Source organism: Cupressus sempervirens, chromosome 1, assembly GCF_028749045.1.
Source record: "Cupressus sempervirens isolate cs-2001-9-10 chromosome 1, ASM2874904v1, whole genome shotgun sequence".
In the NCBI taxonomy this organism is placed as follows: domain Eukaryota; kingdom Viridiplantae; phylum Streptophyta; class Pinopsida; order Cupressales; family Cupressaceae; genus Cupressus; species Cupressus sempervirens.
In genome coordinates, this window is record NC_143118.1 from 383,767,120 (window position 1) to 383,839,208 (window position 72,089).

A 72,089-nucleotide genomic window follows, 5' to 3' on the forward strand; every position below is an offset into this window, starting at 1 on the left:
CCTAAAAAGAAAGATCCACCTCTTGTGATTTTTCTATCATCAACATTATCAACCCAATAAGCATCCACATAGACTTTAAATATAAATTCATCATCTTTCTTATACCATAGTCTACAATCTCTAGTTCCTTTTAGATATCTGAATATCCTCTTCACAACAGTCACGTGTGTTTCCTTTGGATTAGATAAAAACCTTGCAACAATTCCAACAACATGTGCAATATTTGGTCTACCATGGACAAAATACTATAATTTACCAATCATTGATTTGTATTGTGTTTCATTTACCTCTGCAATAGTATCTTTCTTTGATAATTTTACTCTAGTCACCATACGTGTACCAACTAGTCTAGACTTGTCCATTCCGAATATCTTCAAGATTTCCTTTACATACTTAAATTGAGTCACATATATACCATTCTTTGTTTGATTAAATTTTAAGCCAATGAAAATTTTGATGTCACCAAACATAGACATCTCAATTTTCTTACTTATTTGATCAACAAATGTCTTACATAACATGTTATTTCCTCCAAATATAATGTCATCCACAATATTTCAGCAATCAACACCATATCATTAGATTCACATTTCAAAAACAAATTATTGTTCTCACTTGTTCTAGCAAATCCAATCTTAATCAAATAAGAATGTAACCTTTCATACGATGCTCTCAATGCTTGTTTTAGTCATACAATGCCTTGTTCAATTTGCAAAGCATGTTCCTCTGATTAGGTTCAATAACTCCTTCTAGTTGTTGTATGTAGACCTAGCTCCTTCTTTAAGTATTCCATTCCATTTTATATACTTTAAACTTCTTATAGGCAGAATAGGCCAACAATGTTCTTACACCTTCCAATCTTTCTACAAGTGCAAAAGTCTCACCATAATATATTCCTTCTTCTTTTTTATCTAATCAATTTCTTCATTCATAGAATTTATATGATCTTCATTTTCAAGTGTAGCCTTAACTATTCTTGGTTTAAAATCAACTATCAAACATGTATTGTCTCTTAAGTTACTACTTATCAGTACTCCAATGCTAGTTTCTCCAATGATCTGTTTAGGTGAATGATTCTTTCTCACATATTTGGCTAATACAAGTTTTGATCTATAATTCTTAGCATTTTCTTTACTCAGTAGGGATTTAGCTTCTTGCTCAGATTGTACTATCTAGTTCTCATGTAAAGCAATTTGTAACTCAATATCTCTTTGTTGTAACTCTAGTATTCTGCCTGGTGTCTCATCATAGACATACACAAACTTGTCATAATCTTCAGGTTCCTTCTTTCTTTCCACGTCGCTCTTATCTACAAACTCATCAATTCTTACGTTTGCATTTCCAACCATCTTGTTAGTAGCCTTGTTCAGACATTTATAAGTGTTGTTCTTAAATGAATAGTGAAGGAATATACCTTCATCTCCTTTTGAGTCAAATTTACCACTCCTTGCATCCTTATTAATTTAACATTTACTTCTAAAGATTTTGAAATAACTCGCATTATGTGTATGACCATACCAGAGCTCATATTGTGTTTTATGTATTCCTTTCTTCAACTAAACTCAGCTGAGAATATAAATAGTAATGCTAAAAAATTCTCTCCAAAATATTTGTGCAACATATTTTTCAATCATCAATGTCCTTGCACAATCCACAATTGATCTATTTCTTCTATCAATAATTTTATTTTGTTGTGGTGTTCTCAGTGTAGACAACTTTCTCTTAATACTATGCTTAGTACAAAAGTTAGTGAATTCAATAGACAGAAACTCACCACCTCTATTAGATCTTTAACATTTTAATGATTTTCCAATTTCTTTCTCAATTCTAGCCTTATACCATTTGAACATATCAAAAACATGTGATTCCACCTTTGTGAACATAATAGATATCATTCTAGAATAGTAATCAATAAACAATATGAAATATCTATCACCATAATAACTTTCTATAATAATAGGTCTACACAAGTCAGTATGCATTAGTTCCAACATATCATTAGAAGTGTGTGCCTTTCTTGAAAAGATTGAATTTTTCAACTTAACAAGCTGACATTCTTTACAGATAGCATTCTCATTTGTTTGTAAATTTGGTAAGCCTCGAACTCTTTTCTTTCTACTTATCTTCACCATGTTCTCAAAATTTACATGACATAACCTTTTATGCCACATCCATACATCCTCAACTCTCACAAAAAAACACGTCTCCACATTAGGATCATGATAAAATAAATTACCTTTAGTTTTCATCTCAGTTCCAATTAGATTTCCTTTATCATCAAAGATCTTGACTCTTTTTTTTAGAAAGTCTAGTTTGTGACTCGAATCGTTCAACTAAGCAATACTCAAAAGATCATAATTTAGTCCTTCTACTCAATAAGCATCATCACATCTAATTTTATCATTCAACATCAATGATCCTCTACCTTTCATTAGACATGGAACATCATTACGTAGCTTAATAGTTTGACCATCATCAATTTCCTTGAATTTGTCAAATTTACTTATGTTACCAGTCGTGTGATGTGAGCATCTACTATCTATAATCCATGAATCATTCTTGCTAACATGTGAAATAAGGGAAGATTAACTCTCATACATTTATCCATTGGGATCTTCCTTGATAGAAACGTATACCATCTGAACTACTTCCCTTTCTTCATCAGTATTGGACTCAATGTGCTCTTCTTCAACAATGTAGCATGATTTCTTTCCTTTGTCCATGTAGTCCTTGTTCCTCCTATACTTGTAATCTTTCTTGTCATTTCTATCACTCTTGCTTCTATTAGGACACTTAGCAGCAAAATGACCAACTCGACTGTACTTAAAACAAATAAGGGGTAATTTACCTCTACCTCTTGATAACCTTCTTGCAAGAAATGCTTCAATTTTATCTAAATCGTCTTCACATTCAGACTCACCCTCATCTTTACTCTTTTCCTCTTTCTATGAATTTCCAATAGTTAGTCATGGCATAAAATAATTTCCAAGTGTAGCCATATTGTTATCATAATTTCTCAATTCAAATGCAGTCAATTGACCAACTAAACTATCAAGTGTCAAGACATTACCAGACAAAGCTCTTACTTCTTGAATTACAGAGACTTTTATAGCATAGAAAGGTAGAACATTTCTAAGAACTTTACTTACAACTTCACTATCACTAATAATACCTCCAACAACTCTAATTGCACTCATAACCTCCTTGATTCAGTTCACGTACTGTGCAACATTCTCACCTTTTTTCATTCCCATGTCATCATACTTGCCTCTAAGACTTTTTGCTTTAGCTCTCAACACATTTGGATCTTCAACATGTACAAGTGTCAATTTGTTCCATATTTGTTTAGCATTAGTGCAGTTCTTGATATCATCAAACTCGACATCATTAAGCGTAGATGCGATCTCAATCATCAAGCTATTGTGATTCTTGTTCTCAGTCATTTATTCCACAATCATAGGAACAACAAGTGCATTGTATTCATTGTCCAACTAGTGTGTGACATTATCTCTAATTCCATATAGCTATAGCCTCATTTTGTCTTTCCATGAGGAAACATTCTCCTTATTCAACTTTGGTAGCTCTTTCTTATACATCTTTAGATCTTTGGCTCAAATTCCTTTAAACTTATTTCTCCAAGCACAGTGATTTGATACCAATTATTAGATAATTGAGAGGAGGGGGGTGAATCAATTATGTCTAGCTATCCTACACTCCATTTAGACATTTTAGTCCCAATTACACTTCATAAATATCAAAAGCACTCACTCAGTGATCTCATTCAACTTTAGAATCAGCATTTATAATCAACTTACTTCAAACAATTAACTCATTATCTTTGTTACTACCGAATAAAAATAATACAGCATTATTGTTTCTTAGTTTTTATTGAGTTATAGTAAAAAGTAAATACCATGAAAATTAACTTGCAACATAGCAATAATCACACATTTGACACCATGATTTTTAATGTTGAAACCTTGTAATGGGAAAAAACACCTAGGACTGACAACTAAAAAATTTCACTTTTCTGAAGTGACCTCTGCTAGGAGCCAACCTTGTTAAAGATTTACATACACATTGTTAATGTGACTTGGTTAGAGGATTTACACAAAAAGATCACTCCTTGATCTTATCTAAAGAGTGGCCTTCTCTAAAGGAATTATAAACATCACTAATCAATGTTACCATATAGGATTTTGTAGACTTGTTAGGTCCACTTGATAAAGGATTTTTCTACTAAAGTGGTAAGAAAGTAATAGTTTAAATGATCTGTTAGGTTTAGCACTACCTTGCTTGTTCAGATCTCAATTCTTCTCGGTGTTTTTTTGATCTATTTCCTCTGATCTCTTACTGATTGATTCAAACCTTCTCGTTTTCACTTTGCACTTAACTTTGCTTTGATTTGGTTCTCCTTGCTTCTTTCATCTTCAAAAACTTCATATTTTGATCTCCTTTTTTCAACAACCAAAAACTTTCTAAACTACTCCTTAAATAGTAATCTTTGCTTCCATATTCTTCCATGTTTTTTTGCTTTAAAATAATCATTGATCTCAAATTTGAATTCATACCAAATACAACATGTCTAGACACTTGGTAAATAGAATTTCCATAGAAATGTGTGCTCATACTTATCCTTCTTCAATCTCCATCATCAAATCTTAATTGTATTTTTCCAATTGTAGTCTTGTAACAAACTTTAACTTGCTCCTTTGAACTTCTCGAACATTCTTTATTTTCACCAAAATTTGGCCTTAAATTCCATCTTTATAAACTTGTTCTTCCAGTTGTTACTCAGAGAACATAACATTTCACTCGGACAATACATCACTTGGTTAACATTGTTCTATATCTTTCTTTGCCAACTACTTGGTGACAACTCTAGTCACTCAATGAACAATGTCTTCCTTCTTTCACCTTGCCACTCGATGTAGCTTCAATATCTCATGTCATTATAAGATTATATTATTGTAAAAAAATTAAACTAACATTGCATTATCACTATCCAACTCATTCAAGTGCCCAATTGAATACATATTTATCAACTCTGTCGTCAATATACTTTCTTTAAATCCTCTTCATCAATAAAATCCTTCTCATCAATCAAATGATATATAACACTCTATTGAATCTAAATAATGTCTAATTAAATAAGACTTGGAATCAATGACAATATAACAATTGATATGACTCTTTTACATACATTCATAGCATTCTTAGTTACATCATTAGTTGGGGCTAACATTACCTACCTTGGGGTCAGTATGATGTGCAATATTCAATGTTTGTATGTTGCTTTTTATCAACGCTATAGTTGGAAATACATGTAGCAATGATGGGTTAAGATGAGATAGTGTCTACATAGGAAAATGCACAACACTTGAAGAATAATGCATTAAATATATGAGAAATGACACATTAACAGAAGGACAAGAACATGTAAAAATATGAGTTGGTGTACACATCTACAACATGGTCATCACCTGAACTACCTAGAATACCTTGATCATCATTACCAACTTCATGAGGATGCAAAAATTCTTGTAAAAACAACATATACATATCTTAGTTCATAATGTAAAAAAGTATAAAATATAACCCATTGATAAAATTATGTTATAATTAAAGATTTCATGATTGCTTACTTGCAAGGTTTGCGCTCTATGAATCAATTGTCTTGCTCTCTCTTTTATCTCATCAATTTGAGGGATTATGTATGCCACAACAATAATTTCTTTATTAACTTTTTTGGCATTTTTTAATCATTTTGACAAGGTATGTAGAATATGTCATGTCATCATCACATAATAATGAGTCTGCCTTTGTATTGATGTCCTTAGGTACTATAGGTGTATTTTCCCCAACGTCTATCTATGATAAGAATATTAGAAACATTACCAAAATTAACCAAAACCCTAAAGAAAAGAACATTACAATATTAAAAAAATCTTCTGTCTATTTTTTACAATTTCAATGAGGTTTACCTGTTAGGTAGAAGGGCCTAGAGCTACATCCTTGTCTATGTTATGTGTGAGATCAATGTCATGCTATGATAAAAGTTAAATATTAAAAAAAAAATTAGTGAAATGAAACTAATAGACTTACCACAAATATTTAATAATAAAATGGTATATTGGAGTCATTAATTGGATGCTGGTTTAAATGGTATATAGTATGTACTACCCCCATGATAGTAACTTTGTGTGTATCTATGCAATTCAAATTGTAATCAATTAGCATCTCTTCCCCTATACTTATTGATTTTATCACACACGTGAATACATGATTTCTCTCACACACCTCAAATATTAAATTGAGTTTCTTATTAGTTGACCTAGGTCATGTCCTTTTTATAAAACATGCAATATTTTCTATTGTTTTTGGCCTTCTATCAATGTACATAGCCACTCTTTTACTTTGATCATTGTCTTTCTATTTTGTCTATAATTGTTTAAGAGTGTGTACCTTTACATATTATACATCCAATTTCCTTGATTTTAATAAGGTCCAACATACTCCATCAATTTAGCAACATTTTTGTAAGAGACCTTTATGCCATCCATAAAGAATATGCCTAAATCATGCAATGACAATTTCACCATGTCATAAATACTCTCGTTAACTCAAACATCAATGTTAATTGGAGGAAGTTACTTGGGTGCCCATTATTTTTGTAGATGTGTGTACCTTAACAACACCTTGATGTCTCCTACACTATCATCATCATAAGAACATGACCCCTTGAGCAAGACAAGGTTCCATGCATTCATTCAATTTTATTATAATGTTTTGGCTTCTATTTGATCTCCCTCTTTTAGATCTACTACACATCTCACTTTCATCTTCTCTTCTTGAATTTCACTCGCTTGAGGAAGACACATTTGACTATACCTATTCTGTGGTGTTTGCACTCTATCAAATGAGATAGATGATCAGTATCAATCAATAGAAATACATATAATAAACAACTTACCAAGGACAATAATCATGCCCCCCTTCAATGTGATCATGTTGCCTACAATGTTTCTTAGTTGATGTGATTTAAAGTCTTCTTATCATTAAGTCCTTGCAATTATTGCAAGGACAATAACATTTCTCATCACCTTTTCTTTTCAGTGTAGAACATAATCTAGCAATGGTCTCTTCATTTTTTCTTGACTAATATTATCTGATATGATTTTTCTTCACAACCAATAAAATTGGACTATAAGAAATTTGAGTTATAACTCTCAAAAACCTAGCGAAACATTATTGCAAGTACAAAAAACATTATCTGGAATTGTGACAAATACTGTATCAGAAGTATGACAAAATCAAGTATCATAGAAATTCTAACAAACATTGGACATTCATTTTTTTAAACAACAATTTGACACCTTTAACCTCATAAGATTCGACAAAACCCAAAAAAGTCTCATAGTCCTTGTTATAAACATGAAGGCAACTCAAGGTAACTACTCATAAGGGTGCATGACCACTGGTCTAATAATAACACACAATCAAATGATGTGTAGGTAGAAATCAAATAGATATCAAAGATCAGGGATTGAAACCCCAAACAAAAAATGAAAATGAAGCACAAATAGAGGGTAGATCCAACACCTATTCAAAATTGAAATTAAAGGTTAAAAAATCATATTATAAATATAAGATATAAAACTCTAATTTGGAAGAAACATGCCCAAATAAAAAACTCGTGTAGCCAAATTCAATTTATTTAAGAGAAAAGAATGCACTTCAAAATATGTTCAAAGTAGGCTTGTTAAACCATAATAATATAAAATGATTTAACCTAAAGAGTTCACATTGATCATGCAAATAAAATAAGTGAATTTTTTTGAATAAATAAATTATGATAATTAGCTCAAGTTCATTGTCAACTTGATTATGACATTTCATCAACTAATACACTAATGTGATAGAAAGTTAAAACTTAGCAAATGGTTTCGTTAAGACTAAACAAAACATTTTCTACTAATTTGGTTCATTTTAACAACAGTAGAATTGACTTCTGTGTATTAAAATATTAACCTCATTCATGGATCTTAATTTCCTTGATTTTGGCACTAATAAATTTACTAGGCTAAGATTGTTCTCTTTTGGTCAAATCTATGTTATTAAGTTAGTAGTATGGAATGTTGATCAAAGACAATAGGTAAGCATGCAATATATCTTAACATGTGTTATTTTTTATGTAAAGTTCTTATGATGACATTATGTGTGATATAGCTCTTATTCCAAGTCTTAAATGTTTTTCAAATGAATTAGGGTTTCTCTTTAAATACAATACCTTAATACGCAAGTTAATGAATTTACTACGCAAGTCAACACGTGATAGCTAGTTAGAGAGAGATAAATTGGAGTTAGAAATTCAAAATTAATTTTTTAGCTTAGGAACCATTTGCACACACGTAGAATCATACTAAATTTGACTTAGGATAATGAATAAATAATGAAGAAAAATATAAGACATGTAAATTTCATTATTGTATATAAACAAAGATTTTTTATATCATAATGAGTAACAATAGAGTTATATATTAAAATATTTTAATGATCATAAAAATATTAAAATGATATGATATTTCTATAAAGAATTAAAAATGAAAATAGAGGAGTTGTAGGAGATTACAGACTTTAGATATTAATCCTTTATATATTACTTGTGATGAAAAGCTCTGCATTATCTAATATAAAATAATAATAGTGAATGGATATAAAATCGCACCCCAATAATCTAGTCAGAACTAAAACCTTCTCAGACTAAAATCAGAAATAAAATAATAATAATATAAAAATTAAAATAATAATAATAATATAAAATAAACAATACGTATAAATTATAAATTATAGTCTTCGTTCAATTGATTATTCTCTTGCTCAAGCATACTGATCGTATTATATGGTAAATACATCTCATTTATCTTCAATCTCAACTAAAAATTTGTTAAAACCTTTTTCAACGTCATGTTCCAACAAATTAAGAGTGGCACATTTTTTTTAAAGATTGAAAACACGATCGATTAAACAGGAGGATATGGACTATGCAACTCATGCGTGCATTCCTCATAATAAGCTCTTAGAAAGATTATCTCTGAGTATTTGTGCATTTCTATCTGCAAATTGACAGAATTGTTGGCTGTAGCCTTCATCGTGATGATTAGATAAAGGGACATCTGCGTGCAACTCATCACCTTGATCGATCATAATGTTATGCAAAATGCAACAGACAAGGATTATGCGAGGCAATTTATGTTTGTCTGGTCGCCACATCACCCGATCAATGATTTTCCATGTCGCTTTGAACCGTGCTATTGCTCGTTCTGCAACCAATCTTGTATTTTTATGTTTTTCATTGAAAGCCATTTTCACAGGAGAAAGATCTTTGCCTTGGTACGGAGTTACAAGCCATGGTAACAATGGATAACCTTCATCTCCCACTATATATTCTCTTATTTGAGAGCCATCTTGCAACTTCTTCATGGGACCATTCAATTTCTGTCCATTCTTACATAGCTTAAAAAATCCCGAGCTTTTCAGGATTCCATAATCATTGAGGCTGCCGGGCCATCCAGTTAGAATATCTCGAAACCTCATTTCGGGGTCCACAATTGCCTGCATGATCATGCTGTAGTTTTCCTCAGAGTCATACCAAACACTCGAAGCTTCTCCAGATGGCAAACTCATGACAATGTGGGTAGTATCAATAGCTCCACAACAGTTGGGTAACCCTTCAATCTTTTCAAATTTAGCCTTAATTTCCTCCACTTCATTTGCATGAGGCCATTTCAAGTGATGTATGCCTCGCTCTTCAATAACCTCTACAAATTTCCATGTCACTTGAGAAACTGTTGACTGCCCCACATCCAGTGACTCCCCTACACTGAGCTGTGACTCACCTGAAGCCAACCTTCTCAAAGCAATGGCTACTTGTCTTTCAATTGTTACCACTCTCCCCGCGATATCAAGTATACCTGATGATGATGACCTTGCTTCCAACTCGAACCTCACCAGAGAGCAGATATAATCAAATGTTTTCCTGGAGATCCTGAAAAATGACTTGAATTTCTCTTCTTCGTTGTCTGCATACGCTTGTCCTGCATAAATGGAAATCAATTGGCTGAGTTCTCTGATATTACTAGCAAAAGAAAAACAAATAGAGGATAAATACAGAGCCATTCAGAGGGACTATTTGATACTTTTAGTCTAGGAATCGTAGTGTGTGATGTTTAAGCTGTTCGAAGTATACATGATAAGCAGTTCCAATATAAGTCTTCGTATAGTTTAAAAATTTACACGAAAATTGGTCTGTCAGAGCAGTCACATATGTTACAAACTGTTCGTAAGCATGGCAACACATACAGTTTTAATTGAAGCATAGGCATTAAAATATCTCTAAGGAAAATATCTCAGAAAGATTGATGTAACAATCATGGAGTTTTTTACTGATTGCATTTTCAAAGTACTTATTTTGTTGTCAGTGGGACTTGGTTTGCTGGTAAGGTTGAATGGTTCTAAATAAGCCCATCAAAAATCAAGTCTTGCTGAGTGCAAGGCACAAACATTATGGATTACCTCAGTCCTTGTTTTTTAGCCAAAGAGGTTTCAGCCTAAGGCTCATGCTCCCATAAGGGGTAGCTAAAAAGGACTTTGCAAATTAAAAATATTTCTATATAAAAAAACCACTTATTTTGCCAAAGGGCTCTTGGTCCAGCAAAGTTGAATGATTCTTACCGAGTCTGCCAGCAATTCTTGTTGGGTGCAATGTTCTAACATCATAAGGAATGACGCTAAGATCATGTCCCATAGCTGAAGAAGTTTCGACCTGAAAGCTTGGATAACTACAGGTCATTGTAAATAATATAAAACTATCCATAAATAGTAGTGTAACACTGGTGCTTGGGTACATCGGAATGCTGGAACAGGGGAACAAACGGCCTCAGTTTCGGGACGGCAAGGAGATGGCAGGGGGAAGGTGGAGGGGGCAGGGGGTGGGGGGTGTTGTATACTAAACATATAAAACTTGAAATGCCATTTATGAAATGATGTTAATATAAAATATCAAATTGAAATACTTGAACACAACGAAATTGCAACATGAACCAAACCATTGAACTTAAACATGGTAACATAGTACATACCCTATAGTAACATTCAAAAATCAAAATTCAAATAGAAATTCAAGTATATGTCCCAGCGACAACATGGTTGCAGAATGGTGGAGGTAAGACTACTCATATATTCCGAGTACATGGTGAGGGGACATCGTGGAGATGGGTACTCCAAGGTTTTGGGAGGGGTGCAAGTCCCTGGGTTTCACTGATAAAAGTAAAAATAAAATTCAATTTTTAATGTAAGTGACTTATACATAGTTTTCAGATCATTCCGTTCCAAAACGTCCTATAAATTGAAAGAGGTCTTTATGTTTAGGTTAAAAAATCATTTCTTTTGCTCCAAAGTTTCTTTCTTCGATTACAATAATTGATAATTGTGTTTGCAATAAAGAAATTGGCAGTAGGTTTAAGTCAGACGGGGTTACTCCAGAGCATAAGTCGAAGCATTGTACATTTAGAACACGCCTAAAATATTATGCCCTAACAGGATCACTAGTATTGCTGGTATATGATGATGATTTCTCCTACTTTGATATTTTCCTGTCCCAAAAAAATATTATTACAATTCCACTTCCTTCTTCTTTTACGCTCTCTCTTTCCTCTATAATCCATTTGGAAACAGAATATGCAACTGAGAAATGGATGGCTTTGATGCAGGACTCCTATGCATTGTTGTCATGGGATTATAGGAACACAATCCAGATAGAAAGTTAGATGATACTATCTGGAAACAAAGTTATACCAGTCAGAAGTGATTGTAAGATTCGTACAGGAAAAGATGCTGGGGCCATAACTACCACAAATCCCTAATCAAACCAAGTCCAGTCAAATTTTAAGCTTTGTTTTCTAAATCAAGAAAATTAAGAACATGGTTGAAAGATAGTTTTTACAAAATAATTTGAAAAGAAAGCCAGGTTCAAAGATGGATTTCTAGTAGTATTGGGGTGAATGGAAATACTGAAGTCAAGTAGAATCTAATCAAATAGAAGGCAAAATGTAAAATCAAAATTAAATAGGACAAATAAGGTCAGAAAACAAACCACAAATTAGACGGCATCGACTTAGTAGACCTTTCACATCTAGAAATGATTTATTTTAAAGTGCCTTTGCAGGTTGAAAACAGAAGTGCCAACTATGTAAACTTCTGATGTACTTATCTGTCTCAATAAAGTTATATATGGTGCAGAATTTTACAAATTTTTATTTATTTTCAATGAAGAACCTTTTTATCATCTATGAGTTTGTTTTGCTATCTGATATGGGAGCACAAACTTATGCCGATACCTCTTCAACTAAAGCCAAGGACAGAGTGCATTCTGTCATGCCTCAGGTGACCATGATCCCACCACATCCCGTATATCATACCTAAAGGGAAGTTAAACCTAAATAGATAGTGTAATAAAAAAAGCATACCACCACCGTCAACAAATTTTCAAATCAAATACCTTTGATTATTCAATTCAGTAAATTTTGTAAAAAGACCTTGAGCAAAATTTCATATTGGATGTATTTTATTTACAGAATTTTTTTGGGGAAATTAAAATTTAGATAAAAGACTCTTCATCAGGACAATGTGTTAAGATCGTTCGAAAATGATGGCTTCTTGTTACTGAATAAATAGGAATTCTTTTGAGGTGAATAAAAACTGAAATGAACTAGAGAAATGCTTAGTCCAAAGTGGGACTGTTATTATTAGAATAACTGTTAAACAAATACCAATATTTCCAGTGAAGAACATGTAGCTATCACACATATAAGCTTACATACATAGGACTTAGGAGTAAGGGACATGAGCAAGAAGCCCATATTGCTGAAATTGATTTAATTATTTTCTATTGTGATGAATCAATAAAAAAGCACATCAAATGTAAAGGGAAACACCATAGATCTTTTGAAATTTTTAAAATAAATAATATTGATAGCAGCTAAAAGTACCCACACGATGCTACATATCTATTTTGTTTAATTTTGTGAATTCTATATCCCTACTTGCAGGTGAACCTCAAAAAGTCATTAAAGGGAAAGTATGTCAAGAAGCAAAAAAAAAAGCATCAGCAACTGAAAAGGGAGAAAATTCAAAGAAGAAAAAAAATTCAACATTAACTATAAGTAATATAAAATAAATTTTTTTATCATCTCAAAAAAAGGTTGAGCTTGAACCAGAACTTACTATTTTGTTTCTGACATTTTTGTGAAAATCAGCACTTTTTGTGATCTTTAATTTCAATGTTGAAAACTCTCTGTACCAGGATATGCAATCATTTATGGTCTGACATTCAATTACCTGAAGACAGCATTTCAAACCTAAGTTGTCAAATTGTGTACGGGATGGGTACGGGTATTTGGGTATGAAATGCTGGTATAGCAGAAATTTTTGTAGGGAGTTGGGTACGTTTTTGGTACATTCATACAAATATATGTAGATGTATGCATATGTATGGGTGTGTATACGTATGTATGTATCTAGATATGTATGTATATGTATGGGTGTGTATACATATGTATATATCTATATATGTATGTATATGTATGTGTGTGTATACATATGTATGTATGCATCTATGCAGCTCAAAATTAGAATTAAGTTTAAAATGTCATACACTATACATATGCTAAACATAACCATTACAAATTTCAAATTTTGAAACATATCATTCTGATTTAAATTCAGGTTTCTCTATCAAGAAGATCAAGCCAGAATTCCATGGTAGATAAGTTCAGAATTTGCTAATCAGCAGTCTAGGTCTCAAAAATATCTAAAAGATCAAACTAGAATCACTAAACATTTCGGCATTGAAAAACACAAATTCTAGATGTGTACCCATGAGAGATTCATTTCAGAATCAGATTCCAGTATATTTCTTACCCAGAAATGCCCAGAAAAGCCACACAATTCAACAACTTAGTTTCAAACCCTGACGACATAACTTCTGCAAATATGACATGCTTACTTCTCCGTAAGCATAGCATACATTATTTTCTTTCTTATGCAAATCAACAGTAACATATAGTAGAGCTCAAAAGACAACTTCCAAATTTTATGGGATTGTGGGAGACAAATTCAACTCCTATAATAGTGTGCATCAGGTGTGTAATTCAATGCTTATAGGTTGTTTCAAAAGTTATTCAAGGTGGATAACATAACCAATATATCCAACTTGATTGTAGAATAAGGAATTATTACACAGCTACGGATAGGGGGTATGTTACATTCATGATCCATTCTTGAATTGAGGGTTGACGTTTGAATTGTTCATTAATAATCTTTCATTGGTTATAGATTATTACTTATAAAAGGTACTTATGAGTTAATATGCTCTAAATTAGGACTACAACAAACCAGAAAGTATTTATGTATTATAGAAGAAGAAAGATATTATTTTCTTTTGAGTGGAGGAATAAAGTTCCTTGCTAAAAAATAAAGAGTCATGTTAGTAAAATGTCTTGTGCCTGAGGAACACTAATTTTTATTTTTTTTTGCATTGAACAGCCAATATAAGATTAAAAGCTGATCAAAGAAGAAAAAGATTAGATTTGTTTCACTTTTGTTGGGGATTATTGAACGGTATGTAGTTAAGGTCATCTCTATGCTGACCAATTTCCATGAGTACCTATAACTGTAATGATCTTTATTTATGTATTTTCTCAATAATGAGAAGGTACGCACCCACAAAGCACACAAGTACCTCTAACCATTTGTTCCTTCTACCCGCTACTTAAGACTTTTACTCCTGAAAAAGATATGAGTACATGTACGTCGACTGATGAAAACTATACTTTTCATTAAGCATTAGATATTTCTTTCTCAGCAAGCTCCACAATTCTAAAGCTCACTGTTGATGCGATAGGATAGTAGCGAATATAGATGAATTCATTGACTATCGATGAATATTTATTGCATTTCCATCAGATGGCCAGAGACTAAAGCGATATTTGGCTCTGATGTGTGATCCCCTACATTTGATTGGCTAACAAATCCTCTTGATCATATGCATGAAAATAGGTTGGAGATTAAAGTAAAGATGCATTTTCGAGGGATTCATATTCCTTTTTATTTGAAATCACTTTATTGAAAAGGATAATCAAATTCAAAATAACTAAGTTCTATAGCCAAGCGTCCATTCAAAATAAAAGCCAAAAAAGATTGAAATAAATAGAATGCCTCTAGTATATTTATTCCATGCCCCCGAACTATGCAACCTCAAGTGCTTGTATAATTCAACATTTTTAAAATATTGCAACCTAAATTCTTGGAATAAGTAATACTAATGGCATTCAACAATATCTACTCTAAATAAACCCAGAAGGAATTTGAAAGATTGCTTCTGGAATCACTGTGCATGTTTTGCATTGGCATTTTGGATTACACTCAGTAATCCATCATCAGGAAGAGGAAATGGAAGAGTTGGATTGCAAACAAAGACTTAAAAACAGACATAGTTGATTCAGAAGCAATCTTTTGGAACAATACGGACTGAGGAAAATTTATGCCAATCCAGGAGTTTTTTTTTCAGCAAAAAGATTCATTGAAGAAGCAATTGTTCACACCTATTTAACAAGAAGTAAAGGGTGATCCTCTGCCAACGTAAGTGTGTATTGAAGTGAGTATTTGACACCCAGATAGTGAAGTAAAGACAGTGTTCTACAACTAAACCCCATTCTTAGCTATATAGCCATAAATGTAACGATATTGTGGAATAGTAGCTGTTTTACATTTCCTGAACTTCTTGTTAAGATTATCCACATCTCTTTAATAATACTAATATCATCACTGGTTCTGAGTTTGTGCTGTTCTTTCCGAGCAGGTTATATCATATATATGAAAAATGCTCAGAGGAGGATTAGTTTGGTAGAGCAGTTCTATAGGCATTTCAAAATACATACCCAAACACAATTGGCATTGGTGCAAATTTTTAATATTAATGTTAAGATCAAGAATAACTTATAAAAGGTAAGGGCATCTTGGCTTTTTCTGGTGCAAGCATCATTGGCTCTTATTTAAAGGAACAAACCAATTGGCAAAAGAAGTACAACTGTCTGCAAACCAAAATGATGAAATATGGATTCAAAAAGCAGATCTACAAAATAATTAGCAATATCATGATGTCACTTTTAAGAGCCTAACCTTTATCACTACAAAGATATTAATAAGAACTCTTGTTAAATGTAGCACATGTTATGACTGGACATTATATCCATCAGTAGCTGTGGTATTACACAATAAAAACCAATCCTGATTTGAGATACCAAATCATATCATATGTAACTCATAAGAATTCATCAAGACAACAAATTTAGCTTTGTTTTGGATTTTGGATGTTGCTTGACGAAACTGCAAATCCACTTTTCCTAGGGGCCATAGAGATTTTCTTTTTCTTTTTTCATTTTTGGTATGATATTCTCAGCATTTTATTTTTCATATTCTCAATGCATCACCCATATTGGATTTCTGTAACTGTAAATTTTATACACTGTCCAGTTGACTTGTTCCCAAACATTTGAAATTGGCAAAATGTATTTGAGAACACATCCCATACCTGATACTTTAGCCACAGGTTGATTGCAACTTCAATTCTCAATGGATTTTCATATCCAGTCCATTACACTGAATCTAAATGAGTAGTAATAATGTATTATGCACACAAACTCAAATACCTAATCAGAATTATGCACACATCCACAACAGCATGAACCTGCTTAGATCACCTGATATTTTCTAGAGGAAATAAATCAATATACCGTGTAAAGCGCTTTAAGAAAAATCGGGATAGAAAAGAGGGTAAGAAATCCTAAAATACAAAACAAAACCAACAAATAGTCAATCGATTAAACTGGCCTCATGGGGGAATTGGTAAACTGTTTCTCTTTATCTTTTGACCCAAATGTACCAGAAAGCATAGACCCGTGCTCCCGACAATACATAGAACTTTCCATAACAGGGGAAGTGATCAACTATAGATTACTGATATTTAAGGGCCAGAAATAATTTATAAAAATTCTATCGATCCTATCCTCTCCTAATTCCTTCTCAAGGAACGTTTATGAATGAAAACAATTACTCTGATCGAAAAATTTATCGCGAATACAAGAAATACGAAATTTAACCAAAACAAAAATTATTTAGAAAAACCATACTTGCATTGAAAACCACAGAAAACAAACAATACACATTTCTTCATAAACCAATCCTATTTAGCGATACTTAGTGAGAGTTAATTATAAACAATCATACCTGAAGTAGACATCTTGTGGGAGAGGTCATGCCACCAGTCTGATTCATTCCCATTTGCTGAGGCCTCTGCAGGAACACCAACATCTCTTCTCCTCTTCTTGCTAAATTTTCTTGGAGGTGCCATAGTAAACAAAATATATAGATCTGAGAATAGCCAAAGCTTGAGTAAAAATATATATCTTCCTATTGGAAGTTGGAATGAGCAATGCCAACTGGGGTTGCAAGAGTGGGCAAAGAATAAAGAATCAATGGATGTGAAATAAGCCGAACAGGATAATTCCGGGTGGACGATTAGATAATCCTTGTTCTTTTAGTCCGAACTGAGAAAACTACCCCCTGTGTAAAGAACTAAGACAAGAAAAAGTACCTTTCAATTAGACCTGGACACACTAAAACGACTACACGTTGTTTGAATCAATATGTAGTGGAGACAGTACGGTTCCCATGATCAATGCTAAAAAATTAAAAACAGTTTGTAACAAGGGATAACCAAATGTAGTGAATTGATAAGCTGGCCACATAAGTTAAATAGATAAATTTCATTCATCCATGGTATTGTCTTGGCCCAAGGTATAACCTAGAAGTTCAAAATCATCACAGGTGCTTGGTTCTACTAGTTTACATGGTGTGAGTTTAGGCATTGGTTATAGTATGACTTTATTGTGAATATAGATATTTTATTTCATAAGTTTTTATTCTTTTAGATATATTGGCTCAATTTCGAATATGTTTGATATATTGGTTTGCATGATGTAAGTTAAGGTGTTGGTTAATGCTTATTGTGTAGTATGACTTTGTAGGACTAGAAAAACGGGTTAAATGCATAACATACTATGAGCAAATCACAAACTCAATCAACATATATTAGCACCCACTAGTCTACCATGAAAGCCAAACTAATCAAAAGAAAGCAAACATAATTAAAAACTCTCTTTTCCGTTTGTAGCTCCCATGTCCTTCTTTCTTCTCCAAATGATTGTAGCTCCAAAGTTGCCTATAGTGCACACAAGATTGAAGCAAAAGTCTATGATGTGGATAATGCCATGAGAATACCTGAAGTTGTGATTTGAATGTGAGAGATGGAGTGAGAAATCTAAAAGAAATTAGGACCTAAAGGCTTCCAAGACTTCAAGAAGACAAGGACCGAAAATGAGAGAAAGAGTTCCATTTTATAATCAACACTCAGAGTGAGGGCATTGGATTTGTCACCCATAGATATGCGATGTGGCAAGAGATTCCTATGACGCATATGACAGAATATGCCAATTGTGAGATTCTATGACACATGCAAGTCAAACTTGGCTAAATGTGGAAGAGAATCTATGACGCGTCATAAGACACCTCAACCCACTTAAAGCCAAGAATCTATGACAAAGAAGCCAAATAGAGACATGCGTGAGAGAATAAGAATATTTGATTATGACAAATCTCAGCCAAGTGTCAAAGGAGAATCCACGAGGTGTCATATCCAAGTGTCATGATGATGGAATATTTGAATAAAAAATCCTCTTATTCCACAAAATAATAATTAGTAGAAAATGGAATTAATGATGGAAAATGGAACTTAGGAAATTGTACATTTTCATGGTTTGTAGATAATGAATCAATTAATTAATAAAATTAATTAATTGAGGATGATAATTAGGAAAAATAATTAGAAAGAATAGGATTAAATTATGGGTTATTTAATCCTATAGAGAAAATTAGTAGATGATTGGCCAAATTGATTAAATGAATGCAACCATATCCTTTGATGAAAATGTGATGATGATATAGATCGAATAAGATGATGACCAATAGATCAAAGCCATGATCAGATTGATTGATTGAAGTTGATAACATGCCAAGGACACATGACATGAATTGGTTGATATGTAACATTTAATCGACGTTGTAAATGCTACAAGATTGAAATTGATTGATAAGGTTTGATCATAATAACATCAACGAACATTGTTAATGTTATTAAAATGGTTGATGATGTCGTGATTTGACATTGAAAGCCTCAACAATGTCAAAGATTGGATGACATGAATGATAGTTTGACCTAGCATTGAGAGTTGTGACAGTACTAAGGTCAGATTGATAAGATTGATAAGTTGATAGGTTTTCAAGGCACTGAAAGCCACAACAATACCTAGGAGTCGAAAAAATGATGATTGATTTGAGATGTTTGATATGTTTTGGGTTGATTAAGACCGATTTCGAGTGATCCCGAGTTGATTTGGGGTGATTCCGAGTTGATTTGATATGATTTCGAGTTGATATGAAATTGATGTGAAAGGGGATACAAATGACGAAATATGGTCAATCAGGCCAAAAGATCAAAGTTAGTAGAATGAAAAAATGGGAAAAAATAGTATGAAGAATTGATGAGGTCGTAGATGCAAACCATTTTTGAGCGTCTACATTTTGCCCCTCTTTGATACAATGTGATTTAGAGCATTGTATCAAAGAATAACTGATGAGAAAGTCACAACATGCCCAGTAGGGATGATATATATGGGTGCCCCCTCGATAAATTGACTAAGATAAGCATATGATAATTCAATTTATCGATAACAAGAAGACAAAACCATAGCAATTGACAGATCGCAAATCAGAGCTAAGATGTGAAAGTTATGAGGTCTAGAGTGCAAAACAGGGTCAATCGAGAACCTGAGAGTGATTGCATGGGTTACCACTCAAGAAAAACACAAAATGATGAAAATTATATTTCATGTTGTTCGTAACAAAGATATGAATCCAACACAACTGACGGATTGCAATTTTGAGTTAAAATGCAAAAGTTATGGGCTCCAGAGTGCAACATAGGGGCTCCGGGAGCAGTTCTAGGTATCCTAGGTCCCCAACTGCGCCCAAAACTCAACCAATTGCATCATTGATGCACTTGGTAAGCCCAAGTGCACCATGATAGTACCAAGTGCGTCAATGACACACTTGGGAAGCCCAAGTGGTCTAAGAAAGTGAAAAATGTGCCCGAGAAGGCCCTGGGGGCCAAAATCAACATGATGGGGGGCAACTAGGAGCCCAAGAGTAATTGCAAGGATTAACACTCCATACAGTGACCAAATAATGAAAATGATAGCTCATTTTGTTCACAAGAAAGATATGAGCCCAACACAACTGACGGTTCGTAAATTGGAGTTGAAATGCAAAAGTTATGGCCTCCGGAGTGCAACCTAGGGGTTCCGAGAGCAGTTTTGGATAACCTAGGTCCCCAAGTGCGCCCAAACTCTACCAAGTGCATCAATGACACAGTTGGCATGACCAAGTGCATCAATGACACAATTGGGAGCCCCAACTGCACCCAGAGAGTGCAGATTGCGCCCTAAAAGGCTCTAGGGCCCAGAATCAGCCCGATTGGACTCGGAATGACCCGAAACTGTGTGTGCATGCCCAAAATGATGGAAAGATGTCATAACATGAGGGAAATCATCAAAAATGGTCGTATTTGGTCAAATATGATGAGAAAAATGTCAGACTAAGGTTGAACCAGGTGGAAAGCCACAGAAAGTTGATTGACAGTGCAGGATGATGCAGGAATGCATGAATGCGAGATGAAGATGATTTGGTGAATCAGAAGACATGATCATGGTGATGGAGAATGAGATGAAAAATAAAGATGAGATGAGGAGATGTTAGTATGATGGAAAGACTTTTACTTTTAAAAAGTGCACTATATGTCAAATGGAGCTTTATTTTGATATGGCAAATGGAATGCAACGCATCATGGCATAAAGGGCCAGAGCGCAAATGCAAGCCTTTTGCGTAAACAAGCATGATGCAGACAGAGAATGATCTTGTCCTTCCTAAGTCATATGTACATGCCCCAGACTCTCAAAGGTACATTGTAACAGATAGAAATAGAAAAATATGACCATGAACCATCCTGGCTAGTCTCATAGATTAGTTTTATATCATCGAGTAGCACAGGGACATGATCAAAGAAAAACAAAGCAAAAATAAATCACTCACTAAACAGCATGAGCCAACAGCTATCCTTGTCCATTATTACTTGCTTTTTAGTGTGTTAGGTGTTTAGATGGTGTTCGACAGGTTGATAATGTGATAGCACTATTGGTGGATTCAGTTGATAGGTTCGTAGTGACATGTTGGGTTGATTGTTGGTTTACGTTGGTCAGATAGTGTGATTGTCTTGAAAGTGTAATGCTTTGAGTTTCAATCTGCAAAGTGCAAGTGTTTACACAAAAGGGGTGGTTATCCACAATGAGTATGTACAAGGTTTATTGCATATTTTTGACTGCTTTTGTGATTTTTAGGGTTTTTGAGGATATTTGATGTTTTTGTGTGACTAGTTTCTTTAGGACATTTTATGATTTTTAGGGTTTTTTCAAGATATTTTATGATTTTTAGGGATTTTTTCAGGACATGTTATGGTTTTTAGTAATTTTTTCAGGATCGTATTTGAATGTTTAGGATTTTTTTAGGACACTGTGATTTTTAGTGATTTTCTCAAGACATTTTATGATTTTTAGGGATTTTTTCAGGATCGTATAAGCATATACAAGTGTTAGCTCTAATTCGTTATGCAATAGGTCCAACGGATAGAAAGCACTTAAGGAGATACCCCCAATTCAAATTCAAACTCATGCACCATGTAGGTAATATGCCCCCAGACAAGATGCAAGCTATGTACAAAGGTCAATGACAGAGTGTGTGTGCAGATTGGTGATGCTTAGGCAAGGTAACAAAGGACATTAACCAGTTCGTGAGCCATGATAAGGGACCAAGGATGTCTTGCAATATGAAGGATATGATCAAGGAATGATAGAGGGGGAAAAGACCAGATGGAATCCTGATAGATGCAGGAGCAATAACTAATTACACATGGCGCCTGTTTGCCAAGTTTTCACGATGGTACTTGCCCAAAGCGCCTATTTGCTAGGTTTTCACTTTTGGACGAAATTTTTCTCTTGGCTCAAATTTTCATGCCAAGATGCCTGTTTGCCAGGTTTTCATCAAGGCGTCCATTTTTTATGACTTTTTTCACTTTTTTCTTTGCTTTTTTTCATGACTTTTTACTATTTTTTCAGGACTTTTAGATGGAATCAAGAATGTCACTGACAAATGCTGAGAAGATATTTGTTGTTGGTGCTGCTAGCTGATGAGCTCTGAATCCATGACTGACCATAACTACATAGGATTTGTTCCGAGTCTGTAGTTAAAATCAAACCACTAGAAAGGCCTCGAGAGATACCATCATGTACCATATGTAAGACAATGTCTCTCTCTTGCGAATCAAGGCATCTAAGGATAATTGGGTCAATAGAAATGTCATGTGGGATGTCACTGTTGATGACATATGCAAAGGCTTGTTGGATAAAGGACTGATTGTGGTTATAGGACAAATTAGGTAGCTGGATTGGGGGATAAACAAAGGGATATAAGGGAGGGTTGGGAGGGTTGAGACCAATGACCTTCTGCATGAACTCTGATTGAGAGAGCTCCAAAAGACTTTGTGGCATGTTGAACACTGGAACACTAATATTCATGGCATCATATTTTTCATTTTGTATCAGTGGGAGCTGCTTAGCTTTTGATTTTTTATAGTCTAATGGCGCCTTTTGATTTTCACCAAGAGACCTATGCTTGCTATCTTTTTCTCTTTTTGCTTTGTAATTAGAAAGTGGAGTTGGCTCCCCAAAATATGCCAATGTGTTCTCTTTAGAAGGAATTGCTTCTTTATGATATTCAGTCATAATGCCTTCAAAGTCCATTATGAGACTGTCATCATCATTGAATTGATCAAAAATTGGTGGTCCACGTTGGTCCCAATCCAAAGGTTTGGGATAGCTTGAGGAGATGTCATTATCAGTACTGAATGGGCTTTGGTTGAAGGTAGATATATGGGTAACTGATTCAATTGGGTCATTGGGGTTATGCTCAGAGGCTAGGGGATTGTTGGTTATTGGTGGGATATCCTCAGATGCCTTTTCATCGTTCAAAACATCCATAGTCTTACACGTAGGTACCATAGTACTAGGAGGACCTATTCGTAATGGTTTAAATCCAAGCCCAAAACTAGGAGGTTGTCCTTCTGTAGTGATAGGTTCAATGATTCCTTGTTTCTGAGATCCAAGACCACTATAGCCATCATAGCCTTGTTTCTACATGATGGTAAACCCAAGTCCATACTTGCTAGGAGATATCAAAGTGGGTTCTCCTTCTGCTTTTACTTTCTCAATACATACGGATGTATTCTCATTGATAGAAGTATAATTCTTTGTACTGATGGGAGAAAGTGGTGACTCCCTAATGTGAGAGACTTGAGACATAAAGTATTCTCCACACCCATTATCTTCAATCTTCATCTTTTCCTTGGCTTTATTGAGCAGTATATCAGCATCCACATACTTAGAGGAATTTGTGGGTTGTGCTTCATTGTTTGTTGGGATTTGGTATGCAGTAGCATCTCTTAGATTAGCACAAAACTGGAAAGGATCTGGATCACTAGGGATGGTAACCTCTATGTTGTGATAGGAAAACTTCAGACATTGATGATATGTAGAAGGGACTGCTTTCATAGCATGAAGCCAAGGGCGTCCCAGTATCATGTTGCAGTTCATTTCTATGTCTAGGACATGGAACAATGTATCTTCAATAGCTGGACCAACTCTAACAGGTAGTGTGATGATGCCCCTGGAGAAGCGTTCACCATCATCATAAGCTTTTATTGTGATTCTTCGAGATGGATCCACATCATCTTCAGAATAACCCAAATTGTTGACAACCTTAAGAGTACAGATGTTTAGTCCTGCTCCTCCATCTATTAAGACATGTCTAACTTTGGCATTATGGATGAAGACTTCGAGATAAAGGGAATCATTATGGTTAGGTTTGTCCTTAGGAATATCTCAGGGTGAAAAAGTAATATGCTGTGATGCAGATAGGTTCCCAACCATGGCTTGGAACTGGGCAACATCAATGTTATCTAGGACAACTGACTCTTTAAGGGCTTGATCCAAGATCTTCTGATGTTGGGGGATGCATGCAGTAGGTCCAAAATGGATATTTGTGAGGGGGGGTTTTCGAGTTGTTCAACAAGGCTATAATTAGATGAAGTAGGAGCAGTAGGTCTACTTGGAGGTGCAGGTCTAGTAGAAGCAGTAGGTCTAGATGGGGCTCTAGGTAGGGTGATCTTGCTATGGCATGTAGTGACAGCACAACGAGGGTCTTCAGCCTTCAATGTGAATGTGGATATGCGAAAGTCATACTCATTAAAGAAATTGATGGTGTAGTCATAGCCGGTGCATGTGTAATTCACATTACCTTGTGATTTTGAGTTTGAACTTGAGGGTTTCTCTTTGTCATGATTACCCAAAGGATCTTTGAAAATAGTATGATCAGATTTGGATGCTAATAGTGATGGATCAACTGTGATTACACCATCATCAATAAGATCTTGTATCGCATGTTTCAATTGGAAGCATGATGAAGTCTTGTGTCCTTTGGTGCGATGGTAATCACAATACTTTTTGTCATTCCACCAATCTGCTTTAATCAGTGGTTCATCTTTGATTGGGGGTAGCTGCAGGAAGTTATTACTCAGTAACTGTTGTAATGCAGTCTCAAGTGGTATTCCCAATGGTGTGAATTTCCTGTCTTTGGTTCTAGGATGTCTTTTGTCTTGTGTGGAAGTCTCAGTTTTATGTTGTGGAGCTAATGTTTGATTAGAGGTTTGTGAATTTCTAGGGTTTACACCTTTCAAAGTCAGTTGAGGTTGTGTTGTACTAATCGCGCGGGTGTCTACAATGCCATCATTAGTCACATTCTTGTTTTTGGAGAAAAAATTTGCCTTGTCATTAGATGAGTTGGTGTTTGTATTTTCTTTGTTTATCTTGAGGATTCCCTTACAGATAAGAGCATCTTCAATACTAGCCCCTTTTTTCATCAGTTTAGAAATGGTGCTTGGACTCTTGATTTTCAGTTCATAAATTAAGTCGAGGACTAAGTTTTCAATGCACAAGTTTACTTGTTGTTCTTCAGGAATGTCTAGTGAGCATTGACTAACTAGGCTTCTCCAATGCAGTAAGAATGTGATGAATGATTCTCCTGTCTTCTGTTTAGTTGAGCACAAATCAGAAAGTGTAACCTCATTTGTAATTTTAAAGGCAAAGTGGGAGATAAACTTGTCTGCTAGCTCTGACCAAGATTTGATATTACCAAGAAGTTTGGAGTACCATTCAAGTGCAAGCCCACCTAGAGAACGAGGGAACAATCTCATAAGGTAAGTGGGCTCATCACTAAGTTTGGTACATGAAGCACAAAATTATCGGATGTGATCAATAGGGTTTCCTTTTCCTCGGTATTTTTCAAACCTTGGAGCTTCAAAGTGTTTTGGGAATGGAGGCATATACAGACTTTTATCGAATGGATTAGGACGTAGGTCCCTTTCTGTATATAGAGCCTATTTCTTTTGGACTCCCAATGCCTTGACTTGTTTGGAAAGTTGTTTGAATTGTTGTAATAGTTCCTCGTTGGGGTTTTACATGATGGTCTTTCCTTCAAGTCTTTTGTGCCTATGAGTCAACCATTTGTTGTGGCGAGAACTATGTCTACTTGGTTCTGACATTTCTGTGTCTGATGAGTCCGATGAAGTGTCACTAGGTGGTGGAGGTATGTTGACACCTCAAAGATAGAAAGGTCCTTGTTGTTGGGGAACTTGTTGTGGTATTTGATGTGGCACTTGTTGTTGTTGTAACAAATGTTGCTGGTATGCGATTTTTTGCTCAAGGCGTCTTTGGTATTCCAACTATTGTTTGAGTTGCTCTTGTTGTTTAGCAAACATCATTTTTTGTTGTTGGAATTGATGCTGAAATTTTTGTTGATGAATTGTGTGTAAGTCAAGTGGGTTCACATGGGATTGCGTATTAGGAATGTTGGATGTTTGCCCCACTTGCGGTTGTTGTCGTTGTGGTTGATGTTGTTGTTGATATGTGGGATGTGTTTCAAGTGGATGTAGACTTGGTTGTGCCTTGGAAGTGTTGAGTCCTTTTACCATTGTAGGTTGTTGTTGTTGTGGGGGTTGACTAAGTCCTTGAGAGTTGAACGTCATGTTTGTATTGTTGTTTTGGTACCTTTGTGTTTTAGATGTTCTTGCTTGTGACATCATATTGACTTGACTATGAGATGCATTTCTATTGGGAATGGGTGTAATGTCAATAAGACTTTTCCTTTTTGTTTCCATAGGGATGGTTGTGCTTGATGTTTCACATGTTGTACTTATGAGAGGTTCTATAGTGTTTGATGTCGTAGCACTTGGTAAAGTTAGGAGTAAAGGTGTACTTTGTTGATTTGCCTCCAAAGAAGGTATGTTTGGAATTCCTAGAGCACAAGTCCCTTTAGGTGCATCTCGTTGTTGCATCATGTGACTAAAATCAAGTCTTAATGTCCTTTTGGGGTGTTTAGCGATTGGTGGTATTTCATCAAACAAGGGATTAACATTGATGTGTTCAAATGTACTTTGGAGGATTTTGATAGTTGACTCTTGATGGGACCTTATAGGTGCCATTATTGCGTTTGAAAACTCCAAAGGTTGTTTTCCCTTGTCTAAGTCCAAATTTATCATGGGTTGGATGTTTTCAATTGTTGTGTTGGTTTGATTTTTGGACTTAGGACCTTCCAAGTTTGGGTTAAATTTGACAATTTCTTGGGCTGCCAAACGTTTGAAATTCTTGCGAAAACTTTTGTCTTGACATGCCCTAGCCATTTCTTCATCAGTGATGTCATAATCAGTGTTAGAGTCATCACTTAGGTGTATAGTACCTTGTTGTATGTTTGATGTGTTAGGTTGGCTAAATTCAAAGGAATGTGATTGTTCATCTTTAGGTGCGGTTGGTACACTTCCTCCTCCTGGTGGCATTGGCATGAATATAGGTTCAAAGTCAGGACTCCATTGAACCATCCAATGTGTGGGGGAAGTGTTTGGAGGAAATCTCATGGTAGGTGTATTGTTCAAGGTTTTTTGTGCCATAGCTTGAGGATCTTGCGGATACATGTTCAAGGGGTCTGCTAGTAATGGTTGTGATGCCTCGATTTGGTCTTCGTCAAAGGTTTGTTGGATTTTCTTGCTCTTTCTTTGTCTTGGATGAGGTTTTGGTTGTGCTTGTGCCTCAGAAAACAAAGGTTGATAGAGTTCCTCGGGTCTCTGAGCTGTTTTTCTGCTAGTAAGTGTTGGCATGATACCTAAGAGTGCAAATGCAATAGAATTTTTGAGTGTTTTGGGTGATTTTAGAGTGGTGGGTATGCAAGATATGAGTGTTTTTGGGATTTTTAATTGTTTAGGAATGTTATGAAATGTGAGGAAATGCTAAATTAATTATGGTTTTGATGTGCAAAGTGAAAATTTCCTAGGGATATTATGCAAATGCAAAATGCAAGGTGATGTTTTGAAGTTTGACTAGAGGGGATGAAAATGACTCTAAGGTATGGAAAATGACAATTAGGGTTATGTTTTGGACTTTTTAAGGATGCTAAAGGTTGATGTATGCAAGGTATATCATGCAAAGGATGATGTTCTAGGGTTCGTAATGACGTTTGGGACATGCAAAATGAGGGTAAATGCTCAAGAAGGTAATTTGGTTGATGGACAATTTGATAGGGTTTGGTAGTGAAAATGATGTTAAGGATTTTGATCAATGCAATATGAAGGGGATATACCACTAGGGTAGGTCAAAATAACATTCGAGGATGCTAGGGATATGATTATAGTATGACAAGGGTATATGGAAAGTTTTGAACTTAGATAAAACCTTTTGAAAGTATTTTGCCTAAGAGTTTAACCTTGTGATAAAGGACTTTGGATCTTGACCAAAAACTGATAAAAGATGAAAAGATCAAATTGATAAAAGATGAAAAGGTCAAATATATCAAGACAGAGATAGATTTTGACCAAATAAAATGATAAGAAAAGAGGTAAAAAGACTAGTCAAGATCCATTATCCATCAACACTAGGAGATACTCTAAGACTTATACTTTGTTTAGATTTTTGACTAAATTCAAAGGTTTTGGGGGTTCAAAATGACATCTAGAGGACTTGAAATGGTGGTGATGCTAAGAGGATATGTGATATGGACAATGCCTATGATGAAAAAGGGAATTTTGGGTGCAAGATACGATTTTGGGTCAAGTGCAGAATGGGTAGGTGTAGAGGCTCCTAGATGCAGTTTTGGGGTCCTAAAGTGTAGTTCGGAGGCCCAAAATGGTCATGTAAGTCCCCAAGTGTTCCCTAATAGTGCCAAGTGCACCCTAAAAATACCAACTACGTCATTGATGCACTTGGAGCCAGTTTGGGCGTAGTTGGTAGTTTTTGGGCGCAGTTGGTAAGCTAGGAAGAATGTTTGTTGATTCTGGAGAGTATGGTTACCAAACTGACATGCCAAGAAGCCAAGATGCTGGGGTTGATGTTAGGATGGGTTGGGAGATGAAAAATGAAGGTTATGATGCATAAAATAATGTCTTAAGTGAAGGTGATGAAGATTAGGTGTTGTAGAATACAGATCCGAGCAAGCTAGTGCAAGGGGAGCTAACCAGGCACCTATGGACACTGTTGAAGCCCCAAAATGTTATTTGGAACCCAAAACTAGATCTTAGGACCACCAAGTGTGCCTAGATAGTGTAGAATACATCAATGATGTAGTTGGGGCCCAGTTGGGCGCAGTTGGTAGTTTCTGGGCGCAGTTGGTAAACTGGGCTGAAACTGAGGCAATTCTGGAAGCTATGATTTCAGGATTGATGTTACAGAGAGGTCAATGGTAGAGGACAGTGTTAGGGCCAGTATGAATGCTCAAAATGATGGTTAGGAAACTCAAAATGATGGATAAAGTGGTCAATATGATGAATAGGTATGCAAGGATGCAAGGTGATGAGTGCAAAGTGTTGATTTTGAGATGAGAATGCAAAAAACTAAGGAAAGTAAATTGAACCTAAATGGATGCAATATGAAAAGTAATATATACTAAATGAGGACTAAAAGGTGAAATATGAAGTCTATATGATGGAAGAATGAAGCTTGGACTAGGGTGAATGCAAGTGAAATCTATGCAAGTGTGAGATCTACATTTTGCCAAGCACGTTTAGGAGCACAAGTCACCATGTTTTCCAAGGTTCGAGTGTGTTGAATCAATTTTTTCAAAGTTTGATAAAGGTTGAAATATTTTGGCAACATGTGGTGTTTTGACAAGTTCAAATGATATCCAAGGTATAAATTTAAAAGTTTGGCTTTTATCTTGATTATGTTTTACACACACGCAAGACACGTTAAGACAACAATAGTTGTTGTAAAAAGTTAACAAACACACCACAACCTAGGCTTTTAGGATTGTATCCATTGAATTTCTACTTGAACTGAAGTTCAGTCATGCTTATCCAGAGCGGACAACCTAGGATCTTGGCACCACAGGCTCCCCCTTACAGTGCACTCACTTCTCGAGGCTACCAAGAACCACTTCCAAAAGGGCATGACTTCCCAAGGGACTGTTGCCTCTACTAAGGACCATGAGAATGTAGGATGTCTTCACGGGCATGGGTGACCCCTTGAGTCAGTGGATAGAAAGGATATTGGCCTCTAAAACACAATTTTTAGTAAGGGCATTCCATTCGGCAAGTGAATGATAAACTTTCGCAGAAGGTCTCCTAGCCCCGAGAACTAGGGTTTGACGCACCACAAGGGTACTGGAGGAGAGCTATCACATAGCAATACCACCGACACAGCTTTCACCATAATTGAATTTTATATAGTGACTGGAATGTTGACCTGGCTTTGGCCTGTTATCGCTCTGAGGTCGTCCCCTAGCATACCCAATATTGAGTATCTTGGTACAAGGCAGGCCTCTTATAGAAGTTACATGGATTTCTCTTACACCCAAGATCCACGAATGGTGAGGGGAGAGGATACGTCTAATGCAAATCCTAGGGATTTAACACCGTAGATACACCAGGCAGAAAAGAAAAGGTTCTTTTTAAGCACCAAACAAAATGTTATCTAATCTAGGAAATCCACACACATGGTTTTGAAAGACACACAAAGTCTTTGACAACGTCCTGTAAAGCACACATTAGTAGTTTCTTATGATCACGTCTTCACCCAACGATTGCCACATGCTGCAAATAGACCATCAGTAACACAAAATCACCTAATCTATGTCCTAGAGAGTGATAGGAACTTCAAATGCGGATTTTGATTGATGCATGTGCTTACTGTGAACCTAGGTGTGCTCCAACAATGCAAATTGCTCCCCAGAAGGCCAAAATGGCTCTGAACATCCCCAAGTGCGCCTAGTTAGTGTAGACTGTGTCAATGACACAGTTGGGGCCCAGTTGGGTGCAGTTGGTAGTTTTAGGGCGCAGTTGGGAAGTCAGGTGCAAAGTGTGGGGAAATGGTGCCTAGACAAGACCCAAAAATTCAAATTTTCAAAGCTACATCCCCAAGTACGCCCAAACAGTGAAGACTACATTAATGATGTAGTTGGGGCCTAGTTGGTCATAGTTGGTAAGTTAGAAACAACAAAAAGAGGTTTTGGTGGCTTCTGGGCTCCTAAAACTGCTCCTAGGGGTCCCAAGTGCACCCTGATAGAGCAGAGTGCGCCATAGGGCAGAAAGCTAACATAATACATGAAATGAGAGCATATAAGCATTTTAATAGACCCCCTAATTAATCTAGGTGTGAAAAGGAAGAGCAGATAGTCATTATACCCTTCCAAGTGAGCTCCTTCCTTGCACCTACAAGCACAAAACAAGAAAACCCAAGTTAGATATGCATGTTCACGTCGGGTTCACCAAATGTAGGACCAAAAAAATGGGTTAAATGCATAACATACTATGAGCAAATCACAAACTCAATCAACATATATTAGCACCCACTAGTCTACCATGAAAGCCAAACTAATCAAAAGAAAACAAACATAATTAAAAAATCCCTTTTCCGTTTGTAGCTCCCATGTCCTTCTTTCTTCTCCAAATGATTGTAGCTCCAAAGTTGCCTATAGTGCACACAAGATTGAAGCAAAAGTCTATGATGTGGATAATTCCATGAGAATACTTGAAGTTGTGATTTGAATGTGAGAGATGGAGTGAGAAATCTAAAAGAAATTAGGACCTAAAGGCTTCCAAGACTTCAAGAAGACAAGGACCGAAAATGAGAGAAAGACTGTCCATTTTATAATCAACACTCAGAGTGAGGGCATTGGATTTGTCACCCATAGATATGTGATGTGGCAAGAGATTCCTATGATGCATATGATAGAATATGCCAATTGTGAGATTCTATGACACATGCAAGTCAAACTTGGCTAAATATGGAAGAGAATCTATGACGCGTCATAAGACACCTCAACCCACTTAAAGCCAAGAATCTATGACAAAGAAGCCAAATAGAGACATGCGTAAGAGAATAAGAATATTTGATTATGACAAATCTCAGCCAAGTGTCAAAGGATAATCCATGAGGTGTCATATCCAAGTGTCATGATGATGGAATATTTGAATAAAAAATCCTCTTATTCCACAAAATAAGAATTAGTAGAAAATGGAATTAATGATGGAAAATGGAACTTAGGAAATTGTACATTTCCATGGTTTGCAGATAATGAATCAATTAATTAATAAAATTAATTAATTGAGGATGATAATTAGGAAGAATAATTAGAAAGAATAGGATTAAATTATGGGTTATTTAATCCTATAGAGAAAATTAGTAGATGATTGGCCAAATTGATTAAATGAATGCAACCGTATCCTTTGATGAAAATGTGATGATGATATACATCGAATAAGATGATGACCAATAGATCAAAGCCATGATCAGATTGATTGATTGAAGTTGATAACATGCCAAGGACACATGACATGAATTGGTTGATATGTAACATTTAATCAACGTTGTAAATGTTACAAGATTGAAATTGACTGATAAGGTTTGATCATAATAACATCGACGAACATTGTTAATGTTATTAAAATGGTTGATGATGTCGTGATTTAACATTGAAAGCCTCAACAATGTCAAATATTGGATGACATGAATGATAGTTTGACCTAGCACTGAGAGTCGTGACAGTACTAAGGTTAGATTGATAAGATTGATAAGTTGATAGGTTTCCAAGGCACTGAAAGCTACAACAATACCTAGGAGTCGGACAAATGATGATTGATTTGAGATGTTTGATATGTTTTGGGTTGATTAGGACCGATTTCAAGTGATTCTGAGTTGATTTGGGGTGATTCTGAGTGGATTTGGGGTGATTCCGAGTTGATTTGATATGATTTCGAGTTGATACGAAATTGATGTGAAAGGGGATACAAATGACGAAATATGGTCAATCTGGCCAAAAGATCAAAGTTAATAGAATGAGAAAATGGGACAAATTAGTATGAAGAAGTGATGAGGTCATAGATGCGAACCATTTTTGAGCGTCTACAAACTTTATTGTGAATATAAATATTTTATTTGATAGTTTTTTATTATTTTTGATATATGTGGCTCAATTTCGAATATGTTTGGTATATTGGTTTCCATAATGTAAGTTAAGGTGTTGGTTAATGTTTATGATGTAGTACGATTATAGTGTGAAAATACATATCTTATTTATCTACTTTTAAAATTTATTTGGTAGATTGTATATAGTTGTTGTGGAGTGTTTTAAGATAAGGTTTATTGTATATCATTTAAAAATACATATATATTTATTTATTTTATTTGTTTGTGAAGGGGAATTGGGCATTGTGAAAAAGAAATTTGAGATCAATATGTACATCTAGTACCTATTGCTTCACAAACAAATGACAATAGATTGATTTAAACCATACTAGACTATGTTAAAAAATGGAATAAAACACAATTTATTTTCCACAGTTAAAACCCTAGAGGAAAGTACTTGTGATTTCAAATCTTGTTAGATCGAGCAATTTTAGTAGCATGCACACATTAAGATTTAAGAATATAGAATCAACAAATAGAAAGAACAAGACAAAAGATAGAAGAACACAAAATCTATGTTGGGAAAACACTTTTCGATGAAAAACTCCACACTCCAAGACCAAAGAGTCATTGTATTATTCAATGATAGGATAAAATATAATTTTCAAACTCTAAGCCTTGACATTGATATTTGCATCTTTCTCCATCCTAGAAAAAATCAAAAGACATAGCCCCTCTAAAATGAATCTCTCTCTTATTTAGTTGGACTATGTCAACAGTTATATTTATAGAGCTTACAATGCAACAAAAAAATCTTCTTAAATGAATCCATATTCAATGTTTCTTCTATTAGAAAGTAAAGTCCATAAAGATAACTTTGGGGAGGGTGGGGAGGACAGGGGTGGAGATCCTTGTTAAATCTGAAATAGGTAATCAGCAAGTGCAATAACCACAAGAAGATAACCATGCACAATAACACTAGATTTGTTGACTAGGGAAACCCTTAATCAAAGGGAAAACCCCGATGGGGATGATACCCACAAAATGATCATGTACTAATATATAAATTTCTTGTAAGAGGATGGACTCTGTTAGGATCCAATAAGATACATTCAATACATATCAATCCTTGTTAGGAGACTTTGAATCCCCGTGAGGAGATTTTGACCCTATTAGGAGTTGTGCCAACCCTGTTAAGAGTTGTGCCAACTTTGAAAGACCCACTGTCCAAATAGCTTCAGGGGCAAGCCCACCAACTCACTATCTAATTGGCCTCTGTATTATTCCTTTTAGAACAATACCAAAAGATCAATTTTCCACTAGCACTCTCTACCAAATACAGTCACTTTGTTCATTCACGATGCCTCTGTTGCACCAAATACTTCTCAAATCTCAATATCAGATTTGCAAACTCACATCACACTAATCCCTTAGATCACTTACTTGCATGTAATTCACACTTACAATTCACCTTCTTATTTCAACCCAATACATATATCCATACTTAATTGCAAGGAAAAACAACTTTCCTTTATACCAAGTCCTCGAATTAATTAATTGAGTTAGTCTTGAGGCTTTTCCAATTTACTATTACAATAGGACTGCATTAAGATAAAACAATACGCGCTACATTACATCTTTTCATAATTACATAACATTGTCATCTCACAGTCTTCACAAGTCTTTCACATGTGTAATCCTGAACTTTGGGTGCTCACTAACATCATCATTATGATGTCTTCTATCTGTGTACAACCACGCACAATCAAATTCTATCCTTGTTAGGAGATATAATCCAATTACGAGAAACTACTTCTCATAAACTTTATTTGTATATTGTCTTCTATAAATCTTGAATAACCATTAACAGTCCTCAACTTTCTACATGTGCTCTTACTCATAGCATTAAAATACTCTATAGAACATATCCTCAAGTGCACTTGATCTCATCTTCAATCCTCAAACCGTACAACCTTAACCATTGTTTGTTGCTCTGCTAGTCTTCGATATGTTGACATCAATGACGAGCACTACCATGAATGAAACACATGATCACAAAAATATTCTCCCAAATGCTTCTAGAAATGCTAGGATACTCCCTCATAGTGATATCATCAACATTCATGCTAACAATCTCCCCCTTTGGCATTGATGGCAACATAGATGAAAAACATCTAAGTTCTACGAATACCAAACATATCACTCTATTGTAACTGTTCCATTGATGTAGTTATCTTCTTTTCAAATTCTCTTCATCAATCAAATCAATCTCTCACATTAATTATTTTTCCCCCATTGATATACATCCATCAATATTCATCAATCTTCTCTAGAAACAAACTCTCTCCCATAACTATAAGATGTTTTTCATGTACTTCTTCTCCCCCATTGACATCAATGACAAAGGAATCATTATGTCAATCTTCTACAAAAATATATTCATCAAGCTCAATTGTCCAAATATATTATTCAATATCAGCTATCGAGTCCTTCATGACTTAGCTCAAACACATATACTCCCCCATAGAGGAAGCATCATCATCTTGTCCAAATAAACAATAATGATATGTACCACTTGGCTAATGTTATCTATGCCTCCTCTATTAAGAAGTAGGCAAGGGTGTAACCCCAAGAATGCCTCTCAAATACTCAAATGTATCCTTTGGTAAAGGCTTTGTAAATATTTTATTTATCTACTACTTTGTACTAGCATACTCCAGTCGTATCTCTTTCTTTGCAACGTTCTCTCTCTAAACATGATGCTTAATAAATATGTATTTTTTCTTAGAATATAACATGATATTCTTAGCCATATGTATTGTACTTGTATTATCACAATGTATGAAAATAGGTTATGTAAACTCAACTCCAATATCCTTCTACATTTGCTTCATCCACATAATCTGATTGAAATTATTTGTTGTTGCTACATACTATGCTTCTTCTGTGATTTGTGAAGTGTAATCTTGTTTCTTGCTCAACCAAGAAACCTATGTCCCTTCTAAGAAAAAACCTCCACCATTTGTACTCTTCATGTCATCCATATTGTCTGCCCAATCTACATCAATATATGCACATAGAGTAAAGTCATTTGATCTACATACCACAACTCAAAATTACATTTACTCTTCAAATATTTAAAAATCCTCTTTACTATTGCATAATGTGCTTCTTTCAGATCATCTTGAGATCTTGTAACAATGCCAACTACATTAGCTATGTCTAGTCTTATATGTGTTAGATATTGGTAACCTTCAATCATGGATATGTACTTCTTTTGCTCAGTTGTAGGTGTCTCATATTTTCTAGATAACTTATGACCAATTACCATAGGTGTACCAACAAGTTTACAACTTTTCAAACCAAATCTTTTTTAAAACTCCTTCAAGTACTTAGTATGTGATAAGAAAATATCTTCATTGTTTTACACAATCTGTAAACCCGAGAAATACTTCATGTTACCAATCATGCTCATTTCAAGATCCTTCTTCATTTTACTATCAAATGTTTCACTTGCTTCATCATCTCCTCCAAAGATTATATCATCTACAAATACTTCAATAATCAGGAAACCATTCTCAATTTCTTTTAAATACAAGTTACTATTTGTAGTACCTTTTGTATCGTCTTAAAATGGATGCACTTGTCTTTTAAGATTGTTGAGCTCCCTCCTCTCAATGATTCCCTCTTTAGATCATGGATATGCTCATGCTCACTCTTCTTTTCCTCCTTTTCCTCTTCTCTCTTCCATTTTTCCACCTTATCTCTCTAGTATTTTCCTTGGCTCTCTGTAGTGGCCAAGACTTGTCCTCCTAGACCAGGTCAACCCAAGTCAACCTAGTCTGGACTAGGTTAGCCCAAGTTGACCTAGTCCTCCTAGGTTGACATAGTCCTAGACTAGGTCAAACCAGTCCCTAACAGTCTTTTATCTCAAGGCCTAAAAGTCCTCAGGGATTTAATTAGCTATTGATCGTTATCTAGTCGGCATGTATTGATTTCCCACCCAAAAACTCATATATAACCTTTGGAGACTTGGAGGTTTCATTTTTATATCTCATCAAGAAATTCATATCTCAAGCATCTCATTCTCAAGCTCTACTCTCTAGTGAAGGATTTTTCCTTTCACATGCAAGGAGTTCAAGTATTGAAGCATTCAAGCAAGGAGATTTTCTCTAGCATTGGAGAATCCTTTGTGAGCATTTCCTCTTCAAGATCTAGTGTATTGTTGGCCATCAATGGAGGGTATCTACATTGAAGCATTTATCCTCTTCATTGATGCATATCTATATCCATGGCACCATGATGAAGTTATTATAGATCCATTATAATGTGTGGAGATATCCTACTTTTCTAATTCAAGATTTGTATACATGAAAACCTAATATGTTGGGAGCACACAGAAACAAGCAAATGTTAGTAGCATTTGCATATATCAAGATTTAAATCAAACAAAGAACTACTAACTATCCTTGTGTTTTACTACACTAAATACAACTAAAAGAAAAGACTCCCCATGCAACCTTGGAGCAGCTCAACAAGGACACCCGTGTGAACCTTGTTGGTGTGCTCTAGTTGGAGGGATGTGGATGTGCTCTCCCAAACACAACTATTTGAATTCCAAAATGAAAGATGACAAATGAAACTAAGCTAAGATGAATGAAGAATACCTTCAAACAATGGCTATGGAAGCTACCATGTTTGAGAGCATTCAAGAATGTGGAAGTGGATGTAAGAACCAAATAGTGCAATACTATCATGAATATGCAAAAAAATGCAAGAAGTATACAACTACCAAAGGGTTAGTACTAAAAACTCTTAAATAACTAGAAAACTCTAAAGCACAAACTAGCATGATAACAATGCAATGGAGGAGATGAGAAATGCTTGAGACAAGGGCTCTATTTATAGGTTTGAGAGAGGCCTTGGGTAGGTGGCATCTATGTGGCATCCACATAGGTGCCACAAGGGAGACACGTGGGCTAAGGGGACAAGTCATGCAAAGGTCAACATAAGCCCTTTTGGTGAAAGGGATGACTCAAGGTTTGTTCACATGTGTTTGAGAAACCTTGGAGAAAGGAAAGGGGAAAAAGTGTGTAAGAGTCATAAGAGGCTTTGAATAAAATAATAAAATGGAAGCTTTCTTGGATCTTGAATTGCTCGCACATGTGTGAGCAACCACTTAGGGGGTAAAAGGCGTATAGGATTAATTAATTGGGATTACCTAATGGGTAGGCTTAGAAGGATGAGAGTGATGGATGTAGACTACGTTTTAGGATGGGATTAGTATTTAACTTAATCATAGGATTAAAGAATTTAATAAAGTGGAGGGAATTAAATAAATTGAGATTTATTTAAAAGGGGATTTTATGGAGCATTGTGCACTAAATAAATTTAATATATTAGAGGGAATGTATTTAAATAAGTAGAAGAATATGAAAAATATAATTAATTATAATGTCAAAAGGAAATATTAAATAAATTAATATCATGTTTGGGATGATTTTGAGTTTCTACATTTTGCCCCTCTTTGATGTGATGTCAGGATGACATTATATCAAAGAAAAAAAATATAGGTTTCCCTAGAGAGGATAGGAGTCTTAGGAGTTGTGTCATAGTGACAACAAGGGAGGAGGGTTCCCCCTTGTGAAAATAGAGAAAAAAAAAAAAATTTGGGCAATTTTCGCAAAAAAGGACCCTAGAAAAAAAAAGGGGTAGGAAAAAGGCATAGATGAACATTTTGCATGACTTGGGGATAAAAAGGGGTAGATGTGGCAAGGAAAGGATACAGGCTCAAAAGGGGACCTCAAAGGGCCTATGTAAGCCTCCAAGGGGCATGTGGAAGAGTCATTTGTACACCTAGAGAGCATAGAACTAGAGTGAAGGATGGATCCGATTGAGAAACTACAGCTTGGAGAGCGCATTCAGGAGCACCAGAGACTAGCCAACATGGGGCTGCTAGTAAATTGACTATCCCAACTTTTCAAATTTTCAATTATGCTTTTGAATTATGCATTTATGACATGGGAAATTGGGAAAAATAATGGTCAAGGTGGAGACGACAGTTCTCTACTCCATCTTCGTAGACGAAAAAATAGGGAAAGCGACTCTACAGAGATGAAAGGATACATCTTGTCATCTTTGAAGACAATAAGGTTCATCTTGTCATCTATACAGATGGTGAAAAGGGAAAATAGTAGGTTAGAGACAAGGTTGAAGATGAAAATCTCCATGTTATCATCTCTATAGATGATAATATAACAGTCATCGGCAAGAAAAATTAGGATCAACGTAGTCGTCAGAGATGTCAGATCAGTGTCTCCATAGTTTTTCATCTGTGTGGATTGGTGTCTCTGTTGATTTGGATAAATCAGTAGATTCAAGTGACAGGGATAACCGAGGGAAGAACAGAGCATGATGCCCCATGCTTAGCTAAGAAAAAAGAGTAGGAAACAAATGATAAATTAACTATTGCATGTCTATGCTACAAATTGGGACGGTGACATTTTGGTCATGAGAGAACTATCCAATAACGATGGTGTTAGCAGAGAGACTCCCAGAGGTGGAGTGGGGACATTTGTGGCTATGTGGACTTGCGCATGTCCATGAGTAGTCAGATATGAGGGCACATTCAGTACATCTATTAGCACTAATAGAGCGATGGCATACACTGACCTCTATCTTCCATTTTCCTATAGGAGAGGCAACATTGACCTTACTAAATGTATGGCAGATTCTATGAGTGTCAATCCACGAGCGATATCTTGAGTATTTTCTAGAGGGTGCAGATCTCTATCTACGAAAATGCTTTGGGCGGCAGTGATAGAGGCTACCAATACAGCAATCATGGTTGGTATGGAGGGAGGCATTAGACCAAGGGTTGCCATGGCATGCTCTATACTTGGCCTCACTCATATGGAGGATGGTACCAGACCATGTTGCGCATGGATTTTTGATCAGATGGATGCAAGTGCTAAGCACTCTTCTACAAGATGATGACATGATTTTTTATTGGGTTCACACTATCTTGGCCTAGTTGTATTATGATCTCCATATGTGTGCTTACTAAACACAACAAACCATAGGTCCAAGGCTGACTCTACTGATGGTATGGTCATGGGAGTATATAGGCATTACCTGACCTATTACTAGATGAGAGACATGACTTCCTGGTGAACCATATGCCTGTTAGTATTAACCACCTATTTAGTACACATCTACCAAGTCGGTAGGATTCTAGAGGAGATGCCTAGATGATATCATTATGTTTGATTAGACACCATATGCAAGCAGTGAGTATTGGGGAGCCATATTGCCAGCTGGGTGAGAGGATGACACCAAGGATAAGCTCTATATGTGGTACACTCAAAAAAATTGTTGGTTGATGAGTTGAATAGTGCACATAGTCATGTGATATATGCTCTCTAGGGTCTAGCAACAATTCAATCAGATTCAAGATGATGTGCCAGATAGATTCATGTATCTAGTGGTATCCCAGAAGTACGATACACTATGGGAACATAGGACCACTTTAAGATTAGCAATGATGTCATGGCATGGCATACAACCAATGCCATGGGTACATTGGTAGGATCAAGGGGATGTAGGTATGACACTGACATATACGCAGTGGTGGGAAGTGCATCAGCCATTAAGACTAATAGTGCTAGAAGTGCCTCCACCAGTAGAGCAGCTACAAGGTGGGGGAGATGGGGTTGGAGGGGGAGAGGGTGTACATGTACCAATGGGTCCACTACCAGTACAGGTACCACAGTAGGGGTCACAGTGATGACGAGTTGATCAGCGAAGAGTGGCGGCACCAACAGGGCCACCACTAGGGTAGGGACCACAATCGGGTCCACAAGTACAGGGGCCACTAGTAAAGGTACCATGGGGCCACCTTAGCAGGGGGATGCAGATGCCATGAGGGCTGAGCAAGATAGCCTCCAGACCAAGGTTTCCCATCTACATGGGGAGGTAGCAGCTAAGAGTGCCAGGGCTGCGAGCACATAGGAAAAGATTTCTAGATTACATGTTGACATATAGGCAAAGCAGGCCAGGGTAGATAGTGCATAGGAGGCCCTAACAATGCTATAGGTGAGGGTAGATGCTGGTGAGTTTAGTGATCTCATGATTCATTTGGATGCAATGGAGCTAGCAGAGTTAGACACTCTGCAATGGGATGTGGCCTCCATCCGAACCGACAAAGAGACTCTGAAGCATCAGGTGGATGATTATCGTGGGTAGTAAGATGTCACTAGGTAGATGGTTCAGGGCAGGGGGATGATTACAGTAATGCAAGATGCCCTGACTGCACATTGACATGAGGCACAAGTCATACAAGAGGTGACCGACTAAAGGTCCTTATATCTTGAGGTCGTGCTAGTAGAGCAATGACAACCATATTTTGAGGAGGCAACTAACTCATGAGCTATAGGTAATCGACAAAGATCAAAGTCATTAGTTGGACAGGTCAGGTATAGGAGGGGTAGGGCCCTCATCACCAGGCTTAAGATCCTTAGAGTGATCAGTTTTGACACAATGATGTATATGCAAATGCAACAAGTTTTTTGCATGATTCTTTTTGTATATGGACTGTATATTGACACTTATTCTTTTGAGATATACATGACATGATTCGATGAGCCTATATGTGTATGCATGATGGTATATGATGCATATGATGTTCATGATGTTTTTATGAGTACTATATGTGATACATGATGTTATGATGTTGTTACTAACATTGATGGTGCATGATGTGTGTGATGTTATGTTTCCTATGATGCATATATATGACTAATGTGTGGATAATGCAGTTCCTATGGCGATATATGAGATGTATGTATTTTGTTATTTCACATGTATGGATTTACTATATGCTTTGCTTTAGATGTATAATGATGTGTATGTCACTTAATGTAATGATTATGATATCCAATGGATTAATATAATGAACAAATAATGTGACCTTATGATAAATAAAGAATGAGATGCATAATGTAATATGTAATGAATGTAATAGATGAAAAATGAATGTATCGTAAATGAAAATATCAATAACATACTAATCAGGAATGAGCTAAAAATGAAAAATGAAGTGATGTAAGCACAAAGTGTAAATGAAAATGTAAAAATGAATGAGATCTAAATGTTGGGCTTGTGTCAAACTTTATAACTCATAGAAATCAAGTAGCCTAGCATAGGAGGGGGAGATAAATAAAACCTTTGTCTCAAGCATAACGCAATGAAATCCTATACTACATGAATCCTAGCTACATGATACCAAGGAATTAAGTTGTATTTATATGAGAGTGCACACCATAGATTGATTTTGCAAAAGGAGTTATGCACCCAATCCAATAGAAGCATAGATGACAAGATTCCTTTGCGTGAACTAGACTCTCAAAAAATAGAAACTTTAGGACAATAGATGTAGTTTTCATAGTCATGATGGAACAAATTTCACATACGCACTGGAGAGGTCTAGGCACACCCAAAAAAAATTTAAGGATATTGGAGGAAAATGTGTTAACCCATTGCCCCCAGTGAGCAATGCATAACCATAACTTGGAATGGTGTGAGTGTTCCAAGGGTTGCTTGCATTGCTCCTCAAGAGACCTAGTTGTCTCTTCTTGGCACCTAGTCCACCTAGGTCCATGATTGGTTTAGATGATTAACTAACACCAATCCAAACTCCTCTCTAAGAGTTTGATCCTTTGTGCTTACCCTCATAATACTAACACACACTAATTTTAGTACTCTTCTCCACACACACACTTAGAGGGTTCTAAGTGCAACTTGCTCTCTAACTTCATCCTTTATTGTAGGGTCATCCAATATCATGAGATCACTCCATTTTCTTCCATTTTTGGCCATTTGGAAATATCTTTAGATCTCTTCCTTAACAATTTCAAGTTTTTGACTCAAGAAACCTAATTAGGCCTAGTTCCAATTAGCCCTAGTAATCCACTAATTCCTCTTTCTTGCAAAACTCTCCAAACAACCTAGTAAATAAACTCTAGATTCAAACACCCTTTTGGATTCCCTAAAATATTTTGTAGGTATGAAACCTTAAGTTTTATGTATGGTTGATTCCTATTATGTAGGTCAAATAGGACTAAAAGGCCTATTTCCTAGGACTAGACCACAAATGGATTGGTAAGACCTAAATCTCCAAGATATATCAAGATATTTCTACCTCCTTCCTAGAATTGTAGTTGTTCCATACATCCCTTTCATTCCCTGCACCTAAACATTGGTTTCAGCATTGTCAAACCTCTAACTCAACCTTCCTAGCTCGCCTAGGGCTTGAGTTTAAAAATAGTAGCACAACTCCTCTAGAATCCTACATTTATATACATCATGTACAATGGCTCCACTCTAAGATTCATCCACATTTACTAAGTTTCAAGGGTTGAATCTTAAGTGGGAGACATGAAAACAAAAATTGTCTTCTCAGGACCAACGCACTGTCAAAACTAAAAACAATTTATTTAACCCTCCAAAACTACTCTAAGAAACTTGATTATTGAATGAAAGACTCTTAACACAAAACCTATAATACTATTTAATCACCAAGTCAATTCTTTCAATCTATTTTAAGGCACTATGATAACGAAATTCAAAAATTGTTGCAACATTATACAGAACTCTATTTCACACAAAATTAATACAATGTATCACTCCTCCACATAGCAAGATTTGAGTCTTCTCTCCTTTATAGATGCCATCTCCACCATCCTAGGCCTGTTGGTTGGTTTCCCACTCCCTATCCTTAAGGGAATCTAAGGTAACCAAGTTGCATGCAACATTTTCAATAATTGCAAATGTTATCATGACAACTTTTTAGCAACAATTAGCATCTTTGCACTTATGCCATTACCCTTGTTTCTAGGACCTCTAACCCCTCTAGGTCAATGTATAAACATCATAAATGACCTTAAAGCATCTTTCCTACCTATCCTATGTGTGAGGACATATTTAAAGACTCAAACTCACTCTTACCTCTAAACACTAAGAAATTGAAATAACTACTAACAATAGCTATTTGTGTGACCTTAGTCCTAATGAATAACTCACCTAGCCAACAATGTAAATGACCTTCTAAGGTCCAGAAACAAACTAACTTATGCTCTTGACTTGGATAGAGTCAAGTACAAGTCAATAGTTAACCAAACAATGGAGGTTTCCTAGGTGTGCTCCTGCACCATCCTCCCCAAAATAAAAAGATCAATCCACTCTTGGATTGAGGATGTTTGGATCAATCCCCAACTTTTTGAAATCTAATTCCTTTATCCATACTGCATCAGCATCCATATGTCCATGCTTCTTTATCAAATGTTCCTTGTATTCCCTTGTTCTAGTCTTTTATACACTCTTGTGTCCAGTATGATGTATGGTCCTGAAGCTATAGCAATAGGTAAATGGAGATCCTCTACATCTTTGACCATTTCATGAATAATTTGATCCACTTCTTGTTGTGGTCCCTTGTAATTGACTAAGTTTGCAATGTTGAAGATTGGTGATAGTGCACTATCTTGGGTAGTTCAACCTTGAATGCATTTTCACCATACTTATCCAATATAGGATAGGGTCCTATACTCTTCATCTACAACTTGTGAGGGACTCCCTTCTTCAAACTTGACTTGTTAAGATGCATTGTGACTAAGTCATCACTATTGAACTCAACTACCCTTCTACTTGTTGGAAATATTCAAGATATGATAGGTTACTGAGAGGGGAGGGGTGAGTTAGTAACTTCAAAACTTTAAACAATTCAGCACTTTAACTATTCACCATTCATTCATCTAATATACTGCATATATGAGAAATCAAACATCCATAACACATGTACACAATGATTTGGTAACCCAAAAACCTTCCAAATAGAAAGTAAAACTAGGGTGGGAATGATACCCACAAAACTTCATTACTGCAGTATGAAGTTGGCCTGTTAAGGCCTACATTGATCACTTCTGGCGATCTGCCTTGTTAGGAGCACAAAGGACTGCTAGGTCCACCTTGTTAGAGGATTTACAAACATACACTGAAGTATGCACTCTGTTAGGAGATTTATAAAAAGACTGTTAAGTCTACCCTATTAAAAGATTTACAAATCCAATTTACTTGTTAAGATGAAAAAATGGATCTACTTACAAACTTGATTTTCTGATTAGATCCTTGAAGTATAGATCACCTCTTGTGACTGATGAATCTTTACTGCTCCTTGTAGACCTTGCTAAATACTTTGCTCTTCTACTAATTCACTTTCATTCTTCTCAAAACATTACATGTCTATCTTTTATCCTTACTTCCATACATTGTAAATGATATAATACATTACATATATACCATTCCAATAATTACAATTGCAAGGTCCGCCAAAGCACAAGTGAACAAAATATTACTGAGTCGACCAAACAGTAAATAACTTGGGTTCACTAAACTGACTCGGTGACCTTCTGATACTCGGCATCCACTACATTACTCGACATCGTCATGCACTCGGTAGAAGTGAAGGCTCGATCCATACTAATCACTTGACATAGTTCTGAACTCAGTAACCATTGGAGACTCGGTAGATATAGTATCACTCGATAAAAATTGAATCCTTTGTTTACCTTGCTTTCACTCGATAAACACTACAGTTTCATTGCTCGGTAAACACTGCACTTCCATCACTCGGTAAACACTGCACTTTCATTACTCGATAAACATTGTACTTCCATCACTCGGTAAACACTGCACTTCCATCACTTGGTAAACACTAGATTCCCATGACACAATCTCACTGCTCGGTAGATACTGAGATGCTCAGTGTAAATTATGAAGCTCGCTTAACACTAGAATGCTCAGTGTGAACTGTGGAGCTTAGTTAACACTAGAATGCTCGGTGTGAACTATGAAGCTCGGTTAACACTAGAATGTTCGGTTAGTGTAGGAAACTAAGTGCTGAGCTCGGTAGCTATACTGATATAGATAAGTGTTTTCACTAATGGCAATAATAACTTAATGCCAACAATCTCCCCCTTTGGCATTAGTGACAAAAACACTTATAAGCCAAAACATATGTACATTACCTGACTCAATGAATTTTGGTTTTTCAAAATTGATCTTTGTAGAAAAGTTGCATATACATTTCTATATACCTTCTTGATGACTTACAATGTATATACAAATATACTTATGTACACATGCTAACTCTAATGAGTGCTAACTTCCCCTATCACTTATAGTGATAACTCTCCTCATTTATTATGTTGAATCTCTAAATCTCTCCCCCTTTTTTTGATAGTAATGACAAAGGACTGCATATATACAATTTATATGGCTACACCAAAGTGAGATAGAAATTCTTGATATACCTTAAGGATGGTTGCAAAAGTACTATCCCAAGTCTGCTACAAAATTTGACAAGTGGAGAGAGCAATTTGAACTTCTGCTGATAATTGGATTGAGTGATCAGCCATTGAGAAGTTCTGATCTTGGACCAATATTTTGCAATGAGCAAGATGTTTCTACATTGTGTCCATGATAGGAAGGATCATGTGTTGGATGTCTATGAGTGTAGAACGGATCCTTGCTTCTTTTCTCAATAGTTTTGCCTGAACATCTGCCAAATATCTGATCTTGGTGTGATGGGAGGTTGTGGAGGAGGAGTCCACCTTCAACTTGGATGCACTTGATTGCATATCAATGTCAATCTTATTTAACTTATCCTTTATTTCTTTGGTGAAGCCAGAAACATCACAAAGTCTAGCAAAAAGTGATGTTGCATTATTAAAAGAATTTTTAAAATTTCCCAAAAATGTTGACAATTCAACTTGCTGTATTGCTATCTTTTGAGCAATATGCTCTAGCACCTTATTATCAAATTTCTTTTCAGCTTTCTCAATAAGTTTCTCTTGACCGAAAGAATCCTCATTAAATTTTTGTACAACTTCTTCTATCTGAATCAAAATGTGTTGAGTAGAATCTACTTCAACATTTATAGCATATGTAATTATATTCTTGGCATTTTCAATTATCCTATATTCCTTATCCCTTTTTTATCTTAATTGTTTCTGCGTAGCTTTCATCTTTATGAGTTCACTGGCTAACCTCATTTCTTCAATGGTAGCATTTTCATAGTCAATCTTTGGAATCACTATCTCTATGTCTAAGTCAATGCATGTCTTCTGCAATTTCTTTTCCAGTGATCAGAAGTTTTAATGGATGCTTATGTTTGACTTCTGTGATGACTGGTTTGACCTTAGGAACAAACACAATAGTGGATATAGAAGGGCTAGCAGTGAAAACTAGGATAGGACTTGAGGATTGAATGCCAATAGGAGTACTAACTAGATCAAAAATTGAAAAACTTCCCAAAAATGGTAGCATACTCGGTAAAGTACCCATAGTAGTATCCAAACTTATCCAAATGGAAGTGGATACAGATGATGCTAACAGAAACAAAACTGTAGAACTTACTGGAATTGATGAAAACTAAATTGTGGAACTTACTGGTACACTCACTGATGGTGAAGGAACTGAAGAGGTTGGCTCGGTAGCTGAAGAAGTGATAGACAGCTCGGTAGATGAAGTGCTTGGCACATCTATTTCAAATACTTGGAGCTCACAATCTCACTTGCAAAAGTTGTCTCCATAGTGGATGTAATAGTCTTTGGTGGAGAGTGAGGAAGGGATGCAATTACTTCTACTGCAATTTTAACTGGATTCTCTTCATCTTTTCCTTCCTCGTGTGCTTCTTCCTCCTTGTCTTCTTCCTCTTTTTCTTGCATTAGTGCATGCAGCTCTCTTGGAGTAACTGTGATGGATGGAGTGTTATCAAAATCATCACTGTCACTGCTATCATCATCCTTGATTTCAACTGGATCTTCACTAGGCTTTTTTAGATGATAGATATTCGTCCACATGTTTGTTGCATCATTTACAACATGCTCAATGTCTTTAATTAAAATCAAACATGTGTGAAATCTAATCATCATTTTACCTTCATGGTTCTTCATTTCTACCTTTATTTATGTTCTAGTGAGATTCGGTAGAAGATATTTCAAGTATTTCTCATATATATCTTTGGTTGTTTGGGTGGCTGACTCCCATCTTGGTTGCAATCTCTCCAATAGTTCTTTGGAGATTTGAGAGGCAAGCTGGTCCGGGGAGTATTTCCATTTGCCCATCTTATTGAGTACCAGTTCCTCAATCTGCATTTTCTCAGCATCAGTTCTTGTTTCAAATTTCAATGCCTTGAAATTTTTGATGCCAGCTCCCTCTTCCAACTATTTAAGCCTTTCCTCAAATGTGAGTGGAGGCCTGACAAGTATAGGTTCCTACTTTCCTTTTTCTGGTTCTTCTAGAGAATACTGCAGTAGGCTTCTTCTTAGGTTTGGTAATAATTGCCTTACCTTTCTTCTTTGGCGGTTCCTCTTCATATTCATGTTCTTCTTTTTCTTCTTCATCATCTTCTTCATCCTCACCTTTTCCTTCTGTAAGCATAAGAGGGCCGGTAGCAATTTTCAACTTAGCTATCTTTCTCTTGCCTTTGCTTATAGCCTGGGGTAGCTTGATTTCAAGCTCAATTCTGGCCTTTGCCTCATCATATGTTCCAAAAAAAAATTTCTTTGGATCTACTGGTTCATTTGCTAGTGCTTCAATAATGTCCCTAGCCTCATCAATATTAACCTCATAAGGAAGAGGTTTCACCCATGCAACTCGAGGTCTGACTGCCTGAATGTATACTTTATAACAATCAACCATAAAGCATAAATCATCTTTGTAGTCTTCAACCAATTTTGGTGGAATTCGGAACCTATTATTCATCCTTTCCTTGAAATCTTTAAAATAATTGTCCAAGATGCTATCAAATTTTTCACCCATTTCTTCTACAAACTCATTTATCTGATAAAGAATGGGAATATCTTTTCTCCACACTACAGTTCCTTTAGACAGAAAGAATTTTTGAATATAGAAGAACAAACAAGTCAACAGATAACCAACTTTATAGGGATTGTTCTTTGAAGTCCTTATACTATTCATGTTCTTATTTAATTGTTTCAATAGTAATTCAGACAGGTCAAATTCAAGGTTCTTCTTTACAATTTTGAAGGCCAAATCCACAGCCTCACAGGGCACACTGTTCAGTCGACTAGAGCTATAGATTTTGTGGGCAATGACATGAATGCCAAATCTTAGTTTGACATCAGATATAGTGCTAACCTTCAAACCTCTACCTTCCCATTCAGTTAGGGTTTGCTTCTGTAACTCATCCTATCCTAGGGTTTTGGTTACCTTCACTTTGTTGAGCATAGGGAGACCCATGATTTTGTGAATCATCTTCTTTGTGATTAACACTGGCTGCTCTAACCATAGCTTTCCATTGTGCACCTGACTCAAAATATATCTAATCCATTTGGTTTGGAAGCTTCTTGGCATATGCGAGATATGAGTCAAGCCTTTGGTTTCAAGATGCTTATGCTCAAGTTTCAAAGAGCCATCAATACTCATTTCTCCTAGGGCATTGTCCATCTCTAAGTTTCTAATTTCTTGAATAGAACATTTGAAATGAGTATGAATGTCATTTATAAGGAGTACCTTTGGTGGAATTTGAGATTGAGCTCCATTGGGGTCAAGTGATTCTACAATGGCAGGAACAATTTTGAAGTTGGGCGCTTTCCATTCTGTACCCTTTACCAGCATTTCTAAACCCTTCTTTGCCTTGGTTCCGCTGCTGCTCCCAGATGCCATTGATGCTTGGTAAAAGATAGAAATTTTTTGAACAAATATTTTGCTAGAAAATCACTTGGAATCACTTGGAATTTCTTGAATTGCACCTGAAAATTTCTTAGCTCTGAAATTGTGATGAAGAATGAAATCAAATTCTGCCCTTTTGATGAAAAGTTTGTCATTAATGCTTGGTACGAAGGTAGCTGAGATGACATAGTGTTTGACAGGCTATCATTCATTTTCTCGATAGATGTTTGTAACTCAATGATCAAACAAAACTTTTAGTTGTTCTCGACCTTGCTCGGTAAGGTCTTCAACTGACTTTCCTTGGTAGATGCAACTTAGCAAAAGATACGCTTTCTTTGATTCTTGTGTATTTGGGATACTGATTTGATCATTTTTCTTTCTTTCATTTTGGAACTGCTTGAGATGTCACTTAAAGATGTAGTTCCATATCCTCCTTTATGAATCTAATTGGAATTGATGGAGTCACTCACTTCTTGAGTGACATTGCCATCATTTGAACTATCTTGCTCGGTAGATTTAGGAATCCATTGTTGCCTCATCTACTTTCGAATGTTATCAGCTTTAGTTTTCTTTTCATCTTCGACTCATCCTATGTTCATGCAGTTTTTAGCTATATGGCCGAGTTTAGTGCATGTATAACATCTTACAGTAGTGCCCTTCTTCCTTAGGTGATGTCTTGCACAGTTTATACCAATATGTCCATATTCTCCACAATAATGACATCTACACCAGGTATTGTAGTCCCATCCAAAGATTGCCTTAACAAGTTGTTCAGTTGGATTGAATGATTTGGATCTACATTGGAATGCCTTGTGACCATGCTTCTTACATTTGTGACAATTGCCTTCAAATTTTGGTTTCTCCTTACATTCATTAGCTTTATGACCATGCTGACTGCAATTGTAGCATTCACCATTGAATTTACCTTTTCCATTGCTCCAACACTTATTTGATGTGTGACCTAGCTTACCACAGTGATTGCAAGTAGGTCTTTTTTTCCTTTGGGCACCTTGTTTGGAGGTTTCACCTTCTTCCTTATAACCAAGTCCAGCTTTACCTTTTTTTCTATGAAGATTCTGCTCACTTTGTTGATTCAATTGATTCATGTCTGCTTGAGATTTCATCATTCTTTCATTGATTTGTTTTTCAGCATTTAGGTCATTTTCCAAACTTTCATTGATTTTTCTTTTAGATCTCAAGTCGCTTTTTGAGCTTTCATTGATTTGTCTTTCAGTGATCAGATCATTCCTCAGGCTTTCATTTTCAGATCTCAGATTCATAATTTCTTCATTTACATTAGATAGTTGATCCACAACATCTTCATGCTGATTGAATTGATTATTTCTAGTCTCTAAGTCTTAAGTTGCCTTGTTTCTCTGTTCCAAAACTTCACATAGCCTGATTGATTGGATTTCTTGTTCTCTTTTAAGATTTCTTACTTATTCCTACAGAGAGCCATTCTTTGCTAGAAGTTCCTTGATTGCCTCATTAGCTTCATCTAAAATGCTTGATGGTAAAAGGTCTTCAATCTTTTCTTCAACATACTGATGGTCATTCATTTGTCTTGCAAGTTCCTTCCTTCTCTTCAGGGATTGAGAAAGATGCTCCTTTGCTTCTTTGACTTGGGCCATGGCCATTTCTAGATCTAGCTTTTCATTTTCAATAGCTTTGTCAAGTCTGAATATCTCCATTGTCCTTGATCTTTTCTCAAGCTATCAAGCTTTGTCCTGAGAACCACAATGCTCTGATACCAATTGTTGGAAATATTCAAGATATGATAGGTTACTGAGAGGGGAGGGGTAAATCAGTAACTTCAAAACTTTAAACAATTCAACACTTTAACTATTCACCATTCATTCATCTAATCTACTACATATATGAGAAATTAAACATCCATAACACAGGTACACAATGATTTGGTAACCCAAAAACCTTCCAAATAGAGAGTAAAACTAGGGTGGGGATGATACCCACAAAACTTCATTACTGTAGTATGAAGTTGGCCTGTTAAGGCTTACATTGATCACTTCTGGTGATCTACCCTGTTAGGAGCACAAAGGACTGCTAGGTCCACCTTGTTAGAGGATTTACAAACATACACTAAAGTATGCACTCTATTAGGAGATTTATACAAAGACTGTTAAGTCTACCCTGTTAAAGGATTTACAAAACTGATTCACTTGTTAGGATGAAACAGTGGATCTACTTACAAACTTGATTTGTTGATTAGATCCTTGAAGTATAGATCACCTCTTGTGACTGATGAATATTTAGTGCTCCTTGTAGACCTTGTTGAATACTTTTCTCTTCTGTTGATTTTCTTTCATTCTTCTCAAAACATTACATGTTTATCTGTTATCCTTACTTCCATACATTGTAAATGATATAATAAATTACATATATACCATTCCAATAATTACAATTGCAAGGTCGTCCAAAACACAAGTGAACAAAATATTACTGAGTCGGCCAAACAATAAATAACTTGAGTTCACTAAACTAACTCGGTGACCTTTTGATACTCGTCATCCATGGCATTACTCGGCATTGTCATGCACTCAGTAGAAGTGAAGGCTCGGTCCATACTAATCACTTGACGTAGTTTTGAACTCGGTAACCATTGGAGACTCAGTAGATATAGTATCACTCGGTAAAAATTGAATCCTTTTTTTACCTTGCTTTCACTTGGTAAACACTACACTTTCATTGCTCAGTAAACATTGCGCTTCCATCACTTGATAAACATTGCACTTTCATTACTCAATAAACACTGCACTTCCATCACTCGGTAAACACTGCACTTCCATCACTTGATAAACACTAGATTCCCATGATTGTTGGTAGATGTTGAGATGCTCAGTGTAAACTGTGAAGCTTGGTTAACACTAGAATGCTCAGTGTGAACTGTGAAGCTCAGTTAATACTAGAATGCTCAGTGTGAACTATGAAGCTCAGTTAACACTAGAATGTTCGGTTAGTGTAGGAAACTGAGTGTTGAGCTCGGTAGCTATATTGATACAGATAAGTGTTGTCACTAATGGCAATAATAACTTAATGCCAACACTACTTTCATCCATCTTTGCCTTATGTTTCATGGTGTTCTCTGGCAATGTTTTCCTCACTGCTTCATGAACTTCTTTCATGGCATATGCAAAATCATCAGCATAACCACTTGCCTTCACTCCATCTTTCAAATCCCTCAACTCATAGACACCTCTAGGATGTAGTCCATAAACTCTCTCAAATGGACTCTTCCTAGTGGATCTATTTATGGTATCATTATAGACATATTCAGGTTGTCTAATCAACTAATCCCACTAGTGTCATAATACTTTGTCAAGTATCTTAGAAGATTTCTAAGGCTTCTATTAACAACTTTAGTTTGACCATCAGTTTGGGGGTGGTAAGATGATCCAAAGGACAAGTTGGTGCTTAATATTTTCCAAAGAATCTTCCAAAAATGACTCATAAATGTAGTGCCCATGTCTAACATAATGTTGATTGGTAATCCATGGGCTCTCATAATCTCCTTGAAAAATAGGAAAGCTATGTGAGTGGAATCACTTGTCTTGCATGGCATAAAGTGAGCCATTTTTCTAAACCTATCTACAACCACATACACACTATTCATGCCTCCTCTTGTCTTGGGTGACCCAATTGCAAAATCCATGCTTAGACATTCCCATGGCCTAGTAGAAATTGGTAGTGGTTGGTAAAAACTGGCATTTATAGAAGTTTCATTAGCTTTTTGACATGTAACACAACTTCCCACATACCTCCTAACATCAAGATTCATTCTAGGCCAATAGTAAAACCTTGAAACAAGATCTTGGGTCTTAGTGATCCCAAAATGACCACTCAAAGCTCCATTATGCTTTTCTTGTATCAAATTCTCTCTAATAGAGCCTCTAGGAACACACAACTGATTCCCTTTTAACAAAAGATCACTTTTCAAAGTATATTCAACATACCTACTATGAAAATTATTCTTGTATTCAACGCATACCTTATATATGGCAGAAAAATCCTCATCACCTATATATAGATCGTTGAACTGATCTATCCCCATGCTTTTCAACTAAATTTCTTGGAGTGTGAGTGCCCTTCTAGATAATGCAATTTCCACCTTGTTTAGAACACCTTTCTTGTGCTTGATATTGAATGTATATGCTTGTAGGTATTCAACCCACTTGATGTGCTTGTGACTTAACTTTTCTTGTGAATTCAAGAAACTAAGTGCTTGATTGTTTGAATACACTATGAATTCCTTGGGAAGAAAATAATGCCTCCACTTTCTTAGAGATTCAACCAATGCATACATTTTGAGGTCATAGGATGAGTATTTCCTCTTGGCTTCACTCAACTTTTCAAAATGAAAAGCTACTAGTGTTCCCTCTTGACTTAAAACAACTCGAATTGCTACATTGCTAGCATCACACTCAATAGTGAAAAGCCTTTCAAAGCTTGGTAACACTAAAATAGGTTGAGTAGCTATCTTCTCCTTGAGTAATTCAAAGCTCTTGTTAATATGATCATTCCACACAAACTCGGTTTTCATTCCTCCTTTAATAGTATCTAACATAGGAGCACAAATTGCACTAAATTGTCTTATGAATTTCCTATAGTATTGTGCAAGACCATGAAAACTTCTTACCTTTGTTGTTGATTTTGGAGTAGGATAATTCATGATAGCATCAACTTTTCTTGTATCCATTTTTAGTTGACCATATGCTAGAACAAACCCAAGTTACACTAGCTCTGTTTTGATGAACTCACACTTCTCCAAGTTGATCATCAACTTCTTCTCATGTAGCTTCTTGAAAACAATGTCAAGTTGTTCTAGGTGTTCACTATTTGTGTTGCTATAGATTAGTATATCATCTAGATACATTAATACAAACTTTCCTATGTAGTCCTTGAGAACTTCATTCATGAGTCTCATGAATGTGGAGGGGGCATTAGACAATCCAAATGGCATGACAAGCCTTTCATACAGCCCTTTATTGGTCTTGAAGGTTGTTTTCCACTCATATTTTTCATGTATCCTTATTTGGTGATAAGCACTCTTCAAGTCTATCTTGCTATAATACTTGGCTTCACTTAGACAGTCCATTAGGTCTTCAATCCTAAGAATAGGGAACCTTTACCTAATGGTTATCCTATTTGCGGCTCTTGAATTTGTATAAAGCCTCCAAGTTCCTCCTTTCTTTGGTTCAAGTACAGTAGGTATGACATGTGGACTAATACTCTTCCTAATTAGGCCTTGGTTTAGGAGTTCTTGTATTTGTCTTTTTATTTCCTCATTTTGTTGAGGGGTCATCTTGTAGGCTACTTTGTTGGGTAAGGTAGCTCATGGAATAAAGTCTATTATATGGCTTATAGATCATTTAGGGGGCAAGGTTGATCATTTTCCATCACTTACAATACCTTGGTAAGCTTGCAGCATCCCTTAAATATCTTTAGGTAACTCTTCCTTCTTAGTCTCCTTATCTTCATTTCCCTCCTTTGGTCTCAACATCAATGCAAAACCTACACCTTCACTTTCTTCCATGATTTGTAGGAACTCTTTTTCACTCACTATGAGTACATTTGGACTAGTTGTCTTTACTTCAGCATCTTCCATCAATGATTGTATTTTGAAGGTCACATTGTCCTTCTCAAAACTATAGGAGTTCTTTCCTCCATCATAGATAGCTTGGTGATAAAATTGACATGGTCTACCCAGGATAAAATGACATGCATCCATAGGTAACGCATCACATAAAACTTTATCTTTGTACCTTCCAATTGAGAACTCCACCCATGCTTTATCATTTATTAACACATGTTGGTCTTTGGTGAGCCATGTGACCTTATAAGGATTAGTGTGGGGTATCCTTGTTATTTTTAGCTTGCTAACTATTTTCTTTGACACAATGTTGTTAGTAGACCCTAAGTCAATAATGACTCTACACACTGTTCCCATCATTTTGCACTTTATCCTAAATAAAGATGTTTGGCTTGGCTCCTCCTTCACTACCTCTTTGATCAAAGTTCTCCTCATCATGAGGTTCTCCCCTTCTTCTAAATTCAATGGTACTTCAGTATGCTTGTTTATTGTATTAGACTCTTCTTGAACTAGATTTGTCCTCTTGTCACCTCCTTGTGATGACCCACTTTTCTCTAGACATCTATAAGTTGGGTGCCCCATTTTATTGCAATGGTAGCACTTCATATTAGAAAAGTAGTTGCCTCTTCCTCCTTTTCCACCACTTCTTCCTCTAGAATTAGAGTTTCTTCCTCTACGAACTCTACTTGAGCTTCCTTCTTGTTGTTCACTAAATTCCACCTCACCTTGAGTCCTTTAATCTGAATTATTTCCACCATTGCCACCTTTTTGACCTCTATTATCCTTGCCCTTAACTTTACCTTTAGAGGTTTCTTGTTTCCTCTTGCTTTTATCTTCAACCTTAAAGCCCATTTGATAACATTGCCTAATGGTTTTGAAATTTACTAGGCTCATCTCTTATTCAATAGACCATTTAAGGCCATTCAAGTACCTTGAAAGCTTAATGCTTTCATCTTCAATTTCCTTGGACCTCAAACATAATTTTTGAAATTCCTTAGTATATACTTGGACATCCAAATCTTTTTGTATAAGATTTTGTCTTCTCCTATGAAGTTGAACTTCATAGTCATCAAGAAGATAGGTTAGCTTCACCTTTTTTACCATACCCTTCCATGTAACAATAGGACCTTTCTCATCCTTCTCTCTTTCAATTTGCACAAATTTCCACCAAGTAAGAGTTGAACCTCTTAATCAAGACTTGGCCACCACAACTTTTTGTGCCTTAGAGATAACATCACATTTAAAATGGTTCTCAATGTTTTCAATCCAGTACAAAACTAAATTTGGATCCATTTGTCCACTAAATAGTAGTACTCCTTCTAGAGCTTTTCCACTCAATGCTTTTAATGCCTTTAAGAATGTCTCTTTAGGAAAAATAGGGTTAGGGGTTAGTACTTCATCTTCCAACTCTATGTCCTTCTCCATTAATTACTTCGTTTTCTTCCTTTAGGTCAATCTTCTCTTTAACACTATCAGCTTTGTCTTGGACTTCACCCAAGAGTTGCTCCATTTGAGCTATTTTTTCCCTTATTGACTTGTTATCTTCTTCTTGTTCTTCAACCTCCTTGGCTAACTCAATGTTTATCACCATGGTTGTGTCTTATACTATTTCAATTGGTGTATTATCTCCCATTGATTCTATAGGTTGCAACATCCACCACAAGTCTAATCAAACTTGGCTCTGATACCAATATGGTGTGAGTGTTCCAAGGGTTGCTTGCACTGCTCCTCAAGAGACCTAGCTATCTCTCCTTGGCACCTAGTCCACCTAGGTCCCTAATTGGTTTAGATGATTAACTAACACCAATCCAAACTCCTCTCGAAGAGTTTTATCCTTTTTTCTTACCCTCAGAAGACTAACACACACTAATTTTAGTACTCTTCTCCACACACACACTTAGAGCGTTCTAAGTGCAACTTTCTCTCTAACTTCATTCTTCATTGCAAGGTCATAAAATATCATGAGATCACTCCATTTTCTTCCATTTTCTTCCATTTGGAAAGATCTTTAGACCTCTTCCTTAATGATTTCAAGTTTTGGACTCAAGAAGCCTAATTAGGCCTAGTTCCAATTAGCCATAGTAATCCATTAATTCCTCTATCTTGCAAAAAATCTCCAAAAAACCTAGTAAATAAACTCCAAATTCAAACATCCTTTTGGATTCCCTAAAAGATTTTGTAGGTCTTAAAATTTTAAGTTGTTCATACAGTTGATTCCTATTATGTAGGTCAAATAGGACTAAAAGGCCTATTTCCTAGGACTAGACCACAAACTTATTTGGAAACTTACCTAAATGGATTGTTAAGACCTCAACATCTAGGATATATCAAGATATGTGTACTTCTTTCCTAGGAATGTAATTTTTTTGTACATCCCTTTCATTCCCTACACCTAAACATTGGTTTTAGCATTGTTAAACCTCTAACTAGGCCTTCCTAGCTCCCCTAGGGCTTGAGTTTTAAAATAGTAGCACAACTCCTCTGGACTCCTACCTTTCTATACATCATGTACAATGGCTCCACTCTAAGATTCATCCACATTTACTAAGTTTCAAGGGTTTAATCTTAAGTGGGAGCCATGAAAACAAAAATTGTCTTCTCAGGACCAACACACTATCAAAACTAAAAATAATTTATTTAACCCTCCAAAACTACTCTAAGAAACTTGCTTATTGAATGAAAAACTCTTAACACAAAACCTATAATACTATTCAATCACCAAGTCGAGTCTTTCAATCCATTTTAAGGTACTATGATCACAAAACTCAAAAATTATTGTGAAGCTGTTTAGAATTCTATTTCACACAGTTAATACAACGTATCACTCCTCCATATAGCAAGTTTCGAGTCTTCTCTCCTTTTTAGATGCTATGACCACCATGCTAGGCCTATTGGTCAATTTCCCACTCCCTATCCTTAAGGGAATCTAAGGTAACCAAGTTGCATGCAACATTTGCAATAATTGCAAATGTTCTCATGACAACTTTTTAGCAACAATTGGCATCTTAGAACTTATGCCATTACCCTTGTTTCTAGGACCTCTAACCCCTCTAGGTCAATGCATAAACATAATAAATGACCTTAAAGAATCTTTCCTACCTATCCTATGTGTGAGGACATATTTAAAGACTCAAACTCACTATTACCTATAAACACTAAGAAATTAGAATAACTACTAACAATAGCTATTTGTGTGACCTTAGTCTTAATGACTAACTCACCTAGCCAACAATGCAAATGACCTTATAAGGTCTAGAAACAAACTAACCTTTTCTCTCAACTTATCTAGAGTCAAGTAAAATCCAACAATTAACTAGGCAATGGAGGTTTCCTAGGTGAACTCCTGCACCATGGAACTGACATAGATGTAGTAAAGAATCATGAAATAGATCATACCACAAATGACAAGTGTAGTCAGTTGGAACCATTCAAGTGATACCAAGATATAGAAGATTGAGGCACACCGTAAAAGGCTACTACTAGCACACAAAGATGAAATCAAACAAAAGAGACCTCATGACCAAATAGTCATTCAGCCCACAATTCCTACCAATAATGTTAAGTCCCAAAAGTAAAGGTTGTAGTGCCATTTGTAGGAAGGAGCATCCTATAAAAGTTTGTTTTTCTAATTTTGTTGTGCAAATATTTGTTGGCAATAGCTATGAAAAAACAATTTTCTTGAATCATTAAGTCTCAAATGATGATTTGTTTAAGTTCTATTGCAGTCACTATTGTGGTAAAAGGCTCAGCGTAATGGGAGTAGGACAAACAATCAATGGGAAAGTGCCTTGCAAACTAGAGGTGTTTTGAAAGATGAAAGTGAATGAAAGTGTCATAGATAAGAGGTCTTTTATTGGATGCATGAAAAGCACAAGTTAGATAGTACTTTTCCACAAATATGGGATGAAATGGGGGAAAATTGGTGAAGAAGGTGCGCCTTATAGATAATGGACCAACAGAAAAAATTCAGGAACTTTTTTCTCTTTTTAGTCTTTTCTTCAGGAACATTTTTACAAATGTTTTTGGAGTTTTCTAATTTTCTAACTTTTTTGAGATTTTTTGCCAACCTTTAACAACATTGCACAGGAACTATAGAAGTGAAGCATAGAACTGCTTGAGGTGTTGGATATTTATAAGCTCAAGGAGCGGATCTCCCTTTGAAGTGGCAATCTGATATGCCCCAGAACCATATTTTTTTGTAATGATAAATGGATGAAGCCAATTAGCTTCAAATTTTCCTTTCTATTCATAGTTCTAGAGATTTCTCATGTTATGTGTCAAAACTAGGTCCCCCATTTCAATTTCCTGAGGTCTATTTTTTTTTGAAACTAGAGTTGAAGGTGATTTTGATATATGCAGAGGTGGTTAGGGCATTGAGGTGTCTCTCATCGAGGAGTTACATCTCTTGCAAGTGAGCAACTCAGTATTATTCTTCAAACATCATATTCTTGAGAGAGATTCTAAGGGAAGGGAGCTTAATTTTGATGTGTAAATTAGCTTCAAAACCATAAACAAGGAAAAATGGAGTGGCTCCTATGTGGGTATGGATGGAGGTGCAATAGGCCCAAAAGATGGGAGCAATTTGGAGGTGCCAGTCATGACCAGTTGCATCAAGAAATTTATTTAGGATTTTCAAAATAGTTTTATTAGTGGCTTCAACTTGGCCATTTCCCTGGGAGAAGTATTTGGTGGAAAAATGCTAGGTGATTCCAAATTTCCTACACCATGTGGAAACTTCCCAATTTTTGAAAGGAGTTCCATTATCAGCCATGGTGTCTTGAGGGATACCAAAATGACAGATAATGTAGTTCAAGATGAACTTTGAAATCTATTTTTTGATGGTGTAGGTTAAAGGGATAGCCTCGACCTGCTTTATGAAATACTCAATGGTGGCAATAATATACTTGTGGCCATTTGCAAAATTTGGAAATATTTGACCAACAATATTGAATCCCTAGTGGGAAAAGGGCCATGGTGTAATGGTGGGTTGAAGGTCTTAGGTGGGAGCGTGTATCAAATCTCCATGTTGTTGATAAGGAACACATCATTTCAAAAAATGATAGGCATAAACTTCCATAATATGCCAATAATAACCCATTATGATGATCTTTTTTGCTAACATAAGGCCACTAGAATTGGCACTATAAATTCCTTGGTGAACCTCTTATAACGTCATTCTGGCTTCATCTAAACTAAAATATTGGAGGAGGGTTCCATCAAAGGTTTTCAAAAAAGTGTATCACCTAGGATAGTATATTGGGCAGTGTGACAGATGAAGATTTTGCTTTGGTTTGCAGAAAGGGCTATGGGGATTGTTTTGTGATGAAGGTAGGAAAAAATGTTGGAGTATCATGGAGACTCAGGACCAACAATCTCACACACTAGATCTAATTCAAGTTTCTCATAAGCAAGAAGAAAAATATTCTTAGTAAGAAACTCACACTTAGGATTGTATTTAGGCATGGTGATCATGGAGGCAATGGTGGCCATATCATCTTCTTCTTTGTTATTAGTTCTTGGTATCTGCTAAAAGATAATCTCAATGAAGTTTTGTTTGAGATCTTCTACTATCCGATGATAAGGCAACAACTTTTCATCCTTTGTTTGGTATTCATCTGTGACTTGCCTAATGACCAATTGGGAATCTCCAAAGACAAGTGGGCTCTTAATAATCCATCAGATAGCTTGATGGAGCCTTGTTACTAATCCTTCATACTCAGCTATGTTGTTTGTATGAGGGAATGAAATTTTATAAGACTTAGGAATAAGGTCTCCTTGCTATGTAACAAACAAAATTTCTTCCCTCAATCCCTTTTGTGTGAAAGAACCATCAAAATATAGTTTCCATTGTGTACTAGGGGTAATAGTCATAATTTTGTCATCTGGAAAATATGCTATGATAGGATGATTTCCTTGAAGAGGAGCTTTTGCAAGTTGGTTGGCAATGACTTGTCCCTTAATGGCCTTGCAGTCTTTATAAACAATGTCAAGTTCACTAAAAATCAACACCCATTTTGTAGCCTGACTAGTGAGGGAATCTTTTGATAACAAATACTTGAGGGGATCTATCTTAGCAATGAGGTGTGTAGTATGATTAAGCATGTAATGGAGCAAATTCTATATGCAAAGACTACTACCAAACAAGCTCACTCAATAGGAATGTAATTTAAATCATAGCCAACTAATGTTAGACTAAGATAGTAGATAGCTTGCTCATTACCATTGTCATCTAGTTGTGCTAAAAGGGTACCTAGGGAAATTGAAGTGGCAGAAATATAGAGAATCAATGGTCATCGTGCAATTAGAGGGACTAAAACTGGTGGATTAGCCAAGTATACTTTAACTTTCTCAAATGCTTTCTGGCATAGGAAATCCCATTGAAACTTGGTGTCCTTTCAAAGCAAGTGTTGGAGGGGTTGAACTTTATCGGCTAATTGGGACACAAACTATTTGATGGCCTGTAACTACCCTTGAAAATTGCAAAGTTGTTTCAATGTAGTAGGTGGAGGAATTTCCATGATGGCTTTCACTTTTGCAGGGTCTACCTCAATGCATCTTGTTGACACTATGTAACCTAACAACTTTCCTAATTGGACCCCAAAAACACACTTATTTGGATTAAGGCGCACTTTGTATTTCTCCAATCTCTCAAATATGGTGGTAAGAAAAGCAATATGGGAATCACGTGCCTTAGATTTTCCTAGAATGTCATCAACATAGTCCTCCATTATGACATGTAGAAGGTCATGGCATATTTTGGTCATTGTGCATTGATAGGTGGTGTCAACATTCTTCAAGCCAAAAGGTTCCCCATGGGGTAGTGAATGTCATTTTCTGTTGATCTTCCTCTACAATTTTGACCTGATTATATCTGGAGAAACCATCCATTAAAGACATTTCATGTCTAGTAGTCAAATCCACTATTATATCTATGTTAGAAAGTGGAAAATAATCCTTAGGACATGTGAGATTTAAATCTCCAAAATCTAAATAGATGCCCCCAAAGGCTTTACCTATAGGAACAATGTTGGAAACCCACTCAGGATAATCAATAGGTTAGATGAATTTTGCCTCTAACATCTTCTATGGTTCTACTTTGACCAAAAGTGCTATCTTAGGATGCATTTTGCATAATTTTTGTTTAATAGGTTTTAATATTTGGATCCACTACTATGTGATGCACAACCAAATCCATGTCTAAACCAAGCATGTCTTTGTATTTCCTTGCAAAATTGATTTTGCCCTTCTGTAGGAACTTAACCATCACTTTTTGTTCTTCAGGACTTAGTGTAGCAGCAATGTAGGTGATTTGTGGATTATCTATCATGCCCAAGTTAATTAGAATTTTTGGATGACTGTAATGGTGTTAAAGATCTAAATGGCAAGTCAATCTCTCCCACTTCTAACACCTCTAGGAGATTTTCACCAAAAGATGCATCCTTTATTTTGTCTTTTTCTTCATTCAAGAGTGCTTCAAAAGAGTTTTCACTAGAGGATGTTTCTTCTATTTTTTTATTTATATTTTCTTTTTTCTTTTTGTGACTAAGAGAGTTGACTTGGCTACCAAAGTAAGCTTCCTCATTGTATTGGATCTCATGTTCATAATCCTAAAGATTCTTAAGGCCAAAAAGTGTCATCACTACTTCATCAAAGTTACAAATATCAAGAGTTGGTGGCATTTATTTAAGGTCCCAGTTTATCAAGTTAGGGTTAGTGAGGGGTAGGTCAGTGGGTTAAAGGTTGGATATGGTGATGGCATGGACATAGTTATCTAGGTCATCTTCAATGTATTAAAAAGGGATTTTGAATAATTCCTCCTCCTTAGTCTCAGAATCAGATTCATTTGTACAATAATTGTCATCAAAGGACATATTGGGTTTAATGGAACCCAAACCATGTCCTTTAGGATAGCTATTAGCCTCAAGGGGTTGTCTAATTCCATCTTCTCTAGGTCCAAGGTTGGTGCCATGATATCCCTTGTTTTCAATGATGGGAGGAGCCTTGACATACTTATCTTTAGGGAATTCCATAGGATCGTCTTTTTTGTCAAAATATAGCTAATCTAAGATATTAGACTCCATGTGTTCATCACTAAGTGAGCTCCAATATTCAAAGGTTTTTTTATTAACATGCATAGTATCCTTATTTGTAGAAGGTGGTATTGGGGAAGGCTTTCCAAAGGATCAAGGGAAGAGTGGTAGTTGTCCAACACACAAGGCATTTTCAAACTTATACTCTCCCAGTCCTTGATTAGAAAAGGTAATCTTCCTTGCTATAATATTGATCCTAATATCTTCAACCTTCTCTTTTCCTTTATGGGAATTGGAATTAATACTGGATGACTCTGGAATTATTGTGGAAAGTGTTTCTGTTATGGTGAGAGATCTAGGTATAACCTTAGAAAACTCACTAACTAGACAAAAATTTGTTGGGGCACCTTCTAATCTCTTACAAAAAGAAAAAGGCAAAGGATCACCTAGAATTGTGACCTCTCTTCCCTGGTGGGGAAATTTCAAGCATTGATGATATAGATGAGACTCTTTTAGTGTATGTATCTAGGATCAACCAAGGAAGATGTTATATGGTAAATCCAAATCTAGGACATGATATTCTATATTTATTATAACTGGCCCAACCTTTAGCAGTACCATGATAACTCATTTTGATTCTCTTTCTCTTTCATCATATACTTTAATGGTTATCCTTTTATTTATGTCTAAGAGGTCTTCTAGGACCCCCAAGAAGTGGATCATCTTCAATGTATAAAGATTCAAACCAAATCCATTATCTATAAGGACTCTTTTTATTTTGTGTAATTGTATAAGGACTTCAATGTGGAATGACAAATCATGGTGTTGACCAAGACCTTGGAAATCTTTGTCTATGAAGATAAGGTATTGTTGTGCAACAAGATTTTCAATCATGGTAGTAAATTGGGATGCATTAATGTTTTCAGGAACACAAGACTCTAAAAGAGTAGTCTCAAGAATTTCTTTGTGGATAGGTGAGTTGGTGAGAAGCTTGAGAATGGATATTTGTTCAGGAATCCTCCCAAGAAGTGGATCATCTTTAATGTACAAAGGTTTAAACCATATCTATTATCTATAAGGACTCATTTTATTTTATCTTGTTGTATAAGGACTTCAATGTGGAGAAAAAAATTGTGGTGGTGATCAATACCTTGGAAATCTTTGGCTGTGAAGACAAGGTGCTATTGTGCAGCAAGATTTCCAATCATGGTAGTGAATTGGGATGCATTGATATTTTTAGGAACATGAGAATCTAAAAGAACAGTCTCAAGAATTCCTTTGTGGATAGGTGAGGTAGTGAGAAGCTCAAGAATGAACATTTGTGAAGGAGTCTTCCCTAACTAAGAGAGCACATCGTAGCGAGAAGTGGGTCTTTGTGAAGTGGATGGCACAGCAGGCACATGTGGAACTAATGGATTAGTGGGATTGGGAGTGGTAGCTTGCAAAGTAATTCTTCCCCATTGAGTGGTTGAACCATAATTATCTTCTTGTAGGATAATGGTATTTACATGAGTGTTCACTTCTTCAATGTGGCCACACATGGAGTCAAAACCACAAATATCATTTGTTTCTATTTTACCACAGGAGTCAAATCCTAATATACGGTTAGTAGAAGTCGTAATGTAACGCATTAGACATGGAAGCTCAATTGACATTGTTCATACTATTGTTTCCACTATTCTTATTGTCATTGTTGTGGTTCGAGAATGACTTTTGGAATATCTTCAGTTTAGCATTTTTAGAGGGTGGTCCTCCTTCAACCTCAATTTCCCCATCATCGACAAGATTTTTGATGAAGACTTTGAGCTTGATACACTTATTTGTGTCATGTCCTTTGATGTGGTGGTACTTGCAATATTCATTTTCCCTATACCATTTGGATTTGGGTTGATTTTCATCAAAGATTTGTGTGTTGGGAAAAACCATCAAATGGTGATCCACTAGCTTCTGAAATATGGCATCTAAGGGTTCAAAAAAGCTAGTGAACTTTCAATTTCGGTCATAATCACAATTATAGTTGTTATTATTGTTATTGCAAGGAAATAATTCTGTTTGATTGTGAGATTGTTGGTTATTTTGATTGTTGTTTTTCTTTTGATTCTTATTGTCACAGTTTGAATTGTTGTTGTTTTAGTTGTGATAGTTGTTGTTGTTTTCATTGTTTCCACCTTGAAGGTTTTGTACACTTTTGATATTGGTGACACCATCATGGGTAACACCTTTGTTTTTGGACCAAAATTTTTTATTATTATTATTGTTCATGTCATTGTTTGAGGATGATGAGCTATAATGTTGAATGGAACCCTTATCTAAGAGTCCATTTTCAATGTTCTTTCCTTTCTTGACTAATGTGGCAAAGTCCTCAGGACTAGCCATCTTTATTTGGAAAGACATCTCTAGGATCAAGTTCTTGATGAATATGTCTACAAGGTGGGAATCTTCAATTTTGTAGGGCATGTGATTAGAAATATATTGCCACCGTTGCAGAAAATTGGAAAATGTTTCACCGCTTCATTATTTTTTGTTGCACAAATCACTCAATGAGGCATGATGTTCAATGTTGTAAGAATATTGTGCTATGAATTTCCTTGTCAAGTCATTGAAAGAGGTGATGGAACCTCTAGGAAAGTTCATTAGCCATGCAAGTACAGGACCACCAAGGCTTCTTGTGAATAGCCTCTTAAGATAATCCTCATTGTAGGCCACTTCTTGACATAAGATGGAAACTTCTTTGAGATGTGTGACGGGACATGTTTCTCCCATGTATTTGTTGAATTCAGGAATCTCAAAGTTTGGTGGAAATGGTATCATATTGATAGATCTATCAAATGGAAAAGGGAAAATTTCCTCAAAAGAGAAATATTTCACCCCTTTGTTGCTCATATTGTGGACAAAATTTTGAAGTTCATGCAATTTTTGGGCTAGATCTTGGTTTGGTTGCATTTGTGATGGTTGGGGATTGATGAACCCACCTCCAAAGTTGTATGGATTCTCAAACATATTATGAGGTGGTGGAGGTGGTAGTGCATGACTTGGCCAATGTATTGATATTTAGTCATTGGAATTGGGACAGATGTTTTCATCACACTTGTTGGAATTTGTAAATAAGAGGAATACATTGGTTGCGTCGGGATTGCCATTTGTTGTATAGGTACTTGTTAAATGTCTAAGAATCCTATAGTTGGACCTATCAAGGTTGACTACGGAATACTAGCATTTGTAGTTGTGTTGGGCATAGCACTAATGATTTGTTGAATATTTCCTGCACTTAATTGGAATGTGGATTGTGTGGAAGTTGATGTAGGCATGGAACTAGTTCTCACCATAGGTTCTTTCTCCTTGCCAAATACTTGGGCTATGTTTGGAGTTGGCAACATGGGAGCACCATCCTTGGTAATTTTTCTAAACAAAGTGCTATCATCAAAACTCATAGGGACACTAACACCATCCTTGACAAGGTTTAGGAAGATCTCTATTTTGTTTCCCCAAATAGATTTTTCCAACATTTCCAAGTTGTATGGATCTGCAAGAAATGTTTGGACATCACTAGGGATGTTATTATTGTCAATGGGGTCTTCATCTTGGTACACTTCTTCCTCATCATGTGTGTTACTCCCTAGAGTGGTTTTTCAAAAAGGATTCTCTGGTTCTTGTGTGGGTGTTGAGCTAGGCATACCCAAATTCATACTAGGGGGAAATGTGTTCCCCAATGAGGCTAATCAAGGAGGAAAAGGATTCTCCATCTCTTTTTGTCTTAGTGATTCCAATAAGCGTGATATAGGATAAAATGTGAGTCTATCGAATCATGTTTGTACCATACAATTGTGACCAAATCAATGGGTGGAAGATTATGGAAGAAGGAGATGTGAGAGAGCAATTGAACCTTATGTGATAAAAGGGAAAACAATCTAAATGTAAACAAAAGACCTTGTTGATCTATAAAACAAAGTATGATATAGGATAAAAGTATCTTTCTCATACCAAAGATGGACAAGTGATCTTTGGGCAAGATAGGACACCTAACAGATTACTCATTATTTGGACATGGACTTGTGATCCCCAAATGAGTGAGTGCAACTATGATAAATGTTTTCTTTTGGATAAAGGTCTAGTGTTGCAATCTCAAAAAATTTGTAACTAAGTTGTTTTTAGGCCAAAATATTAAGGCTCAAATGATCAAGCTCTCTAGAGGAAATTTTACAAATGGAAGACTAGAAATTTCAAAAATGGATTGATGTGGAAAATGAGGGTGATGTGGTCACTATGTGGATAGCTTAATCTTCTCACATTGGAAACAAAAATCTTGGTTTTACTCCAAGGAAAATAGACCAATTTTGAAGTTTACCATTATATAAGATTATGTCATAACAATCCTATTCAACTTATTCCTTCTAGATGTCTTTGATAGTGTATTGGAATTGTTTATCACTATGTGCTAAGCTTTTTCTTTCCTTGTAGGAAAATGATTTGGATAGTTTCACCTTCTTAAGTTTGAGTTTGTTAGTCATGGAAAGAACAAAATAACCCTAATTACAAGACCAAACACAAGAACCTTACAAAAAAAATTGTGAATAACAAGACCCAATGAATTTCAAATGCTAGAACAAGTATAAGGACTCATGAAAATAACCATAGGTCAAGAGGACCCACTTACAAACATTTTTCTCACTGAATGTTTGGCTCACCATTTCACTCATTTTTAGATCTATTTGATGTTTGGTATTGGTTTTGGATGTTTAAGCACTCAAGCATGTTGAACACATCAACAATCCTAACAAGGTTGTAACTAGGATGTACAAAGATCAACTAGATGGTGTCCTTGATATATGTAAGGTATGTGAGGCCCAAATTTGTAGATGAAAGAAAATAGTGTCACATGGCTGGGAGGAGATGGTAACCCAAATCTCCACCTTCACTTCCTAAAGTTATAAATTTCTTTGGGGCTTAGCCAAGAGTGACAAAATTTTAATTCCAAGAGAGGTGTCTTTCGATTCACCTCTCAATATTTATACTCCACTAGGACACTAGAGTTGAGGTCATCCCAAGGGGTGATGAAATCTGCAAGCAGGCCTTCTAAAAATTAAAAAAAAACCACTTATTTCTTGTGCACTCAAGATCACCTGAGGGCACAAGAGGAGAGAATACATAAGTGGTCTTGGGGTTTAAAAGATACTTATTCTTTTCCAATGAAGCTTTAGATTTTCTATCTACTCTTGAAGAGACTCATGTTTAATCATACATTGTTCTTTCTAACTTGATAGTGTCGTCAACATAATAAAAGTGAGGATTCATCGACAAAAGTAAATCAATTTTTTTCAACAAAACCAAATTGATGAAGTAGAACAAATTCTTTTAAGTCATTCAAGATTGAGTGTATTCCTTTTAAGCACCAAGTCCAAATGTTTCATAGCAAGCTTCTTTTTCCCCTCAGCATTCAAGATTGTATGAACATATTTTAAACCCAAATCAAAATATTTCATCGTATTCTTCTTTGGTCCTTAAGTATTCAAGAGTATATTTTCTATCTAACCATTCATTCCAATAAAAAGCATGTCAATTCCTTAAGGCACTCAAGATTGCATTTTTCTACTCTACACATTCATTCCAATGAAAATCTTGTTCATTCCTTAAGGCATTCAAGAGTGTATTTGAACAACATTAATTCCAATGAAATATGTGTAAATTCCCTTAAAACACTCAAGAGTGTATGTTTAATGTTACCTTCATGCATTCAAGAGTTTGTTTGGATTTAGATTTTACTTGCACCATACATTCCAAGGACAAGTGATTAATTCATACATGTTCATTTGTCATCTAAATCCTACAAGTGATTAAAATTACTATAAATCTCCCAAGTCATTAAAATCACTATAGATCTCCCAAGTGATTAGAATCACTAAAAATACTCCAAGGTTTGTCTCACGCAATAAAAATAAAATTAGCAATCCCTACATTTCAAATAATTAGTAAATTAGGCATGAAAAACATAACTTAATCTGCAAATAATTAGAGACGATAGAATACAGGTAGAGACGAAAAATAACGAAGACAAAAAAACTCGTAAACGATAGAACACATACCTATATGATCTACTTTTCACTTACACCTCACAATCATAGACGACAAAATAGTATCACTGACACCAAAACTTAGAGATGCCAGAATATCATAGACAATAGAATACTAAAAATGTTGACTTTGCACCACCCATAACACAAATGACAAAAATCCTAATAGTAGAGATGACAGATTAATGAAAAGATAGGCTTAAGTTTACTCGCAATGCAGATGATAGTTTACTGTGAAACTTTAGAGATGACAATTTAACATTCTGCAGATATTAGGCCACCAACAATGGAGATGACAAACCAAGTAAAATAATGCAGGTGACAATGAAATCTATAGAGACATCAATATGAAGTAGAGACAAAAAAATGGGTTTGGTTCACAGAATGAAATAGTTTTAAAAAAATTTCATAGGTAGAGATGAGAACAATGGAGACATTGATCTGCGAAGATGACAAAGTGTCTTCGTAGATCACACAATGTCCTAACAAAGAAGATAATGCATAGTTTTTACAACAAATTTGAGTTTTTGACCAAATTCTAGAAGTGGAAGAGGGACGTGGGTCCCACTTGACATGCCAAAATATACACATGAAAACTTAATCTGTCAAGAGCACACATAAATAAGAAAGCATTAGTAGCATGTGTATAGTAGAGATGACAGATTAATGAAAAGATAGGCTTAAGTCTACTCGCAATGCAGATGATAGTTTACTGCGAAACTTTAGAGATGACAATTTAACATTCTGCAAATATTAGGCCACCAACAACGGAGATGACACACCAAGTAAAATAATGCAGGTGACAATGAAATCTATAGAGACATCAATATGAAGTAGAGACAAAAAAATGGGTTTGGTTCACAGAATGAAATAGTTTTAAAAATCTTTCACAGGCAGAGACGAGAACAATGGAGACATTGATCTGCGAAGATGACAAAGTGTCTTCGTAGATCACATAATGTCCTAACAAAGAAGATAATGCATAGTTTTTACAACAAATTTGAGTTTTTGACCAAATTCTAGAAGTGGAAGAGGGATGTGGGTCCCACTTGACATGCCAAAATATACACATGAAAACTTAATCTGTCAAGAGCACACATAAATAAGAAAGCATTAGTAGCATGTGTGTATATCAAGATTTAAATCAAACAAAGAACTACTAACTATCCTTGTGTTTTACTACACTAAATACAACTGAAAGAAAAGACTCCTTATGAAACCTTGGAGCAACTCAACAAGGACACCTGTGTGAACCTTATTTGTGTGCTCTAGTTGGATGGATGTGGATGTGCTCTCCCAAATACAACTATTTGAATCCCAAAATGAAAGATGGCAAATGAAACTAAGCTAAGATGAATGAAGAATACCTTCAAACAATAGCTATGGAAGCAACCATGTTTGAAAGCATGCAAGAATGTGGAAGTGGATGCAAAAACCAAATCTAAGAATGCAATAATATCATGAATATGCAAAATAATGCAAGAAGTAAATAACTACCAAATGTTTAGTACTAAAATCTCTAAAATAACTAGAAACTATAAAGCACAAACTAGCATGATAACAATGTAATGGAGGAGATGAGAAATGCTTGAGACAAGGGTTGTATATATAGGTTTGAGAGAGGCCTTGGGGAGGTGGTATCAATATGGCATCCACATAGGTGCCACAAGGGAGACACATGGGCTAAGGGGACAAGCCATGCAAAGGTCAACATAAGCCTTTCTAGTGAAAGGGATGGCTCAAGGTTTGCTCACATGTGTGTGAGAAACCTTGGATAAAGGAAATGGGGCCAAGCGTGTAAGAGTTGTAAGAGGCTTTGAATAAAATAATAAAATAGAAGATTTCTTGGATCTTGAGTTGCTCACACATGTGTAAGAAACCATTTAGGGGGTAAAAGATGTTTAGAAAGGTGTTTAGAATTAATTAAGTGGGACTACCTAATGGGTAGGCTTAGAAGGATGAGAGTGATAGGTGTAGACTAGGTTTTAGGATGGGATTAGGATTAAATTAAATAGGATTTAACTTAATCATAGGATTAAATAATTTAGTAAATTAGAGGGAATTAATAATTGAGATTTATTTAAAAGGGGATTTTATGGAGCACTATGCATTAAATAAATTTAATACATTAAAGGGGATGTATTTAAATTAAATTTAAATACATTAGAGAAATTTACCTATTTAATTAAATAAATTTAATTAATTAGGTAGAAGAATATGAGAAATATAATTAATTAATTATAATGTCAAAGAAAACATTAAATAAATTAATATTAGTGTTTGGGACGATTTTAAGCATCTACAAGATCTACATTACATACACACAAGCAAGGTGAATCCTAACATTTATCTTGTTCTTTATGGTCCTTTATATTTTTCTTTCGCATGTACAATTAATTCCTTAACCTATGGTTTGACCAAGGCAAGCCCTATCAAACCCCAACCCCTAAACCTTTCTTTTCTATGGTGATTTCTGAATTAGGAGTGAAATGAATTACAGATCTGGAACCTATAGTTCACAAGGTTTCTAAACTTATGGACTATGTCAACCTGGTAGTAGGATGTCCTTCCAAGTCAACCTAGTCCTTCAATCTTGGATTCCAAGGATAATTTTTTGTTTTGTTCCTTTTGTTGTTTCATCCTAAGCTTCACAAACAAAAGTTCAAATAATTTTCAGATCTGAAAGTTATTGAGTGAAAATTGTTGGAAATATTCAAGACTGCTAAGTTACTAAGAGGGGAGGGGTGAATTAGTAACTTCTAAAACTTGAACAATTTTAATTCTTAATCCAATAAATCAATTAGCACTTAATTCATCACATTTGATCTAACTGCATGCATGAGAAACT

General features: G+C 35.7%; 1 protein-coding gene across 1 annotated transcript; it reads right to left on the bottom strand.

Moving 5' to 3' along the window:
* Window positions 1–8,836: 8,836 nt before the first annotated feature.
* Window positions 8,837–17,688, bottom strand: LOC149577884 (protein ANTAGONIST OF LIKE HETEROCHROMATIN PROTEIN 1-like). Its single transcript, XM_089826235.1, has 2 exons — window positions 17,347–17,688; window positions 8,837–10,097 (listed from the first exon to the last, which is right to left on the bottom strand). The coding sequence occupies exons 1-2, from the start codon at window positions 17,468–17,470 to the stop codon at window positions 9,067–9,069; spliced, it is 1,155 nt and encodes a 384-aa protein (XP_089682361.1). The 5' UTR covers window positions 17,471–17,688; the 3' UTR covers window positions 8,837–9,066.
* Between the last annotated feature and the right edge of the window lie 54,401 nt (window positions 17,689–72,089).

What these genes read in the sequence shown, in the direction of transcription:
- LOC149577884 (XM_089826235.1), bottom strand. Translation starts at nt 17,470, where the DNA reads ATGGCACCTCCAAGAAAATTTAGCAAGAAGAGGAGAAGAGATGTTGGT. An exon ending in CCACAAGATGTCTACTTCAG is followed by an intron (nt 10,098 to 17,346) that starts GTATGATTGTTT and finishes CCATTTATGCAG; the next exon opens with GACAAGCGTATGCAGACAAC.